This window comes from Ostrinia nubilalis, chromosome 4 (assembly GCF_963855985.1).
Source record: "Ostrinia nubilalis chromosome 4, ilOstNubi1.1, whole genome shotgun sequence".
In the NCBI taxonomy this organism is placed as follows: Eukaryota; Metazoa; Arthropoda; class Insecta; order Lepidoptera; family Crambidae; genus Ostrinia; species Ostrinia nubilalis.
In genome coordinates, this window is record NC_087091.1 from 8,522,973 (window position 1) to 8,594,902 (window position 71,930).

At 35.5% G+C, this 71,930-nt stretch overlaps 1 protein-coding gene and 1 long non-coding RNA gene across 2 annotated transcripts; both read left to right on the plus strand.

Moving 5' to 3' along the window:
• Positions 1 to 28,304: 28,304 nt before the first annotated feature.
• On the plus strand, positions 28,305 to 29,120 carry LOC135071474 (uncharacterized). The gene is made up of 2 exons (XR_010257259.1): positions 28,305 to 28,617; positions 28,902 to 29,120. It is a non-coding gene; the product is annotated as an uncharacterized LOC135071474 (long non-coding RNA).
• Positions 29,121 to 70,298: 41,178 nt separating this feature from the next.
• LOC135071475 (zinc finger matrin-type protein 2) lies at positions 70,299 to 71,466 on the plus strand. Its single transcript, XM_063965255.1, has 3 exons — positions 70,299 to 70,529; positions 70,673 to 70,914; positions 71,159 to 71,466. The coding sequence occupies exons 1-3, from the start codon at positions 70,415 to 70,417 to the stop codon at positions 71,396 to 71,398; spliced, it is 597 nt and encodes a 198-aa protein (XP_063821325.1). The 5' UTR covers positions 70,299 to 70,414; the 3' UTR covers positions 71,399 to 71,466.
• Positions 71,467 to 71,930: the final 464 nt, after the last annotated feature.

The window sequence follows — 71,930 nt, forward strand, 5'->3', positions numbered from 1 at the left end:
TTGCCCCTCCCCCCAGGCTATAAGCTGGGTATGACTTATCCCCCCCCCAGGCCAGAAACTGGGTATTAGCATCATATGTATTATTATGTTCAATACAAACAATCATTAAGTTACACTCACCCCAACCGCGTCTCCGCATTGCATCGAATCCTATGAAAATGTGGTTTTTGGACATAGCGATACTTATTTTTCACAATTTTTATTTTTAAAAATTACTGGTCGATAGGTTACTTTATTTTGATGAATAAATGTAATGAAAAGTTTTTTTCTAAAACTGATAGTTTAGCTGGAAAAAAATATTTTCCATCCCAATAGTACGCCGGCTGCGCTCGATTCGGATATAGTGACGTCACGCGGCCCTGCGTACGTTGACTTTTAGCGGCAAAAACAGCCTATGTTTATTACTTAATATCTTCGTAAGTAATGGTCCGATTTGGATAATTCAAAAAGATATATCTTTCTTATGTCTTAAAGATTAACTTAGATACTAGTTTTATTGAATTTTCTACAACAGTACTGATCCTCATTCGAGTGAGCTGGCAGCGCGCCGCAAACGACGCCGAAATGCGAGTTCGCTAATAAGCGCATTTCCTATCACGCGTGATGTGCCTCGTCCCGGAAAGCACCACTCGTTATACTCATACAGTCCCTATACCGCAATCCATTTCAAACCTAACCACATCCACTTAAGGTCAAATGTCAGTTACCATTTTAAAGCTAGTATTACCACGCCTAAAAAAGTTTTCATACGTTAACCAATGTTTTTATTTTATTTACCTCAATGTTTGGCGAGTTTTGTAGCGAAACCATTAGTAAACTCTACTTTCCCTTTAATAAATATGGCAGGCTACATTTATGACAAGGAAAGCTTCTTAAATATAGCTAAGTTCTTGTGTAAGTAGTTCGATACCATAATTTCATCAAAATCGTCTCAAAAATATTATAAAATAAATAACATCACAAACTTATGTTCGTGTCAGTAGCATATTTAATTATGCCTAACCTACTAGTAGCTTTTGCCAGCAAAGTTGACTCAGTTGCTTATGCATGAAAACTTTGCAAATAAACAAACATACATTAAAAGTAACTGTATATTTGTTCACACAATTTTACATAAGTATGTACTTACATAGATAAATAAATAGAGAGACTTAAAACCGATAAATGGATTTAAACTTCAGATGGCATTAAATTTTTTCAACTGTCATGTGAAAAAAGCTGTGGGTCTAGTCAAAACGCACTTTAAAATCGCAAACCCATCGCAAACCAGTCGCAAACAAATAAACAAATCGTAAAAGAGGTCGATAACAAAAAAAGCTTAGTCAAACGGCAAAAAATCGAATCGCAAAATCGTACCTATCGATAATCGAAAGACTGGATTGAAATTTCCCATACAAAGGCTTAGCCAACATGCATTTAAGACTCAATCAAAATCGAATCGAATCGCAACACCCGCCATTTTCATTGCGATTACTAAAACCCCGGTGATAAGCTGCGATTCGATCGAAAACCAATAGGGTGAGTTGCACCACCTAACTTTGAACGTAACTATGACGTTAACCGGTGTTTTTTGTATGGAGTTTGACAGATTTTAGACGTTTGTCAAAGTTAAAGTAAGATGGTGCAACCCACCCTAAGGCTGTTTTGACAAATCCGTATCGCGATGTCGTTTTGACAGCTAATTTGACAGCGAAGCATAGACGTAAACAGAGAGCAGAAAGAAGGAAGAAACAAATTTAAAAAAAAAAAAGCTAAAAAAAGTAAAAACAATCGCAAAGTCATAGACATTTTTTAACTTTTATTCGATTTTGAATGAACTTTTATATCGCCGCGTCGTTGGAGGTTCAATGTGCATTTTGGCTGCCATTTTCCGATCGAATCGAATTACTGGTGACGCGGCGACTGACATTAGTGAAAACTTCCTATTGGTTTGCGATGGCATTTTGACTAGACCCACTGATCACAGTTTTGTCATAATAATACGCCAGTTACGTCAGATAGAAGCGGGAATATTTCCGCCAGGGGAGCGCCGGCTCCCCTGGGCCACCGATACGTCTGACGCGTAATTGAATTAGGCAGAGATGTAGGTACTCATCACTCAAGCGCAGGTGAACGGGAATGCGGGAAATTCCCGTGTCGTGAACTTTACGAATAATAAAAAGTCTACAAAGTGCGCTCGCCTTTGACGGCTGATCGATAACCGAATATCCACAAGCCCTCTGAGCGATTTAAGAATATAGTAACGTATAACTCCACACATCAACTTTGGCCTTTACATTAACTTTTTGTAGCCCTTGACTGCTCAATGTACCATATTTCTTATGCTGGTAACTTATGATGTAGAGCTCTTTTATTAAACTTTGATCGACGCTGAAATATATTGCAAAAATATCAATAAGAGCCTACAGACTATAGATACTCGTACATTTTTCTACAAACTACTTAGTAATTGTTGAGTTCAAGACTTCTTGTGAATGGCTATATTCAGACTGAAATCCAATAAAGGCAAAAAGTTACGAAATTACAAGCGTCAAATATTTTGGCCTAGTCGTCTGTAAAGTAGAAAAAATCAACTTTTATCGAATTTTATCCAAATGTTTCGGGAATCTTAGCATTAAATGTTGGTAAAGAAATCATTTTCACAAGAATTGTTTTTTTAGTGTACTTACATTGTCAGATAAAACAAAATTTATGTTATGTAGTGTTGTTACTTTGTTGGCTGAATAAACTGAATACTACATAGTTCATTCGTTTTCGTACAAAAAGCCTTTGTGTAATCCCACTTCAAAGTTTAGGTGTAGAGATCAAAACATCTACCACGAAGCCCGTTTCATGTAAACATCGTAAATTTCTGTTTGAGACGAGCGCCTGCGTCGGCCACCCGGTTGACTTTTGACACTCATCCCGCTGCCACGCCCACTCTAAACTAGCTCGTATAAACTACCTATTAACTCATGTAGCCCTGCAATAGATTTAGCTCCCTCACCAGTTTCGACAAGGCGCCTTATGGTGTAAAAAATAAACAATTTCCACTGTTTGCGGCGCCGCATTGTTCGCGAACTCTGGCTCCTTGCTTTGATTGTTTCCTTTGCCTGGAATGTTTCGTTTCTTCTATTGTAAACAGTACTTTGCCAAGTTTTACATTGCCAGACTGAGAGTACCTACTGTTAGCTATAATTTATCGTTTAATAGGACTCGCTCGCGGCGATACTTGTTGCTATAAATTTCTTGTACCTCGGCAGCGCAGTTTTCTAACGTGGGTTCGGGCAATGGCGTTATACTTCAGCTGTAATAAAACAAAGGCGCCCGAATGGTCCGCACATTTGATAAACGAGATTCTGTAAAAATATGGCTAAGCCATGGATTTTCCTCGGTTTGATTTTCGGGATCATTAAACTGCTATTTCAATACATGACATTGGGATAATGAATCACCAGAAGATTAGTTAATATAGTTGTGTTGTTGTGTTAAATCTCAATTAACATAGGTATTGTATCTTACGACTCATATGTTGTAAATGTACGTGTTCGCTTTGTCATACGTACTATTACTCGTATTGAGCATCTAACCCTGGTTGTCAACTCTTGATAAAGGATACCATAAAGTTTCATATCCCTCGATTATAAGCGTGGAATAGATTTGCTCTCAAGCCCGTGTTGTTCGATTTAATCTGATTTATAATGCATCGAGTGAGTGGTGCTTATCGACCCTCTAATCGGGCGGGCGGGCAACTTATTAGATCTGAAGAGTTTTGCCGGAGACGCTCTCGACCGCATCAATTTTGTACATCGTCAACCAATTTCGTGGGAAAATTTATAACTGAATATATTTTGGATTAAAATTAGAAACACAATATTTTTACAATACTTCGCCATTTGTTTGTCTTGGTATATGTAATGTTAGAAGGTTTACAAAAAGTAATTATGAAGCTATGTATGTTTTATCAGCTGCTGTTGGTTTAGATAAATGACACTGAGTAAGTGCTAACCAAAAAGTCTTCGGCATTTTTTTTCTTTAGAATCCGTGCGATTAAAAGAAAATGAAGATTTTGCATCCATCCACCGACTAAAATCATGTTGTTAAAATACAAAAATACTTCAAACACTACGTAAGAATGTTAATGTTAAACAAGAACCACCATAAATAAATTGCTGAATATCGCTATCCTAACATTTTCCGCATCCCTAACATAGCACAATGAATAAAATAAAGTTAAATTACTAACCTTCTAACACGCGGGACAATTTGCACCTATTTGTTTAACGGGCGATTGCGCCAATGGTCATTTTGCATATTTTACGGGTAATTTGCGATTAGGGTGTTTGTATTGTGCTAATCCAATTAGGTCGGTTGGATTACTTTAAATTAATGGGAATACTTACAATTGGACATTTGCGGTTAAAATTTTATTGTTCTTAAAGTTTAACTTAGGTTGAATGAATTTGGTTGCACCATTTTATTACTTTAGGTATTTGTATCTCAGTCTAAAAAACGACCTCCGTTTCAGATACTGATCCCGAATTCAAATTAAGTCTAAATTTTTGCTTTTTGAATACCAAATAATGGAACTATTTCTTGGCAAAAGCTTTCATTAAACCTGAATATTTTCCAAATGAATGGATAATGAAAATCTTGAACCTTCGTAAATTAATGTCGTCTACTTACTCCTGAAAATGTAATTTTCTTTTTCAAGTCTTTCAGTGGAGCATTACATTATTAGCTTGAATAAGAAAACTGAATTCTAATGGCACTACTACTACTAATTATGGGAATATGTTTCATTTATTTGTACTCGTACATGTCATTTGGCATCTAAAATGGAAACGACACACCCTCACCCTAAAACCTGGTGGTAATTGTAATCCCTTTGGTTCGGTACATTCATTATCTGCAGTTGTCTTCGCCAGAGGTTGACGCGGCTCCAAACACACGATACATCACCCTGCACACAAGACGTGGCCACTATTAAGTCATTAATTAAACAGCACCGACAGACAACCACTGCTCATGGAGCACATCTCGCCCTTACCCGCCGCATGATAAAGTTGAAACTGGTATAATTTACAGTGGGGCCAAGTTAATGGGGTTACATTAGAAGGGAGGCGGCCGTCGGCCTCGCAAACAAATAAAGCTACTCGTTAAATAAATCGCCACAGTCAAACATCGCCAGGACCTTTCCGCACCTCTACACTCTTGAATAAATAAACATAATAATGTGTTTAGCGCAATGGCATCCATTCCGCAGTAATGGAACCAATTTTAATTTAAAATTTCCCGCCACTTTAACTTAATCAAACATGTTACTTGCTCATGGTCTTTCCGGGAATGATGTATGCGTTTGGGGAAGATGATACTGCCTTACAACTTACAAAGCGCTCGTAGACCCTTTACTTAGTTAATATCAAGTGTCATGGTTTACGGAGGAAGAGGGCTTCAGCGAGGGTTACAAACTCTAAGCCCATTGTCGGTATGGAAATTATGTTATAGCAGGAAGATATCGTCAGTTATACAACTTACTATAACTGTTGTTTTTCTTGGTGTAGTCTTTAATATAATGCTTACTCCACACCTACGAAGTACACTCCTTATTGCATTAGACAGACACTAGGCGAGGTGACGTCTTGACACACGGACGTCAATATCGGCACAACATTTCTCTGATATTATTTTCCTCATCGTTTGCTTTTGGTATTCTACATATACACACGGCAAGCCGTGTGGTGACGGCAGAGTAGAATACATTTGTCACCAACCCCTACTCTTCCCGCGGGTGTCGTAAGAGGCGACTTAGGGACTACACATCAAACAGAGAATGGGCAGCAGCGCTCTCTGAAAAACATCAATCTTTTAAACTGCGATCTCCAACCCGCCTGCCTAGCGTGGAGATTATGGCAAAACCCTCCACTATAGTGGAGGAGGCTCATAGTCCAGCAGTGGACTGTAAAGGGCTGTTGATGATGATTCTACATATAGAAAAAGTACAAAAAACAATATAATTTATAATGCCTCGCGTTCGCACTTTCAGCCACCCTAAAAGCTGTCTGGCAAGGCGAAGGAACCATCAGAAGTGTCTGGCTGATATGGAAACTTCCACCATGGTAGGTGTCTGTCAATGAATGACGTCATTTCTAATAACATTTTGAAGGAAATATCAAAAAATCAGCCTTTATACTTTGACGTAATTAAGTTGGTATTTTACACACCTTTTGGTACCGTCTGTCTGCCAAAGCCACCATGACCCAAACTTCATGTTTGGCCATGGTTCTTAGCTATGTTGGGAGCATGCACTGACAAACTTTCAGCCTTTATAAAATAACGTAGGTCTGGCGTTCACTAGCTCTTAGTCTAATAGTTCAAATACTATCTATGTTTCCAAAACAAGTTTTATTTCTACTGATTTACGCCATAATACGAGTGTGAATATAAATGGGACTTGTTTTTCAAAGGAATTCAGTAAGGATAATAGTACGAATAAGTCTCTTTACTCAGTACCGCTTTTGTTCAAAGTTCAAGGGTGGGATAGGCACAACCTAAAAAATAAATACAGATTAAAAGGGAATCTTCTGTCGTGTTATTGAAAATACTTATGTTATATTTTGCTTTAAATAGCTGGATAAACACATTGGACTAATTTTCATTTCACTGATTATTTGGATCATTAGGCAATGGCGAACATCTTTCCTGGAACTAATGTTGAGTATTATTGGTGGTGGTGAGTTATTACTAAGTAATTTTATTGTGGTGGGTCTTAAAACCTTATTGACCTCAAATATCATGAATGCCGAAACACGCTTGGTAATCAGTTTCTTTGCTTACAGGTAGGTAAACATAATTTCTTTTGGTCCTATACAATAAAATCAATAGCATCCCGATTGCTTAACTGACCGTGTACACCGCGCCCCATTCCTTTCGGCGGTTTCCCTTTGTATTATTATTTGAAAGATCTACAAATAAGTAGATTCCAATATAGGTACCTACGCACGATAAAATATTCCTGAATGATTGGTTTCTGTGTTGCCAATTTTGATATAATAAAACACACATACCTTACACGTTTAATTGTCATAGAAATCAAAATAATAACATTAGGTACATAGCGATTGATTTATAATTGCAGACGTAAGCGTTACATAAAAATGCCATTGATTGAAATTACCACCCTGAAAACATAATTTAACCTTGTTTGAGACAATTAGCTTTCATTTCTAGGTAAGCACCAGCCTCAGATTAATGTAAGTACCTACCTGCTTGTAAAAGTAAATAAAATGTATTTTTTTTTTAAAAATCCCAATCAGCCTGTATATCACGTGTGCTCCAGTTGCACCTCGCAGTGGCGGCGCTAACTTTAAGGCGCATGTCGCACAGTTTACCGACTGCTTCATACCCGGGCTGCGGTTACGTTATCTTCTCATAAGATATTGTTGATGACTTTTACTAACTTTAAGCTCCAGCGAAATTGCTTTAAGTTGTTTAGTATTAGAATTCACATCTTAGCATTTGCTTGATATAATTTTGCAACTTACAGGACTTGACGACGTGTTATGTATCATTTGTTGGACCTGCAACTTTTAATCAAAACCTTCAATAAAACACTCTCGTCTTAAAATCTTAAATACCTAAATAACTATTTGGATAAACCTGGCAATAAATTGGATTCCTAAACGATTCTATTCTAGTAATGACATTTTTTATTTTAAAAACGAATTCCGTAATTCTGTTCGAATTGCATTTGCAAATTCAATTGTTAGACTCAGCATTTTTCACATTACTGGAATCTACGGGACGGCGAACTCGTTTGGTATTGAAAATCAGGAGGAACTTTCTGTTTCCTTCCACGAGACTGATTCGCTTAATAGACACTAGTTTTAAATAAAATTATTCGATTGGAGTTATTTAAAGTTATCATAATTATCATATGGGTACCTTGATAGGACGCGATCGTCGTGTGTGTATTTTATAAAGTAATTGAGCTTCACATGAGTAAATAAAGAAGGTTTTTGTAATCCAATAAAACACAATATGTAATGTACCAAACTAGCAATCAGCGTCGCGGTCAGTATACTAATGGAATTAACGTCCATTTCTCTAAAGGAATTAACAACCAGCACAATTTCCTCGCCCCCGAATGTCACAGAAACAAGATTCGAATATAATGAGCGAATATACCAACTTTACTAGTTTGACGAAAACTAATACAACTGAGAGAATGTCGCACAGATACACGAGAATATCATTTTGTATTTATTATTCTGGATATGATGTTGCTACAGAAAATACTTACGTACGTAAATAATTGAGGGCTCTACAAAAATAACGTTGACGTCTGCCTTTTTGTGGCTATCTGAAGATTACTCGCATTTTCGTTTGAAATATTTGAAGCGATATAGCAAGTTAACAAAGCTAGTAAATAAGCAGAGCATTTTTCACATTTTTAAATTGGCTTCAATTTCAAAAGCAGTAAACTTAAAATCGTTCATTGTCATTTTTCAATCGCACTATTTTAAATTTTGCTGCAAATCAAAGCGTTAAACGATTTGTCGTGCTTAATTTCAAACTGAAATTTTAGGATTGATCAGACTAGTAATTGGAAAAGGGGAAAGATACTGTGCCTAATGACGTGTCTACCCCGTGCACCATTAGGGGAAGGGAAACTAAAAGCATTCCTCTAATGACCGTATTTAACTAAATGTTAACATTTGAGCGAGCGACGGATTTTCCGAAACGACCGTGACATGGCCGACTCGACATGGCGGTGTCAGGTCAGGTCGACTAACTGCCTACCACACTAATAACATTATAATGTGCTACCATTTATAATGAGAACCTACAACTTTAGTTTTTTTACTTTAATAGCAGTGTTGCTCATCAGTCTTCGACTATAGATACTCGAGGTAGTACATACGTACCACTAAATAATCTAAGAACGCTTCTAAAACCAAACAACCTATAAAAACTTATTATCAACGCTAAAAATAAACAAATATTTTTACCACTTTATAATCTAAACATGCTCGCACACGTAGGCACCTACTTCTGATTACAATACGCGCAGAGGCTGTAAGAAATATGATGGTGTGAATGTCTACACTCGGGGGAAGTATTTTGACTGTAAACATTTTCGCTTCCATACGTAAAGCAAACAAAATGGGAGACAATCGCCAGTAAAACAATAAAAGCTTTTGTTTTACCTTAATAAAACCCATTCCCTTCTCATTGTCAGTTATTTCAGGAATCTAAATGTATTGCCTCGAAGGTTTGCGAACGTTATTGAATAAAAATATCAGTATCAACGTTAGGCTGAGGCGATTTATTTTCGATTGAATTAGACATTTACGATACAAAGTGCTCGGCTATTGGGGCTCTAGCTCTAATCCCACTATTAATATACCTAATGTGGCAGCAGCGTGTGCCCGACAGCCAATATTGGCTTTCATTTGTTGGGTTTTGTCAAGTTGAAAGTGAACACAAACTAACAAACAATGAGGCGCAAAGGTGATAAATATTACTTTGTATTTATATAGTTTAGGAACGTTAATAATTCAGAAAAAAGAAAAGCTTTCTTGGAAAAAACAATAGATATAAAAATAAGTGAATAGTTTGGTAGATCGTCTAGATGTCTGTGATATTAGAATATTGGCTTTTAATTCATTGCAAAGGAACTCGTTGAATAATTTTGTATAATCAATTAACAGCTTGTCTTAATGGGGTTACAATATTTGTGTATAATTAAGTATAGTTATAATGATAACAGCAAATATTGTCATGGTTATGTGGTCGTAATTCGATTACTCGATAGGTGCCAGTAGACAATAATTATCAAGAGTAGATTGGTCCCAGAGAATACCATGTAGCGGTGGGAATGTATTTAATTCACAATTTCCTCTGTATTTTCCTTGTGTTAAGTAATTACAAATTCCCTAGATAGGTACACAATTTTGACTACGAAGGTAAACATTTTCACTTCAGTAAACGCATATTAATTTGTTGACTGCCTAAAACATTACAGCTAAAATATACCTACTTAATATTTTTTTTGTAAATAGGTACCTACTTACATTTCGTTTTCATGTTGTACCTACATGCTTTTTCGTAATTTAATAATGAATTCAGCTGTGATCAATAATTGGTTTAATATTTTAGCTAGAATCAAGATACAATATAAGTAATGACTGACTGAACAAAATGGGTAAATATTTTTTGCAAATAACATATTTTCCAAACTTAGCTTCTATAATTCATTTTTCTTGGTTTGAAATGATTGACGGTTTCTACAAAATAAGAATATTTTTGGTCAATCCTAAGAATAATGTCCGCAGTTTCTTAGTATTTTATTTTTGAGAATAAGTAATGGAGAGGCATTAGACGAAGTTTCTATTTCCTTTTGTTCGTGTTATTATCATTCTATGGTTGAATATTGACATTCTCGTGTGCACGTTACACACATTATCCACCCCTACAAGTTATCGATAAACTAAAGCTAATATTACCTTTAAAAATGGTTGGGCACAAAATCTAATTACATTTTGTTGTTATCCATCATATTTTGGACGTGTCTTCATAAATCACGTGTCCGAGCGAGGATTGCTCCAATACAGTGAATTTATGTCTCTCGTCACCCATTAATTTAGGCTACGAAATTCTGACGGCCATTTCGATTAATATGGAAAATTTACACCCCTTACTTACTATATGTGATTAATGGAGTTTTTTTTATTGATTTCAAACCGTTTCATTACCTACAAAAGAGTAAAATCTTAAATACGTTTAACATTCTGTGTACTTCACAGAAACTTTGTCTAATCAATTTGGATCCAAAGGAAACTTGAGAAGTACGAAACTAATTCGCTCTCACTTCATTTATTCGCCTACTAAGAATATTTATAGAAGATTATTCCCCTTGCCTTAGCGACAACATTCATTATCCATCTAAAAATAAACGAGATAGCCATTAGATTAGCTTAATAAACAAAGAAATCACATCATTACGCAAAGCTATCAGACAGGTAGGTAAGGTAAGCGCAGGTAATACCGACAGGGGCCCAGTACTCGACACTTTTTAGATTTAAGCTTATTAAAAATTTCTACTAACATCAAACTAAACGATTTTTATGGCAACATTTTAATGGTATTTTCTTACACATTTTAAATGGCAACACTTATTAAAAAACTGCAATGGCGTCCGAAAATAAATTGGTGAAACAGTAGTGCTCAGCAAATACTCATTTTCCGTTAATTCAGGCACTGAATTTCAAGCCTGCCTCGCCAGTTTAGATTCCATGTCTTGAAGGATCTATCAATTAATAGGTAAGTGTGATTATTTTGTGACATTGCGAAGAAAATTTTTTACCGACTTAACCTATAAAACTTATATTTTTTTCGTCAGTTTAATTTAATTTCCGTGTGACATTTATTGGTTCCTTGAAGTGCATGCTTGACCCAGTACTCGTCAAAATTGGTACTATTTTGACGGTTACTGGTACACGCTTGATGAGCTGCACCTAAGTATGTCATTGGGTCATTTTTTGAATTATTAATGAACTTATGTCTTAAAAAAGAGTTAAATAGTAATCTACATACAATAAATAATCATTTCGTAACAGTATCATATTATCATACCGATGATCAAACTTTACAAAGTCTTGTTTTTAAATTGAGTTCTCCCTGGTGTCGATTTTAGAGACTGTCGAGTATTGGGTCATGCACAAATGGTGCACCAATATAAACAATGTGGACCTTATGTAGTTGTAATAAGTGATACTTTGCAACAACATTGTTTAATCTTGTTTGCTGTTGCTGTGCACCGAAATGTCGTTATATACGAAGAACAATTTATTATGATGTACTGTAAAGTTTTGTTTACTGTAATTTTTATTTTAAACAACTACCTGGCAAAATTATATTTTTACAGATTCGCATGACTGATTTTTTATCTTTTGACTTGCTTCTTCTTATGCTGTTTAATGACAATCGAACCTCTTTGATTCTGACACTAACATAATATGCCAATAATTTGATTAAAGTAATGACTAGGTGTTGCCACTACTTATGGCCATAATTTTAGAATGTCAATCAATATGATTATTTATGACAATATAACGGTAAACCAACGGTAGTTCATTTTCATACTAAATTATTACAGTAAACGGGTGGTACACGGTAAGGTAGTATGGGGTTTATTTGTGCCATTGTCAAGTTAGTGGAAATTGATATAACTCGAATAATAGAACATACCTAGGTGTTTTAGTTCTATTGTTTTGTTTTATGTTTATGTTGATATTTAATTGATCTTAATTTATCTTGCACTAGCTGTGCCCGCGACTTCGTACGTATGTGTAAAAATAGTTTCAATGTTTTTTCTCGTTTTCGCAACATTTTTCATTGACGCTCTGCTCCTATTCGTCGAAGCGTGTGTTGTAGTGATTTAAAGCTTATAGCTTTTCTTGATAAATTGGCTATCAGCATACAAATATTTTTTCAATCGAACCTACCAAAAATATAGTTTATAATATTAGTATAGATAAACATGTGTTATTTACAGAAAATCATGGCGGAGAAAAAATACACGAAAGAGGCCTTGTTGAAAGCATTGGAGGCTGTAAAACGAGGAGTCCCAAAGTCATCAGCTGCCAAACAATACAACGTGCCTAGGACAACATTGTTGGACAAATTATACGGTCGTACCGACATTGAATGCTCTAAGGGGCCATGTACTGTATTGACACCACTAGAAGAGGAACACCTAGAAAACTGGATAATTTTTATGGCTGATAGTGGGTTCCCTGTCACAAGAGAGCAGTTGCGAGATAGTGTTTGTATACTCATAAAAAAACTAGGTCGAAAAAACCCCTTCGTTGATAATAAACCAGGTCGCAACTGGTTTAGAGCATTTGCAAAACGTCATCCAAAAGTTGGCGAACGAGTTGCGCAAAATTTAACTCAAACTCGTGCTCAAGTAACGGAAAAAGATATTTGCACATGGTTTAAGGAAGTTGCGGAATATTTTGTAACTGCCCATCTAGAAGAAGCTTCTCGAGATCCACGCAGAATTTTTAACTGCGACGAAAGTGCATTTTTTTTTTCCCCAACTTCTGAAAGAGTTTTAGCCAAACGTGGATCCAAAAATGTGTACAGTGTCATCCCAAGTGGAGACAAGGAGTGTGTCACAGTTCTCATAACAGCAAACGGAGCGGGTCAACTGGCACCACCGATGGTGCTTTTTAGGCTTAAAAATATACCCTCAAAAATATCAAAACAAACACCGAAAGATTGGGGATTAGGTCACACAGCAAAGGGCTGGATGACAGGAGAATCATTTTATGAATACATGACAAACGTTTTTTATCCTTGGGTTGAGAAAAATGCCATACCATTGCCAATAATATTTTTCTTAGATGGTCATTGCTCACACACCAGCCTGCCTTTGAGCAATTTTTGCCGAGAAAAAAATATTATTCTTATTGCACTTTATCCAAATGCTACACATCTGTTGCAACCTATGGATGTGTCGGTATTTAGACCTTTGAAAAGAATATGGAAAAAAACAGTCTATGAATGGCGAAACAATAACCAGTTTGTAAAATTGAAGAAAGAAAATTTTTGTCCACTACTGGAAATATCTCTGAACCAACTAAATCCAGATACGATTGTGAATGGTTTTCGTAAAACCGGACTGTCACCATTTAACGCAGATAGCGTTGACTACTCTAAGTGCGTCATACGACAATCAATTAAGAAAGAACAACAAGCAGAGTCTGCCAAAAAAGCTCATTTTAGATTTTTTGAATCTCAAATTAGCCCAACAAAGCTGAAAAAAATAAAAGAGAATAAAGCCCCAACATGGCAGGGTAGTGATATGTCGCTAGAAGGACTTTTCACTGTTTGGAGGCAAATGAAAAGTCAAATAAGTAACACAGATGATAACACCACTGAACAAGAAGATGATAGCTCAACTGAGCTTTGCGAAGATGATGCCCCTTCGATAAGTGAAGACCCAGTAACACATCCGAATGCAAGTGCTCTGCCTGAAAAAACGATGTTTGATTTTTTGAAACCCCAGGATTATCAGCAAGCAGACAATAATATAGTCACTATAGAGCAATCATTTGGTAATTTTACAGGCTTAAGTGACATTTTAGATCCCAATAACCATTCTTTAGACAATATATCTGCTTCTAACTTGCAATATAACGAAAACAACAATGAAAAAATTGAATTTTTCGAGGTAATAAATGGAGAGCTCAAAAAGATAATGCCTGACCCAGAAATCAATAAGAAGGAAACGTTAGTAACCAGCCCTATTTCCATTTCAACAGGGCAGGTAATCAGAACCACCGGAGCCCAACCTATTCTCTTGACCCCATTCAATAAAATAACTAATAAAGACATAGTGACACCACCAAATACTATAGAGACACCAATGGTTACTAGTTCTTCTTCCTATAAAATAGTTAAAGTTGGAGATAGTACAACACAAACCTTTGAACAAAAACAAAGTACACCGCTAAAAATTGAAGCTACCCTATCACCAATACTTCCATCAAACAAATCTTTCGATGATAATAGACAAGAAGAGCCGAAGAAAAATTTTGGAAATCTAATTATACCCACACCTTTTAAGGATGCTTTGTTTTGGCCAGATTCTCCTCCTTGCAAGATTACCAAACAAAAAGTGAAAATACCAAGCGTAATCACATCCGATAGGTGGCAAATTTTTGCACAAAAAAAGGATGCCGAAAGGATTGAAAAAGAAAAAAGGAAAGATGAAGCAAAGGAAAGAAAAAGATTAAAAACGACCAAACTTTGCAAAGGAGTACAAAAAAGAACACCAGTTACAAAAAAAGGACCTTATACTAAGGAAATAAAACAAGAAAGTGAAACAAGCAATGAAACACAGAAGGTTATTGAGACCATTGAAAAACAGGATGTCAGCAAGAAAGATTGGTATTGTCGATTATGCCAAACATGCGTGAAGATAGATATGATTCAGTGTCTGCGTTGTAAGGTTTGGTATCACACATCATGTGCAGAAGTTCAGCCAACTGAAATATCATTTTATTGCTTGTACTGTAATACATAATTTAGATACTGAACTAACTGACGTTATATTTTTTTACAAATTTTTAATTAATGTGTCGCAAATTTTTAAGTAATTTTAATCATGATCAAAGCTGTGTGATGCAAAAAATCTAAATCTAGCGGTAATAACTATTTAATTAAATAAATTAGGCAGTGTTATATTATTACTAGACTGATCCTACTTAACTCCAATGAAACTGACTGATATTAATTAGGTATAAAGGTTGATTTTTATATAAGAAGAATAGATATTATTTTACGTTGTTTAAAATATTTTGAATTGTTTATGTTGTTATATCCTAAAAAATCTTTCTTAATTGTTATGTTACTTATCTACAAATTAGTAGATTTGAGTTATTTTACTGGTCGTCCCAAAGATATTAATTAGGTATTATGTACATTTTGTATAAGATTTTGATTATTTTTATGAAGAGAAGGATATTGTTTTATATAATTGAAAATGAAAAATGAAATGAAAATGAAAATTTAATAAAAGTATTCTCATTTTCATTTTTATTTAATTGAAAAAATATTTTGGTTTGTCTACATTATTGTAACTCAAGAAAGTTTTGTTTAGCTTTATGTTTATTTTCTATGTATATTGTTGATCGACCTATTACAATAGGGGCTTAAGAATACAAATAATATTGCTGCATTTTGCATTTATATGAATAATTTTAAAGACTGATTATGACTGAGTACAAATTAATAAAGTAACTAAGTAAATTACTGCTAAAAATTAAGTCTAATATTTAGTTTATTTTAAATAAGTACCAATGTTATTGATTTATTATCTAATGATAGTTATTTAACTATGAATATCATTTGTTAAACATTTATCAAAGATTTTGTTTCACTATATAAAAATTGTTGATCATTTATGTTATAAGTTTAAGTACCTAATCTTTGTTGTATACCACACATGAAGAAACAACAGAATATATATATTGATTTGAAGTATAACAGCGCATTTGTTATTTATATAACCATTTGGACATACATTGGCAAATCTATTATAGTCTTTATTGCTTTGAGATAAAGTTCAAATTCGCGAAAGCTGTCGAGTTCTGGGTCCGTTTGACGATAATTGGGTCTAAAGTGTCGAGTACTGGTACAAATGGGTCTTTTTTCAGTTAAGTATTTTTTTAAATTAATTCTTAATACCTACGATAATCAGTAAAAATTTACATAAAAGAGGAATAAATTACCTGTCTGTCCATGTAATTAGATTTTTTCTAAGTCAAATAGTTTTCACGTATCAGCGTTGCAAAGTCAGCCAAAGTGCGAAAAGTGTCGAGTATTGGGTCGTTTACCTTAAATACTTATTAAGGAATAATACAGAGTATTAATTACGCTACTAATATCGCAATATGACATAATAATATATTGTCACGAAGTAAAAGCTCAGTAGCTAATATAATATCAAAACCACAGTATGTTATTAGTTTGTCAGTTCCATAAATCCTAAACAATAATTTAGTTAGCGCCATCAGTTTGTATTTACTCTCCGTATATTATGATCATGGGAGGATAGGAAATAGTTATGACGTATACGAAATTCTGCAAGGATATCTACTTGATTATTAAAGGTAAATATCGTAGGTATAAGCACACTGCCAAATCCATAAACAAGTTACAATAAAGCTAACGGTTTTGTTCAACATAAAGTGCCATTTTTGTAGCCAGCTCTCAAAATGAAAAGTGAAAACAAACAAAATGTCCATTCAACCTAAATCAAAACAAAACATATCTTCAAATACAAGGGTTCAATTATATTTTCACGGCAGTAAAATAAACGACTTCAGTGAAGGCAATAAAAGTGAAACTGTACCGTTCAGACAAAGGGAATTTTCCGTTGCGACCGGTTATCACGCTCGGATTTTCGTTATGAAACCTTTCATAAGTATGTAAATTGAAAATTTCAGTGTCGCTCGAAACAAAGAGAAACGGCAAAACTCCTTTTAAAAAAACACAATCTAACGCCGTGACGTGGGGGACAAAATTCGGAGTCTTAACTTTTAATGAGACGTCGCGGCGTAATGCTGTGCACATAATAACGTGATATATCAGAGACACAGGTGACTGTCACGCTACATTGGCCCTTTTATTTCATGGCCGCCATTCGAAATCTCACCGCACTCTGTAATATAGACGCAGTCATTTTTATTTTACGATTTTGTAATGCCACCCGAGCGAGAAGCGCCCGCACGCACCGTTCTTTGTCAGGTGCTATTTTATCACGTTCCGATCCATTACTGTATTTACGTATTCCGGTAAGTAGACGTTATCCTGTTATCCAATATTAAATGTGATGAAATATCAAATATCAGCACCTCTCACGCGGTTCATTACTCCTCTCTCTATGTGATGTTACTTTCCCTTCACGTGTAAAGGAAGGAAATTGCCAAAGGAAAATATTGCCGTCCTTTGGTTATTAGAAAACGAATGTAATTATGGGCCTAAGGGGTTTATTTTATTACGCTATACACAGTTTTCGTACCTTCGTAACATAACTTCAGATCAAGAGTAGTATCAGGATGTAAACAGGAAGTAGGTAATAAACAATGAGTTCAGCTATGACCAAAAAGAGCAGAGAAAACCCAAGATGTTTTCCAACTTGAGTTCACTAAGTTTTAGCCTACCACCTGTCTCACTCAGAAAATTATACGATTTCATAAGCATAGTAATTTTTCAAGTCCTAGGCTGCGTTGCATTCTTAGATTAATAAAACCTAGATGGATAGTCTTCATACAAACGCTTCGTCAAGAGTGAGGCAAAAATCTTATGTCATTAGTGTCAATTTTGTTGGGGAGTGTAGACAGTGAAGGCGATTTTCCCGAAGGCGATTATTTTATAATGGACATGGCGCACAATTTTTGTTGAAGATGCCAAAAAATACTACAAAAAATTAGAATGAATACTGTATTTTTACTTTTTTGATATCTTTAAAAATGACTGAAATATTCAAGCTCAAAGTGCGCTCTTCCGCTAGGAGCGATTTTCCGCGCGGATTTTGAAAATGTGACGTAGTAACATGAAAAGCTGCATGTAAGATATTATCTGTGTACAATGGTTAGAATGGTTAGTAGGGGAGCCGAAGCGGGGATTTCGGGACTTACTAAAGAGTGGCAGACTAACATACAAGGAAATACTTTGTACCTGGTTGATTATCTTTAAGTATGAATTTTTGATATAAAACGGCATTAGTTCTTATGCCTCTCACCCAAAAAATACCTCAATTAAGCCCAAATTTGAGACCGCAGCCAAACTTTGAGTGACGATGGAAACTAGCCTAGACGGAGGACACATGAAATTGAACTTCTGCTTCTTCCTTGATAAAGACTTATCATTTACCATACCTTATCATTTTGTATTCCATTTTCAAGTCACTTTTTTTCGCTTACTGTTTAAACAAAACGTGGGATTTTTTTAAATCTCAGGTTTTTTGAACGCACATCTGAACGATGTCTGGTTTTAATTTCTTCAGTTACTCCGTGACCATGGCGCTTGCAACAGTGCCGAAATATTGGAAACTCAAAACTAAGGTACATGGTAGCAATCCCGTCAGTAATAATAATAGCGAAATGTCTTGAAAAATAAGTAAATCGTATATTACTTTATGTAACTAATTTTATTATGTATCATACTTATAACTAATCACTTCATTCAGAACTAGAAAACGATTCCAAGGATTCCACTTTTCTTCAATAGATGATCAAGATAAAGAGGTATTTATTATAAATTGCTCTTCCACCATTTCAATTATTCTATCTTACATCTTACTTGATGAAATCTTTTTCAATTTTATTTACATGGTCATAACATTTTCACCATTCCTCTGCACCAATTTGTGAGGTACACCTGAAACCCCCGATAAACAGCTATTATAAGAATAATATTTAAAAAAACCCCCCTTCTGACGCAGTTAGGTAATAAACTAAATGTATCCAATTTCACTCCAACTTACTGTCAACTCAACGACGCTCTTTAAAATCAAAGATTGACTTTGAATTATGCCTTATTTTACAATACACATTGAAAACAATATGACTTGCTTGAGCTTTTTCGACTTTTTCACAAAAATAACAAATAGGCATGAAGAGATTACAAAATTTCTGCAGCGACTGACAGTTCACTTGATTTACTTTGACAGGTGACAATAAAGCCATAGTCATTTGCCATATGAAAGACACACTTTTCCAATATTTTTGTTTGCCATGAGATTCTGGTACACCTTTACCTATCATTTAATGAAAAGATAAACTAAACTTTTTTAGCACAACGAAAATCTGCTTTGGCGCGTAGCAATGCAACGTGACAACTGCAGTTCGGACTTCTTTATGCGTCCACTACACATACAATAAAATTCGAACTATCGCACATTTTTTCTTTTTAATTCTAATTCAGTAAAAAATGTTTTTGAAACCTTCATTCAAAATTCAAAAGTTATTATCATATGACAGAACTTATGACCAGACTATGTACATTGAATAAAATATTTTTCTTTTTATCATCAAGCTTAGCAGTCTAATAAGTTACTATGACACTCGAGTTAATCCACATTCAGCACCATAGCCTCCCCTTCTACAAGGCCCTCTACAAATGTCAAAACGTCACTTAACCCTTTTAGCACCAGTTCTTTTGTTTTTGAGAAGATGTACCCAAATTTTTATATCAATTTAATTGTAGTCCAGTCGTTTGGTACAAATTAACGTGGTTACCTGGAAAGTGTTCCGGGAGTTTTGAAAATTGGTGATTAAAATAGATTTCGCTATGCTCTCTGTTAGTTAAGTGTGATTGCCGCGCTCGTTGCGAAATTGGAAAAATGCTGCCTTAGAGAAGATTTTTGATAGTTACATTCTTTCCTATTTCGTCGTTACAGCCAAATGACGTTCACTGCTGGACAAAGGCGAGAGGCCTTTGGGTTTTCCATAGGTTTTTCATAATGAACAGTCCTGCGCTGCCCGCATTTAGGTTCTTCCCGCGACCTTTACCAGATCGTCGGTCCACCTAGTAGGAGGCCTGCCCACGCTACGTCTTCCAGCCCGTGGTCGCCACTCAAGAAATTTTCTGCCCCAACTCTGTCTGTCTCTACGAGCTATGTGTCCCGCCCACTGCCACTTGATTTTAGCAATTCTGCGTGCTATGTCGGTCACTTTGGTTCTCCTGCGGATCTCCTCATTTCTGATTCGATCACGCAGGGAAACCCCGAGCATAGCCCGCTCCATCACCCTTTGGGTGACCTTGAGCCTTCTTATGAGGCCCATAGTAAGCGACCACGTTTCAGAACCTTAAACTTTCCTATTTATTTCACGACTAGCTTTTGCCTGCGGCTTCACCTGCGTGAAATTTAGTGTCACAGATCGGCATAAATTATAGCCTATATGTTAATCTGGGTTACAAACAAAACAATAATATTGTACAGTTTCAACAAAATCCGTTGAGCACTTTTTGCGTGAAAGAGTAACAAACCTGAGACACAGGAATCTTTCTAGTTCAGGTATCAACCCACCAACATTCTTACTTTTTGTTTTTCCTGATTGTTTGTTATCATAATATTATCTGTTATGTTGGTGAGAAATAAACATTACTTTACTTTATTTTAAACTTCCAGACATCCAAACTATCGCATTTATAATATTAGTAGGATACAATTATGTAATGTAGAAACAAACAAGACAAAAAAAAATGTATACTTCAGCAACGCGAATTTTTTTATACTTCAGCATATTTAGAACACCCGGCAGCGTGTCCTGTCAAAGAAAAAATAACTCGCAATTTAGCAGGTACATTAATTTGACTGTTTCACAACTCTAAATCTATTTAACTTACATTACATTAAATTTATCACATTTATCAAAGCTTCTTAGCTTGTCTATGTCCCAAAAATTATAAAATGAAAAAAGTAGTTGTCAAAAACCTTTTTAAGGCGGATTTTTTTCAATAAGGCGGGCGCGCGCGCGGCTATAAACGAGGTCACAAAATTCGGAAAGAACATAGCGAAATCTATTTATTCACCAATTTTCAAAAATTCCGGAAAACTTTCCAAGTAAAATTAACAAATAACTGGACTATTTACTCGTTATTGAGCACAGAGACACAAACTTGGTTATTTTTCCAGATTTATATTTAAGTGCATAAATGTAAAAATGGCTTCATAGTGCACAAAATTGGCAATAGGTGGCATAATAATGGTTACTTTTTTAGCGCCTAGTTTGAAATGTGATTGAACGATGACAACTAACAACAGTTGTCAGTTAGGTAAAATTTTATTTTAGTTGGAAAAAGACAAAAAGTGGTAATTAACGTGCGGGGGCTGCAAAATCATGTTGTGACGTCACGCGCGAATATTGGAAATTTTTGAAAATTTTAAAATGTCCGTAAACTTCTCGAGGCTCTATCTTCGGTAATACTGGATGGATTGAGGTGAAATAAAAACTAGTGTAATGTGTGTGATCTAAACTTTAAATTAAGTCATAATTTAACTTAATATTACAACTTATGCGTGTTGTCCATTAACAAAAACAAAACGCATCATGTACCTACTTACTTTTTTATTGAATTCAAAGTACCTACCTAATTACAATAAGATAAATCGACTTAAAAGTCTCGATTTCATAAAAAAAGGAAGTGTATTTGTACGGCGAACAATTGGGAAATAAATTTTCTTGTTACTGGTATCATTCCCGTATTTAATTTTTGAAAGCCAAATTCAAGCAAAATACGCGTCGAATTGTAGTACGTACTTACTTATGAAATGTAACACTGGTCACTTTCTTTCGTTTTTCTGATGTATTTTAGACACCCTTTCACAGCACAAACCGTTTTAATTAATTAAAATTCGTCGGACGTGTTTACCAATTTTTCACTTTGACAGTTCATGTGACGTTTACGGGTGAGCCGTTCCGGCTCCCTAAAAACTGTCTCACCTTTCGTGCACTGACTATCTATCTAGGCTTTATTAATCTAAGGTTGCATTTAGATGACTATTTACAAAATTATAACGTTTTTTATCGACATTTATCTTTAAAGAAATATCTCTGTTTTTCCTTTTCATTAATTAAATAAACACATTTCGTGTTCTTGAAATAAGTTTTTATGCCGACTTATTGACTCATTATACAGGGTGTCAATCTCAAAAGCCATTGATTCACCCGAGTACCGAGAGAGAGGATGCCGCAACGACTTCAATTTCCGACTTTTGGCTCGTTTTAATTTCCTTAGCTGCAGTTTTCCGCCACATAATTTTTCCCCCACAAAGTGGCAACCGTGTCATAAATGTCACAGCAAGCACATGAAGTGTCTGGACAAAATAAATAGTATCTTCTTACAGAAATATGGGCTTTTATTTTGTTATGTGTAGACCAAACATAATTCGAATGTTAGTACTTAATATCAGCAGTCTCTCTAAACAGAATTTTATATTTAACTGAAAACCAAAATTTTGTGGTTATTTTAAGAGGCTTGTTGAATTAAAGGTTGAGAATGAAATGTTTAGATTAGATATACTTACTTAATTTTATACATTATACTTAAAAAGGAATGTACTTATTTTACCTTAAATGTTAAAGAAATTATGTGTAAAATTGTGAAAAAAAGACATCTCTACGGAATACGCTTCTAATATCAATGACAAGTTTCGTCCATGTTCAAATTTCCGAGCATCGCACTATTAAGGCCGGAGGCTATGGAGCAATTTCCCAAACATAATCAGGGACATGTGCAATGGGCATTCACGGTTCCAGGCTACATTAGTGTTTCAGTAAAGCATATTGCTAGCTTAAGGCTTGGTATTTCTGCTAAAGTAGGTATTTCGCGCTGTCAAAATCTGCGCGCGCAATACTTCGCCGAAGACAGCGCGCCAAAGAGCTCTCGCGGCTACACAGTATAGAAATACGCAGTTGGTTAGGTTAGGTTGACTTCCTTCCGTTCAAGCGTCACACTCACAGCACTTTCTAATACAAATCATATCCAAGTGATACAAATTAAATTAATTCTAAAATATATTCCCAAAATTTTTGGGAATATATTTTAGAATCGAATAAATATAGAATATAACTGCCAAAGTAAACACGGTTCAAAGAGGCGTGGCGTCACCCGACCTTCCGGAAGTTCCGCGCCGGCTTAAAGAATTTCAAGATGACGTCACCCGACCTATCGGTAGATCCTCGGGAGCTTGAGCGATTGGAAAAACATTTTATGATCAGTTATGTTACTCGTAGTAGCGATTATTTAGAGCTTGGATAATAAATTATAGTTGTTGCAATTCACAAAGCTTTGCATGTGGTTAATTACATTAATCAGTACACGCATCAATTTTGTTCAGTCTTTTTGTTTATTAATAAATAAAAATATCATACTAAAATTGCATACATATTTGTTTGTATTGGTCTGGGTGTTTTCTTTCCATAATTTATGTATAACGTATGTACGGGGCTCTGTATCGAAAATCACTATGAGCAATAAGCATCACACACGGTTACCTGGAGTGCATTACCGCAGCAAAAAGCTTGCCATCTTAAATGAACGGTATAATATCGAGGTTTCGTCAGTACAGTTGCGAACAAAGGTGTTTGTGTAGTGTAGTTGAGTTGAGAGGTCAGATTATTGAAATAATAAAACGAACATTTTATTTTTTAAATACATTTTAAAAATAATTTACATTACAGATAACAATGAGAGGATGACATTGCAAGGTGGTGCCAGTCCAGTCTTAAATCCTGATATATGCTGCATCTGCCATGTTTTTGGCTAAAAGATTCTTCTATCTTGCAGTTTAGACTTTTATTACAGACCTCAGACAGTATTTTTGGAAAACTTTTACGCATGGTGGAGGAAGGGACGCTCTAGAGACTCAAGTCTAGAAGGAGTCACATGAACTCCAAGTTTTAAATCCGTTGACATCTGCTGCATCTGCCATCTTTTTGGTTAGAAGATTCTTCTATCTTGCAGCTTAGACCTTTAGCTACAGACCTTAGACAGTATTTTTGAAACATTCTTACGCATGATGAGGAAAGGACGCTCTAGAGCAGTGGTTCTTAACCGGTGGTCCGCGGACCGCTAGTGGTCCCTGGAGGCATTCCAAGTGGTCCACGATGTGCACTTGCACACCTTGGTCAAAACCACTTTTAACTGATTTTTGCAGTCAAACTGGTTTTGACTGATTATGAGGTGGTCCCTGACAAGACAGAAATTTGGTAAAATGGTCCCTCATGACTTAAAGGTTAAGAACCACTGCTCTAGAGACTCAAAACTACAAGGATACACATGAACTCCAGTTTTAAATCCGTTGATATCTGCTGCATCTGCCATGTTTTTGGCTATAAGATTCTTCTATCTTACGGCTTAGACCTTTAGCTACAGACCTTAGACAGTATTTTTGCGAAAATTCTTACGCATGGTGGAGGAAGGGACGCTCTAGACACTCAAGTCTACAAGGAGTCACATCAACTTAAGTTTTAAATCCGTTGACATCTGCTGCATCTGCCATCTTTTTGGTTAGAAGATTCTTCCATCTTGCAGCGTAGACCTTTAGCTACAGACCTTAGACAGTATTTTTGTGAAAATTCTTACGCATGGTGGAGGAAGGGACGCTCTAGACACTCAAGTCTACAAGGAGTCACATGAACTCCAGTTTTAAATCCGTTGACATCTGCTGCATCTGCCATCTTTTTAGCTAGAAGATTCTTCTATCTTACGGCTTAGACCTTTAGCTACAGACCTTAGACAGTATTTTTGCGAAAATTCTTACGCATGGTGGAGGAAGGGACGCTCTAGACACTCAAGTCTACAAGGAGTCACATCAACTTAAGTTTTAAATCCGTTGACATCTGCTGCATCTGCCATCTTTTTGGTTAGAAGATTCTTCCATCTTGCAGCGTAGACCTTTAGCTACAGACCTTAGACAGTATTTTTGTGAAAATTCTTACGCATGGTGGAGGAAGGGACGCTCTAGACACTTAAGTCTACAAGGAGTCACATGAACTCCAGTTTTAAATCCGTTGACATCTGCTGCATCTGCCATCTTTTTGGCTAGAAGATTCTTCTATCTTGCAGCTTAGACCTTTAGCTACAGACCTTAGACAGTATTTTTGTGAAAATTCTTACGCATGGTGGAGGAAGGGACGCTCTAGAGACTCAAGTCTACAAGGAGTCATATGAACTCCAGTTTTAAATCCGTTGACATCTGCTGCATCTGCCATCTTTATGGCTAGAAGATTCTTCTATCTTACAGCTTAGACCTTTAGCTACAGACCTTAGACAGTATTTTTTATTATTTATTTGTGTCAGTGTGCTCTTCTAAAGAGTGTAAGACGATTGTATGTAGGTACTATTAAAATGTAATTTTAATTCATTGGTTTTGTCTCATATTTGAGGAATGTACTATGTATCATGAGTAGAGTCTTCGTTTAAAAGGATGCGAACGATTTAAATTTCAATAGGTAGACAAAATTGATAATTTTTAATTATCAAAAATTTAAGCTTTCTCCAGTAACACTGATATTATTATACTGTGACTCATCAAAGTCATGATTGTCAAAAATATTGACAAATCGCGAACTGTCACGGCCAAAAAACTGACACGCGTCCGTCCTCCGTAAGCGCCACCGCGCGACTGATTGAGATTTCCAAGCCGTCATGGACGATTTTTTCCACATTTTTTAACATAGTAACTAAATAAGACGCAATATAAAAATTTCATCCGTTAAAAGCCCTCAAGTTATTTCTGAACTTTAGTTTAGTAAAAGATTTAGAATCTCAAATCGCTTATTTTAAAAATAAAACCATAAATAGAAAACGAATAGAGGTAACTTTGGGAATTTATTCTATCGAGTCAACTTCATCAAATCGTGTTTCCATCCGTTAATAGCCCTAGAAAATATCCTCAACTATGCCCAATAAAAATCTTAGCCTTTAATTTTACTGTTTAGTACCTCAGAAATGAAAAATGAAAACCTCATTTTCGCCATTTTCTCTGCTACCCGGCCTTAAGTGAAGACATTTCTCTGCCTTTGTGGTAAATACAACCCAGAAAAACAAAAGAATAATAGCTAAAGCGCTTTCAGAGACCCTCGCCTTATTGAACAATCCAATTACAACCCAAATTAAATAACGCTGAAAAGAAAAACGGAGTAAATACTACACAGTTGAAAAAAGTGCAGCATAACTGTACTGCTATCCATGTTACATAACCGTGCGGGCTGGTGTTAGCATTTTCAGGAATTTTATTCCACTTTAGCGAGGCATTTTTCCATTGTTTACCTACGTCATGCACTAGTAGAACTAAAAATGGTGGCGCGTCTGCTGCGGTACAAAAAGCCGGGAGAGCCGAATGGCAGGTGTCGGCGGCGTAACGATCCCCCGTCTACAAACGTTTGCATATTCCCACAAATCGCTTATTGAATAGCATCATACGATGCGAAACCTAATTCTATTTCACATTTTTGACTGCAAAACTTTAAAACGATTCCGCCTCCAACTTTTACTAGAATAAATAGCAGTAACAACATAGATACCTAATCTCTTATGTTTTGTTAAAACAACTTAGAATTTTGATTCGGGGATGGGGTGACTATTAGTTTAAGTCTATGTCAGATCTATCTTACCGATTTTAGGCTCTACGTCCTTGCTATTGTGTTTCAAAGATTACAAAAATTATTGAAAACCGACAACTATTCCCAAAAAGAAAAAGCGCATAGTAAGAGAACATTTATGTTTTCAAATATAGAGCAAGCGAAGAATGTAACAGTAGCGCCAGGATTAGCGGTCAAAGGCCCTCGAGGGTCAAAGGATCGTCAAAATCCAAATTACGTCTATCTTACTAGGGTTCTGTAGTTCGATAACAGGATAGGGTATTTCTAGGGGCTCATAACGAACTCATATAGATGCGGTATAGCCCGCGACGGAGGACACGCCGGACCTCTCTAGCGGACTCTGTCCTGATTTATTCACAGTCCAACCTAATTCCACGGCGGGTTTGTCCCCAACTTTTACCTTCGATCTCGCAGAATTGCCCCGGCCCGCCGCAACAATCCCATCATTGACTACACATGCTATCCCTTTGATACCCATAGTTATGAATAAAATAAAAGGCAATATCAAAGGAGAACTTACCATTGCAATTTAAAATTTAAGCCCTATAATTTGATCAAAACACGTTGATTAATTTTATTTTATACAGACAAAAAGTGAATAGGCATCTTCATTTATTATGCACAATAAAATATTCTTGTACTTTTTGTAGTCTTTTAACTGTAATAAGCTCAAACGATGTCAAATATAGTATCAGACAGAAAGAAACGATTGTTTTTATTAAAACTTCTAATTTCTTCCGAGTATGAAGAAATTGAATTTATAAGGCAAAAGACAAGGAAAGTTTTAGCGATTCGGTCCCGTCCCGTCCTCCGGTTAGGAGCTTACCGCGACACTTTTCTAATAATATTATATTCCGCAGAACGACGTACGCCGACTTACGGCGCTGTAGTCGCTAGATCATGATGTTTATTAGATTTCAATTCATATTGAATTCTACATAAGACTTCTATTTTCGTTCACAGTTCACTAGTTATTTCTCATGGCTCGAGAAAGCAGCGAATTCAAATTTATTATCTGGCTACATATTTGTGAGGATCTCAATTTGTTCGACAATATTTTTAATAACTAGATTTGAAATTAAATTGAGTATTTTGCATTTGACAGGATTTTTCACTTCAAAGAGTTGACATAATAGTCTTCACTGCTAAATTGATTGAAAAACTCTCGGATAAAATACTAACGGGACACTAGCAGAGTCCAATCAAACTGGTCAATTTTATCGATAGTAATACCTCAAATCAAGGGTCGTACTTCATATAAAAGCGATAATTAGCTTTCTTTTGTTGTACTTAATAATAGAAACTTCTGATCTCGACCAACAACCAAATCGTCCAGTAGGCCTAAGATGCGCGCATCGACAATGACATGATATGATAAGACAATTTTCGATCACGTAGATAATTTTATCATTTTCCCTAACATGGGACCATCGATAGAAAAGTCTATCGACCGCTATCGCGTGATAGCCGAATTGTTGCCATATTAAGAAAAAATTGCGTTATTATGTTGGCCAACCTTGAAATATTTTAGCTCATTCGTTCAATCTCGTTCATTTCTGCTACTAATTCGGCTAAAAACACATATCTTAAAGCAGTGAGAACGTCATTAAAAAAAAGTTAGTTATGTCAATTTTGTTGACATTACATGACTGCTTGATTGTATTTGTTTGTGTTTTTAAAATTGTATTTTTATGTTTCCAGTCTTATTTTTAATATTTCTAAAGTACGGAAAATATCAAACGAAGAGATAACCAAGTTAAAGAAAAACAATGAAGAATTCCTAATCATACCGATAGTATTAAAGAATGAAGTCTTCAAAATTAACAGAATAACCGAACTCCACTACCTACCCCATAATGCGAGGTTTACAGTAATTATTCAACTTACATGAAGCAGTCAGAAAGTTTATTGAGATTTGAGAAATAAAGTTACACTCATAAGTAGCAAAGTAAGTACCTAAAGTCTAAAATATTAGCTATACTCCGCAGATCTTGATTTTCATAAGTAACAGCACCGGAGAAAAGGAAAAATATCTTTATTCCTACAAATAAGCTTTCACCTTCTTTCCTATATTTATTTCACATAGTTCTTTCACCGTGTAATAATACTGTGATCAATATTTTGTATGTAAACTTAAAATACAAATAGGATTAAGTAAATGTTTCTATATGAACTGTTTATGTAATTGTAATATTTATAATTGTGTTTAAATAATATTCTTTCTTTTTTCAGACAGTGGATGAAGAAGTGTGGGATTATGAGTGATTATTTCATTCTAAAGCAGACATAATCAAGTCTTGCTCACTATCATGAAAATTTACAATAACAATCAGCAAGAAAAACTTCAAGGGTACTGGCTAGGCTAACCAATTCATGGAATTCTGTTTGTATTTGAAATTATAAATAGCTATTGTAAAACAAAAGTTTTCCAAATAAAGATTTTGTAAATAATGGTTGAATTATTTTGAAATTACACTGCAATAATGAATTTATTGCCTGCGTCCAGCGCCTTTCTGCTACCATTATGATGTCGTCGGTCCACCTTGTGGGTGGACGTCCCACGCTGCGTATTCCGGTACCCGGCCTCCACCCCAGAACCTTGCTGCCCCATCGGGCAACATGGAAAGCATTGGGGGAGGCCTAAGTTCAGCAGTGGACGTCCTATGGCTGAGATGATGATGAATTTATTATAATGGAATAAATTGTACAAGATTATCATCCTGTCACATTAAAGCCCACATGGAGGAATTAGATTGATAGTAATGTGGAATGTATGTATGGTATCACCATCAAGTTATAAAATTAGTAAAATTCATTTATTCTCATTGTTATTAGGTATAGCAAGTTTGATTACACATCCCACCCAATGCTAATTTCTGACAATGACCTTGCCACTGTTTGATGTAGACACAAGAAGCTCGGTCACCACATTCCGCCCCATTTTCAATAATTTTACAAGATTATGTACAGATGACAGTAGGTACTTAAATCAAGCTAAACACTGTGGGGTATCTCACGACATTTGCAACTTAATATGTATTGTCTGATGTAGGTACTGTTGACTGCCTACCTAAGTAGGTAAGTAATGGTTATTTTACAAGGTAGGTAATGTAATAATTAATATGTGGGTGGGACTGTGGGAGCACTAAGATTTTGCAGCTAGCGATTATAAACTGTCGCAAGATTCGCCTCACACTGATAAACTCTTGAACTAGAACTCAATCTCCACCTAGAAGTAAAAGTATCACAAAGGTGCTAGATTCCTTTCTTTGAATTTTACTAGCCTCAAATTAGTCGTAAAATGTCATTTACCATTATAAATGATAAATAAATAGAGTTAAAGTAGCTTGCAAAAAAGTTAATCTCCTATCGTCTTGCTATCGTGGGCAAGGATCGAGGACGATAAAAACACCACATCCTATCCTATCGTGATGTCAAAATATGATATAGTTAGCGCTTCATGTTAGGGCTTGCCAGGTTTATCACAAAAAAAAAACAAATCTATCACTATCACATTTTGACAGATGACATGATAATTTTCGGGGTGCCATGTTAGCGCCGGTAGATAAAACGATATAGTGACGGCAAAATCGATATAACGCCGCGATAGCAGTTTATCACGGCGCGCATCTTAGCCCTGCAGATACAGAAACCCTACAAGTATCTTAAGCCTAATTTCATTAGAATGTTTACAAGGGGATACCAAGAAAGAATACACAGTTACATTGGTTTGGTCGGAAAAATAAAGCTACGAAAGATATTCTAAATGGAATCTAAGAAATGTTGAATAAAAGCTCTCTTTGAAAATGTTTTGTTACGCTATTCTGCAATTTAGAAGGATTCAATGGCAAAGTTGAAAACAAAACTAATTTATGTCTACAATTTGAACAAGCTTTTAATAATTTCAAAGTTTAAGGATAAACAAAGAATCGCCTTTTGTATGTTTCATAAACTATGCAGCTGAGTAAACAATACAACTTTGCGATATTAAAGTACCCTAGATATTGTTTTCAATTCCAAAATGGGTATTTTAAACTTGTTATTATGATAAAGTATTTTTTCATATTTTATTAATCCCAACTAATATTATAAATGCGAAAGTAACTCTGTCTGTCTGTCTGTCTGTCTGTTACGCTTTCCCGCTTAAACCTCGCAACCGATTTTGATGAAATTTGGCATAGAGATAGTTTGAGTCCCGGGAAAGAACATAGGATAGTTTTTATCCCGGTTTTTGAAACAGGGACGCGCGCGATAAAGTTTTTCTGTGACAGACAAAATTCCACGCGGGCGAAGCCGCGGGCGGAAAGCTAGTCTTAGAATATAGTCTTTAAACAAGCGCTTCGTCTAAAGTGAGGCAAAAATCTTGTCATCCGAAAATTGATGTGACGTTTCAAGTGAGCCACAATGGTCCATTTAAATTGCCTCACATTTCTTGCGTTTACCATCTATCTAGGCTTTATTAATTTAAGGTATTATATGAAATGTTACAAAAAATATTTTCACGCGTATGAAGTCGCAGGAACAGCTAGTCTATGATAATAACCATCTATTAAGGTTCTTGTTATTTTAATTATTAAGTACGTAATAAAGTACCTACTCGTATTTCATTACTGTAATACATTATTTGAAGAGGTTACTTGGGTATCATGTGAAGCCCAATAATGTTAATTACAGCAGAGTCCTAAGCTAATGTGTGTAGGGTTTTAATTAAGGCCTAACATCTATTATACATTAGCCCGGTGCTTATTTAATTTAGTATTTTTAATAAAACCAGACAAGTAGGTAACTTCTCTGAAGAGATCGCGCTGTCTTCGCAACAACCTTTGAGTTTCAGTTTAGCTGTAAATTCAGTATTTATGGTCTCATTTGAATAATGTATGTACGAAAACAGGTAGGCGGGATTAGGTGTAATTATAATGAATATTCACGGGAACGTGAGTGAAAATAATAACTTTGTTTTTGAAATTGTGTTTGCATTATGTATTTGGAATCATTACTTTTATCTGTTTAATTACTTCATGTTATTTGTGAGTGGCACATCACTTTTTGATGTTAAAGTAGAAAGGTAAAGAAGAACATACAATACGAATTACAGTATTTACAGTGAAGTATAGTCAGGAATGTTTAACCGTATATAATGACCTACATAAAGTTATATTTGAATATTCCTTTGTAAGTAGGTAAGAACTATGTCTTATTAAGGTCGAGAACTTGAGTGCGACAGTTAGCTATAATGAGTTATGAACATAAGTTCCAATAGTTATGCGAATATACTTTAAACATGGATAAATCATCACAATCAATAGCTAAGCAGTCCACAGCTGGACATTGGCCAGGCTTAATATGCGTCATTTTACCCTGTCTTCGGTTTGTTCAGCGACCTTGTGTATGTTGTCAGTTCACTCACCTGGAGAATACGAATAGATAAGTAATAAGAGTTAAGTGCTCATATAAAATTATATCTACACCCACAAGCATTTCGAAACAGGAGGCAGCCTCGTTGTTTGCAAGGAACTATCTCGGCGCACTTTTGTCCGAGCCACAAAAAGCCGGTTGGTGCGCCGCCACTACATTACCCGTAATAACTTCCTGAGACTGCGCGGGATAATGGAGCGTTACCGTCACATCTCCCTCGACTCCTACCTGCGATTCTTTTGTCCCATCCCAGTTTCCTACACACAGTTATCCTTGTAACGGACAAGAATATTTTCCACAGATTAGACTTAAAAACTCTATTTAGACACTGTGTCTAGAATAAAGTTTTCAAGTCTAATCTGCTACGAAAAATAATATTGCCATATTTACCGTCGTTGAAAGTGCTACGACAGTTTTCGTAGTAGGTACACATCGTAGTCAATGACCTTTACGCGTTACCACATTCATTTCATGATTATGAAAAGTGAAATCAGTTTGAAAATTGCCTGTAATTACCTATAATTTGCATAACCTTTTCATAAACACCAATTTCTTTAAACACATAGCAGCGTATTACTAGCAAGCCGTTAGCTATTAAGTGTAGGTAATCATGTATTTAAAGCTGCATTTCATACGATTACGAGTTCTGACAGCTTTCACTGTGCCAATACAAATTTAATTTTACCTCGCATTTTCCCGGAACAATCTATTGTTTTTGATGAAAATCACACTGCGTCTCCATCGCTACTTAAAACCAATCCCACCCAAATCCCGATCGCCAAAATCAATCAGCTTTCGTCCGAGACCTTACTATTAAATCACGTAATATTCTGCAATATCACTTCTCTCACTCACAGGATTATAAACGTTCAAAATCTCCAATCCAAAGGCGACGTGATCGAGAAAGTATTCAATTTTGACACTTTTTATTACTTTCAAAATTAATTTGGTTCGACGGGCCTAATATCAGGACTTAATTTGATCTGTTAACATAATTTTATCCAGTGTTCCAAAACTTAATTATTTTAGACTTAGTATAAAATTTGAGACACTAAAATTCTTGCCTTCGGGCTTAAACCTCAGCTGAAAACGTCCCTGTTACCTAGGTAGTAACTAGTTTTTATCAGAAAGTTAAACTTGAGGTACACGGTAATTCTAGATAAAAATGCCTTTAAGCAGCCTAGTCGCTTTAGGTATTTAACTAAAAAATATTACATATTATTTCAAAGTATTTTCAAACAAAAACTAAGCACGTTATACCTTTGGTATTATTTAAAACTTCAAATATATTCCACCAAAATGCTAAATAAGAATTGATAAAATATATTTGAAAAGTTTTTATCAAAGGTAAGTACAATTTATTCCTGACTGATGTCGGCATTTAATTTTACAGTTCTCCTAAAAATTGTTTCAAAGCACTCCAGTTGATGCCTCCGAGCATTTCTATATCATACATCGTCTCAATAATAACGAAATTGGCTAGTTTATATTTTATTTACGTTGTTCATCCAATTTCCAATTTGTTGGCCGTCTTCGACGGGAGGTTTGCTCGTTACCCAACGATATTTCTGCGTCACGTTTCGCTGTTTGGGGGCCTCCTCCCTGTGTTTAGGGGGCACAAACAATTATTGGAACGATTCAGCAACCAAGAAATGAAATCATGAAGATGCAAAGTAAGTACCTACATCCTCAACAAATCCTAAATACAGATTAGGCTACCTACGAGAAATATGACGTCTTTAAAAAGCAGTTTGTGCCGTAAATAAAATATCTTGCAAGATAAGGGAAAAAGTTGGTGTTCGCTCATGTATCTGGCATTTTAAAATGTGGTAGTTCTGGATATGGTCCAACACGTTAAGCCGAGCAGCAGAAAAGTGTCGTGAACATTATTAGCCATTAAGATATCCATATGAAACTTCACAACAAGAATTTAAAAGTGGAATGTCTGAAAGGGGTGTTTGCTACGCGACAACAGTCACATAACGTCCGTTTTAAAATTCTCCGAACTTTGAATACAACAAGATAGCAAAATAATAGCCTACACGCGTAGCGCTACACGTGTTTGAACTGAGAGACTTTTATGTCAGTGATTTTAGCTATTATATCCAACGTTTTTTACTTTGGTCCCTTAAGAGCTACTTTGAAAGAGCTTGTTCGAAGTTAACTACACGAATGCTAATGAAATAATGTTGGTTCAATCAAAAGTAGGATCTATGACTCAATTTGCCTATAACTTTGATTAAAATTCAGTGTCTCTCTCAACTGTTAAAATCACTCTTAGTTTATTGTGCATAATTATTTATTAGGTATATGCATTTCTAATAAGTAGAGTCACAGAGACAGGCGAAGGCAGTTTTCCTCAATAACAAAAATATATTAAAGTCAATTACATTTGTCGTAGCCTGATCCCTGGCTTATAAACGTTATGAGGATTCTTTTAATAATTTCGTGACCATCTGTGAGGAATGGCAATTTTAATCCCGCCCTTCAATTACTTGCCTCAGCTGCAAGATTGCTCGCAACACTTAATTTTAATGCTGATATCAGAATATGCGTAGATTACAAAGTGAAAGCCAGTGTCGTTACTATAAGTCACTAAACAAATTACAAAATATATAGTGACGTACCTACTCATAGTAACGTCTAAAATTTTTTATTAGTTTTTAAACCTTTATTACGTAGCTAAAACTAGGCTTGCTCGTTTTTTGTAATTTTTATGGTAAAACTGGTTAATCATAACTTAGTTGGATGAACATTACAGTTTATGTTAAATTCTAATACCTACCTACTTGCATAGTTGTTCACCGATACTTAGTAGTTTCTGAAATTGATAGCACTAAAAGAGCAAATTGCGATTACGAATCCAACATTTAAAAAAATACAGGAATGGTATTAATAAAAAAAATACCACTACGATAAGTGCGGGTGTTTCAAAATCATTATTTAGCGTAGACGGAAGTAAACAATTAAAAGTTAATAATTGACTTGACAAATAGCTACATATTCAACTAAAAGTTTGAACCCTATTACAATGGGACGTCCCAATGTATTAGCGCCCGTCCCGCGAGTTGTCGCACGCGCACTGACAGCCTTGGGTAAGAGGGCTTTACACGCAACGATTATGATATGTGACAATCAATTTTAAACTTTCGCTTTGCATAATTTGAATAATTTAAACAGGTTTGAAACGTCAGGCAAACACAGGTAATATTTCAATATTACCTATCGCTATCCGCGTATCGCGTTAAAACCTGTTTAAATTAATTCAAACGATTAAGTATTGTGATCCAACACTCTCGCTGCAGTGATGGAAATCTGTGAGATTTTCTGGCAGCTATTGTACAAAAATTTGTATTGATTTGAGGAATAGCCAATTTATAGTGGTTTAAAAGTTTTATTTGGTAGATGGTAATATGACAGCTCATTTAGACACCACTTGAATTCTGATAGAATTAAGTTTAGAAATTATACAAAATAACATTATAGTTTACCATTAAACTTCCTACGAGTTAAGTTGATTTCCTTGTCTATTGCTAAATGTATGAAACTTGTTCCGTTTTAAATAAATTCAATTAAAACCGGTAAAATTCAAGTCTAGTGTGGGTTCTGTACCCATCCGTACTTTTCCATCCATTTCCTCCTCCTATACATTTATTATTTTCACTTAATACTAACTTTTTACACGACTGAAATTCCCAAAATCGTTGAATGTAAAGACTTCCCACCCGCGTACATAAACTGATAATAACTTTGGGAGGGCTGTAAACCGAAAACTGCGCACTAAACGTTATAATAAAATTAAATATGTTTATTAAAGTTAGCTTTTTGTTTACGAAAATTGAATAATGAACACAATTTACAACTTTATTTTCGTAACTAAATTACTTTCTTGATTTGAGTGGCTACGCTATAGCGACACTCATAAATAAGATTGTTCTCCTATGCTTACCAAGAAGTTCATATAGGTAAATTAAAATTAAAATAAACTTTTTACTATTTAATTTTAAATCCAAATTACGATACAGCCCTATCAAGACCGTGCACAGGTGCGATTTTAGCAAAGCCGTCACGGTTCACTGCACCTTGACGACCGCTGGTGGCTTCTTTCCTTTTAACTCTTTATGCAAGAAGGTCGAAGTTACCAGCAAAGGACATAAATCATGCTGCCTAGCTGAAAATATAAAAAATAAAGAAAAATCGAACTTGACCAAATTGTGAAATCACAAAACTTTCAGTAGGTTTTCAGTTTTCATTCTTCCAGTGATTTCATTAAGAAAATTGAAACGCAGACATAGAATTACTTAATACTAATTTCAAAATCTTTGGGTATAAATCTAATTTCAACATACCAAAACCAAAAAACTTTCATGCAAAATACCTACACGAATCGAGAAAATTTCGCGATTTCAGCACCCAATACTTATCTATTAAATTATAGACATGGAATGGAAAGCTCCTCTTTCCTTTGTAGTCTCATTTATATTTCACATGACGTCGCGACAGTTGTGTTTCAACTTTGGCTATTTGCCACTTGATCCTAAGTAATGAGTTTCCAGTGACTAATTGGTTTGAGTTCTCCAACGGAAGGATTTCCTCTCTACCGACATCGCTTTTTAGTTAAAACACAGCAACAAATAAGTACTAATTAGTAGAACGCGTTACAGTATATTCGTAAATGTATTCTCAAAGTACTGAATTTCGTTAATTGAATACCGTTTGCCATGTTAGCATACTTATACATATATTTCTATATGCATCGCCATTCAAGGTACTCGTATATGAAATCATATTATTATTTAGGTATATACCTAATACATTTACCCGTATTCATTAGGGTTTCACTTTTAAGTAAACTTATCTTGCGTGATTAAAATAAATGTAGAGTTTAAAGGATGCCAAAACATAATTCATCATGTAAACTAAACCATTAGGTACGAGCAAAATTTCGTGGTAATTACAATTATAGTTTCTTTGTGGTATAAACTTTCTACATTAATCAACAATTTTAGTAGATAAAATAGGTTTTTCTTAATTTTATGCAAAGCCTCGAGACAGGCTCAGTCTGTAATGAAATTTAATTTTGCTGTTTACTTTCTAAGTAGGTTATGATTGTACGAAATTTATAATCACATCATAATGAATAATTTATCATCTTTTCCAGTTTAAGCTGTTGAAAATTTAGGGCGTGCCCTATCAAACTCAAACAACCGGGGGCGACGTACGTGCGCCTTACGCGCGAGTGTAGACTAAGGCGCTGCGCAAATGGCGACTCCAACCGTATGTTGCAGGTTTCATAAATATCTGTTAACACTAATTTTAAAAATTAAGACACATTATGTACAAACCATTTATTAGCCATAACAGTTTGTAAAACTCTTTTCAGTTCGAATCAGCAACAAGCATCTTTATCAGCTTTTTCTCTCGCTGCAGTGGCCACATTTGTGGTCTACCTAAAGCTTGATGTATTAGAAACTCCTTTGTACTCGTAAGTTCTTTAATGACAACATTGCTTAAATTTTCCATTTTGTGATTCGTAAAACTCTTTCAAAATAGAACAGAAGTTTTTTGAAGTTTACATTGTATTTTCTTGTGCACTGTACTGACTGTACGTACAGGGAACACACAGATTTCTGTAGGTAGTAGGTACTTTTATAGCGATAATAAATTATAAACTACAATAATCTTCAAAAACATGCTGAATTTTACACGAACAACTCGAATATAGGTATGCACAAACCGTAAATCACAAAATAACTGTCCCACAACAGCTGGAGTATCGTCAACATATTTTAGTTCAGATAGGCAGCGAACCCGAGTAAACGATATGGCCTCCGTTTTAGTGCCATAAATTGAGTTATCTGGTTTATTACAAGCGCAGAGCAAGTGGGCATAAATTGTGCGTACCGCCGTAAACAAGCTCTCCAGGCGACTGTCAATCGTGCGCGCAAGCAAAACGGGCGACCTTTATATCGCTGCAGGAGCCCCGGCGAGAAATCACTGATGTGAAACATTGGGCAATAAACGGAATATTTATTGATAGTAAAATGAAAAACTCATAAAATGATTGAACCAAAAACCTTCAAATACAGTAGAAAGCAATTTGGTAATTATTTGTTCAAACAACTTGCCTGGAACCAGAATATTGGCTGCATTTACTCACTTTACTTAGCTTTACCTATTGTTACTACCAAAGTGGGTAGACTTAAGTAGTAGTACCTAGTAGACAAGACTTATAAACTTGTCTTCGTAGATACTTACCTATCTGAAAACTTGAATATCACTGTCTGTTTTAGTACGTATCGAAAATGATCTTATACTCGTATTTCTCAAACTAATAAACAGAAGATCCTTGGGGTTAAGCAAATTAACCCATATAAATTCAAAATCAATACCGAGCAAGATATCGAGCACACGCCAATGCTTATAAATACCTACCCATTGAGATTTGCATTGGATTTGAAATGCAAATCTCTTAGAAAAAAGCCACTGCATTCGTTACAGAAACCGCACGAGTGAGATAGTGTCCTTTAAGCTGACGGCTTAGCATAATCTTCAGGTATATTATGTAGAAACACAAAATACCGACTTCAATGAAATCTTCACCGTTTTTAAAGTTTTCATTTTGTTTGTACTATTTATTGGTTAAAAAAGTATAAGTCCCACTAACCCCTCCAGGCAAGCTATTGTTTTACCGGTACCTCCCTGTTACCTTTGCTCTTAGGCATTGTTTTATAATTTTGCATGTTTTTGTTTTGTATTTTATTTGTATGTATAGGTACTCGTATGTTTGTAGTACCATATATCCGATCAAAATGCTTACACAAATTGCAGAATGATAGTCGTCCATCATCCAGCCTGACGTTATTCACAACTCGAAAATCTGACAGAGTCACAAATGTGCGCAAATTGGCAAAATAAATATCTACATTCGCCTGGAATTGATCCACATCGAATGAGTTATGCGATTGCGTCCGACAAATTTAATTACCCAGAAGAATCGTCCACGCAACAGCTTGTTTGTCGTTGTGTTGGAAATAAACCCATAACGATACGGGTAGGGGCGAAACCCTATGTCTTTCTTGGCTATTTTTTGAAGTGTTATTGTGCTGTTATATCCTATAAACCCGCTTTTATATCCTCATTATGCTGTTAACTTTCTCGATAGGTAAATAGAACTACTTTCTTCTCCGTGGAATCTTGTGCTCATAACACTGAGTTGATTGCCTTTTGAAATTTTCTACTCATTAATTTTGACCTACATTCACTATTGTACTTTGCCTAAGTTCCTCAAAATTATAACATCGAACACTTTATTTTTAATAAAATCATAAAAAATAGTTTTGATATCATATGGAATGAGTTTCCCATATTAGGTAGGTACCTACCAGCGTTGCCAGACGTCCCGATTTTGGCGGGACGTCCCGATTTTTAAATCAAATTTAAATGTCCCGCGCGGGACAGGCTCGGTCCCGCTTTTCGGAGAGCGACACTCACTTCACCAGACTATTGTTTGAAACGCCATATTATTCTAAAGAATAAAGCTTTTTAAATTTCGATTTTTGTTTTTTTTTTTCTTTTTTTATTCTAAAGACGAATTTAACGATAGAGTAAATCTGATTTAAAATATTATTTTTTTGTTAAAATACATTTTCTATGGCTACTTTTGCTATCTATTGTCACGTAAACGTAATTTTAAGTCAAATAAAAAGATAAATATTTGAAAACCTTTGATTATACAGTGTGAGTCACGTTAAAGTGTACATATGTAAATAGATGAAACTAGACCTATTTTTATCGACAAAAAAGAGGTCAAAAATTTTTATTTTTAAGCGGATTTTTTTCAAAAAGTATAATTTTTTTTATTATTTGTTGGCCTTTTTTGTGTATTTTATGTATTTTTTAGTATTGCCTGTTATTTAGCATTATTACTGTTTTTATTTTATCAGGATATACCGCTTAGTTTAAAAGTTATTACGTTTTCTTTACAATAAGTGATTGGAAGAAAAAAAATTCTATAAAAAAATATAAAAAAAATCTCAAAAATTTTTTGACCTCTTTTTTGTCGATAAAAATAGGTCTAGTTTCATCTATTTTCATATGTACACTTTAACGTGACTCACACTGTATACGTTTTTTTACTATGTCCTGCTTCTGACGAAAGAATCCCGCTATTTTCACTCAAAAAGTAAGAAAATCCCGACTTGGCGAAAAAAAAAACTGGCAACGCTGGTACCTACCTACATCATCTTTTATATCATTTATCGGTTGACACACAATTGGTGATTACCTACTGCATTTGCTACGTGAATTATTTATCTTACTCACGCTTTGTTGACTCTTCCGACTCTTCCGTGCCGCACATATTACAATATGTGACCAAAAAAAACTCGGATAATTGAAGGTTAATGTGACCAGCACATTTTACTTTAACATAGCGAATGGGGGCCCAAGGGCGAGCAGTCGGCGGCTCTGACCGCTCATTACTCACCCCCGCCCCAGGGAACACCTGATCGGTCCCAAACTTTACTCTAAGCTAATTTCACCAAAAAATCATGCTGAAGTTTTATTTGTCATTCCTCGGGGAGCTGTTCCAAACGGAACCAATTTAGAAACTCGGGTACCTACTCATTGGCTGACCTACTACTTTCGTCCCATGGCGCCCTTAAACGGACACTAAAATAATTCCAGATAATATTATGCTAATGTGGAAAAGGATTATTTGCATTTGCCCATTTCCAATTATTGGCGGGCTCTTTTAAACATGATCTATAAATTGATTCAGCATCCGTGAGGTCGTGGTCGTGATTATGTAAACTGACCGCAAAGTCACATTGCGGAGTGGCGTCCTTGTATCACATTAGAATATTAGTTAAAAATAATTGACACAGTAAAAAAGTACAACATTGCAGAATACTGTAATAGTACGCTGAGTGACCCACGGCGTGCATTCGTGTGGGTAGTTAACTCTGAATTCGGAAGAAGTCTATTCCCCACTCGTGTCACGCGCCACATGCATAAAACTTTATCCTTTGGTTTATCTTGATTCAATTGCTCTCATTCCTATACTGTGACATTCCCCCGTTAATAAAGTTGCAAATTGAAAATTGACTTTCGAAATGAAATACACAAACACCGCCACAGAGGTACTGATTTTATTAGTGTACTGCTGAATATTAAAACGTTCAAGATCGTAATAAAAACAGCCTTCCGTGTTGATTTTCGGTTCTCGTTACATTTTCTGTTTGCCCACTCCGGACGCGTGGGTGGAGCGGGTTGTCGAATTTATGTCGTCCCAATATGAAAGTGTCTGAATAACTTTTTAATTACACGTAAAGGTTGTTCAAAAATATCATTTATGTCACTCTAATCCTGCCTCGTGTAAATGAAAAGGACACAATAGAAATACAATCAATCACTGAGACCCGAATCTTGTCATTTTAGTATTTGTCTATTTTATACCCAAACCCGAATACACAATTTGAACCGTTTCTAGGCAATTTCACGAGATAGCTGCTAAGCTCTAAGGTAAATTTATCTTCAGAATTTCATTGGAAACGCTAGAGTACCTACAACAAGTAATTTTCCACTCGAGTATAAAAGCGTCAGTATTTATGTAACAATTACCCGTCACAATCACACAAACTGTCTCGATCAATAAATAAACACAATAACTTAGTGACCGGAAAAATGTAGTGATTTATCGTTTCATGCCGCCACCCGCTAACGTGATTTATAAAAAATATCAAGTCCGCTTTTGTCTTTCCTTCTACAAAAACTGTGTGGCCAGTTGTTCTTTTTTTGGTGCAGCCAACGAATGTAGAGTACTTACGTTTGGTCGCAGCAATCACGTCGAATTGCAAAAGATCAGCGGAGTTTCTTTCGCCGCGGTGTGACGTCACAGCCGGAGACTTTCTCAATTTCCGGGCCGGTCCCTCCGGAAACGACCAGTGATTTGCCACCTCCGGCTCACCGCACAGTTGAGCCCCTGTAAACAATTCCGCGCTATATTTTCCTTTGAAACTGCAATGCTATTTTTATTTTACGTAATTGAATGACATTTGTACTGTGTTATTATATGTACTTACATAAACTATGTAACTGCAACTGTTGAATATTAACCCTTAAGTAACACCGTGGGGTAAATTTTTACCCCAGGCGCATAAAAATCGACATATCTTTTTTTCTAGCGAAGCTAGTGAAATGTCGTTTTGTGTATTCTCAATGCAGAACGTGCGCTTTAAGCTCATAGACGCGGGATGTGAAAAAAATCATCCGTTTGGCTTTTACAGATAGGTGGGGTAGAAATTTACCCCAGGGTGTTAGTTACGCATGCTTTAATTTATCATCACCTAACATGTTATTAATAGGTTTTTTTAATATTTACACAAAATGAGTAAATATTAATATGACAATCAATTAGCACGTTGTCTCGAGAATGCAGAGAGATAAATAGAGCTTGATTTACATGATACTTTTCGAACTTTGAAGACATCTCCTCAGAACAGAGCGTTCATAAATTCGACACAGAAATAGAGCTCGAAACTGATAATTACGCAATAATTCAGTGTGTTTGATGTATTTTGCAAATAATAATTAGAAATAGAATAAAATAAAAAATATTTTCTCATAATTTTATTTAAAAAAAAGTTTTTTTATTTTGATTTGTTATAAGTTTTGAAATTTTCGTTTATTTAACTTTGAGTTTAAAATGTTTATAAAGCATCTATTGGATGTCCGATTAGTGTAAGTTTTTGGTTCCCACAATAACTTTCCAAGATTTTCCTAGAAGAGCATTGTGGAAACTATTACTTGCAAATGAAAAATTCTTTATTTTTTGTTATGATTGATTTAAGATGTTTTTTTACGCTAGATAGTCGTTTTTTTTAAAGCAATCGTATAATTTAGTGAGCCCGCTAATACATATAAATCACGAATTGAATTGATTTGAAATATTTACTAAAAAATTTTCAATTTCCCATTGGGGTAATTTTTTTACCCCAGGGTGTTCCAAGTGTAACCAAAAATAAGGATGTTACTTAAGGGTTAACTATGCTCTAATTAAAAGCATCTATGTGGAATTTACAATAGAAACATTTGTTCAGTCTAATACATTATTTAATTATCTTTTACCCTTAGTAATTAATATAATCTATGCTTATTTCAGAAACAGTAACTTCCTCTTTCTCTATTACAATTATTTAGTATAGTTAAGAGGTCGGTTAGATACATATCTGAATATCATGTAAAGGATGTTAACGTTTTCTCGGATCCAATCCTTATTACCAAGTAAACAAATACATCACATGCGAATTCTGCTTTAGTCGACGTGTAAGCATAAACTGGGAAAACATGGCTAACGTAGCGTATTTTCCCGTTAATATATTACGGAGCCGTGTAAAAACAAGGCTAATAAAAGTAAACTGCATAGAGAGTTATTTGTAAGAACTCGCTCTTTTCATAAGCTGCTTTTGAGTGAATGGGATGCCCGCCACCACAGCCAAGAAGCTCTAAATTCAACAGGGTGACATCCGATGTCGGTGAATTTCTTTTGTACCCTGACAGTTTATTACGAGAACAAAGGCATGACGTTGTTTGAGCGAAGCCATTTTAGATTTTACTACGCTGATTACACATTACTCAAGATCCACTCTATTGTGCCGAAGATCTGGATTTCTCTTCAATTTCTAAAACTGATTACATTTCCACCCAACTGTAATTTATCCCGGGACGAACGGAATTCGTCACTCCGATAACGAAGTTCCGTCTGGATATACAGGGTGTCCCAAAAACAATGGATAACCCTGTAACCATCGATAGGCCTCGCCATGGTCTCCCTAACGTCCAATTTTGACCCCAGTAAAAATATCACCGTTTTCAAGATTTTTGAGTTTTTGTGCATTTTTAGAAAATTTCCACCTGCAATTACTTTTTCTCATGCCATTTCTACAAATGAGGATACTTTTCAATCTAGTTTTTTTCCTTATCACAAGGGATAGTTGGGCTATCAAAAGAAAAGATTAAAGTTCATCAAACTAGTTTAAAAATATGAAAATTTTAAGAAATTGCAGAGAAGAAGGAAAAATTGTAATTGTAAATAGTTGTAATTCATAATTAAGTTTCGTGCAACCATTTCTCATACTAAGTTCACTTTACGACACGATCACAAGGGCGCTGTTGTAGTTTTCGTACTAAATCTTTTGATGGCGATTCGAATACGCAATCGATTCGAACTCGAAAGTTTTTCGTGCTAACCGTACTGTCTATAGGCACATTTATAAGGTTTAAAACAAAAATTAAGTAATCACAAAAACGCAGAACGGACGGCCAATGGGGCAACAGGGTTCAAGTAGAGGCTACGTACCGGAAAGCGCATCGTAGGACGTCCACCTACAAAGTGGACCGACGACCTCATAAAGGTAAGCAGGAAGGTGCTGGGTGCAGGCCGCTACTTAGCAGTCATTATGAAAATCATTGGGGTACAGGCCTATGTTCAGCAATGGACGTCCTATGTCTGAAATGATGATGATGATGATGATAAAATGTTGCTTTATTAAAATTCCTACTCTAAAAAATATCCATTTGTATTTAATGCCACTATGCAGTCCTAGTTTAATTATTACGAGAAAAACCCATTTTTTCAGTTTTCATACTAGTTGCTATTCAAGTAGGCATAAGATAAAAATAATACAGAATACATAGGCTTCTGATACCTTTTTAGAATCTCAATTAACCAAGGAAGTTTTTAAGGTAATGGGCACGATGGTCTTCGTACATTTTTTTTACACGACGGCTGCTCAAAATTTCAAGACAATGAATTAAATTTTCCTTCTTCTCTGCAATTTCTTAAAATGTTCATACTTTTAAACTAGTTTGTTAAACTTTAATCATTTCTTTTGATAGCCTAACTATCCCTTGTGATAAGGAAAAAAACTAGATTTAAAAGTATCCTCATTTGTAGAAATGGCATGAGAAAAAGTAATCGCAGGTGGCAATTTTCTAAAAATGAACAAAAACTTAAAAATCTTGAAAACGGTGAGATTTTTACTGGGGTCAAAATTGGACGTTACGGAGACCATGGCGAGGCCTATCGATGGTTACAGGGTTATCCATTGTTTTTGGGACACCCTGTATAAGCAATAATTAGTGAATCCAACCAGCCAACGTTACGGAACTGAAATGAACGCGACCTAAAATCCGAAAGCATTCCTGTTCATTTTCTAATTCCATCTAGGCCAGTTACACAGATATTTTTCGAATAATCGATAACTCACTAAACCTTTTTGCCTTGTTTCTTTCTCGTGTAGAAACGATCAACGAACAAATCGTCGTTTTGGTTTTTGTGCCGCTCACCGCAGCGGAGTTAAATGTTTCTGCGGCGGGCCTGACGACCTGAGTGTTCTGTCTTAATTTACCCAAACTTCGTCCTAGAACACTCGTAAAAAGAAATTAGCGTAGTTTATATTTCGAGCAAGCTCTAAGAAGACTGTTTCAGTGGGGAAACATTCAAGAAAGATCAAAGTGTTGTCAAGGCAAGTCGTCAATTTCCTTTAAAGAGCTCAGATGTTATTAGGGAAATTGCTCTCAAAAATAATATGCTAGGAGACGAGAAAACACGTTGTTTAGCTCCTTGGAATAGGTGACTACGGATTACGCTATGAATTGCTAATGACGGGATCGTTCCAGTCCCTCCTTCTAACGGCCAAATGGTGCTCACACACATTTATGTACTTAATCCGTAATTTCAAGTTTAAGCGTCTATATTTGTCACTATAAACATAAAATGAGCTGGGTCTACGAGGAGGACGCGTGTCCTAATTCAAGTGGTGTTCGTTAATTATTTACTGTAATATATACTGGAGAAGGTCTCCGAGTAGAGTCAGGGTGGCGAGACCGTTGTAATTGCGTGTACACTTTGCGACCCTCACTCAGAGCTGGATTACGTATGTATGTTCAACGTTAGATCCGCATTCAGCGTCTTAGTAGGACTTGCAAGTTAACTAACATGCCAAGGGCGAAATTAAAGCCTAAACTTCCAAATTAATGGCACTGAAACCATCAAAGCACGAATAAATAAATCTTCTTACCTTTCACCATGAAAAGTGTATTATTAAACTAAATTAGAATAATTATTTTGAATTATTAATTACATGTTCGTTAATTCATATTAACAAATTATTTTAACAACATAGTTAAAACTCTTAGATTCGTCCTAAAATCTCGGAAACAATATTGAAGCTATCGTCAACATAAAATTCTACTACCTGTAGACAAGTACCACTCGCATAAAAACTAGTGTGTTCGCAATACATACTCACATTTGAATCAGTTTTAAAGCGGGAAAACGCTTCGCTTTAGAATTTCTTTTTCTTCATTCCGGTGGCTACTGACCTAAATATTTTCATTTAGCTTTAGTTTCTACACACAAAACTTCAGTCTTCACAAAAAACTGATTATGATAAACGATACCTGTGCGTGCGTGAACTCTTGTTAGTAAACTTCGAATATTTTGTGGGTTTTTTGGAGTAGTTATTAATAAATTAAATTATAATGAATTACACGTTTGGTATTCATTAGTGCCGTTAAAATAGTAACATGGAAAAAAAATCCTGAGAGAAACAATTGACAGTCGATATTCTCAAGAAAAATAAAAAATTCTTAGTGGCCAGCGAGGCGGTCAAGAAGTTAGGCGATATGCAACCTCAATGGTAAAAATGGCGCACACGAGTGCAAAACTACTTATGGTTTCTCTTTAAAAAAAACGGAAGAACATTTAATGAAGGTAAATGTTAAATAGGTACTAAACATCATAGCTAATTTAAAGCACTTGACTATGTTTTTAGCGTCTAGTTTCCAATGTAACATCAACGCTCGTGCACTCCGCCAGACGTTCGCATAACACTTTTGCGTGATAGCCACGTTTACACTTCAGCGCTAGCTTGGTTATAGTGCTTGTTCTACAGCTTTCTTTTGTTCATTATTTATTAACATCAATTTTAAAAACCTATGTTTCGAGCATTTTATTACAACGTTAATGCATTTGGAAAAAATAATACAGCCCATTAAATTTTATCTTCCGCGTTTGTTTTCATTCAATTTTCATTCATATGTCCGTTCCATACTGAAAAGACTGCCACGTAAAGTAGGCGCGTAATCGTTTTCGTTTCGCGTTGTATTTTTCCTTAATTTATTCAGAATATCTAAACAAAAAAACGGTGCAAAAACAAATGAAATATTGTCAATTGACTGTTTCAAACGCGCCAATAGATTGTGTGTGGGCAATAACTACATAACAGTTGGATGGATAACTAACGAGGGCTGTCATTCCCACTGCGCCGACTGCCCGGAATTAATGAGGCCGCTTGCCGCCTGCCCTACAGCCATCAGCCGAAAGCCACATCGGTGAGTGTAGTTTTCATTTGTTTCACTAAAATGAAGAACGTGGAGAATACAAAATTATTTTTAAGAGTTTGATGAACTCGAATCTCACATTTAACTTTCGTAAGATGCCATATGTACCAAACTAATATTATGTTATTTGTTTATTTTTCTTTAAAATATTACAATAAGTTTTTTAAATTTTAATACTACAGGGACGTTCAACAGAGCTTAACATTTAGGTAAGTATAGCTAATTTCACATTTTGCCACTTCTATTGTACTCGTAAACAAACCAAACAGTTACAGGAAGACAATGGAAGCATAGTTTAGAGAACTTACCCGTGTCCGCGAAGCGCAAAGGAATTCAGATTCAAACCTTAGAATGTTAGTTCACATAGATACTATAAAAACCCTGTCGGGTACAGCAATTAAGTTGTGTGGCGATGCTCTCTAACTCTACCATCTGCGGCGTTTAACGAACGGCCTTTAATTTTGTTTCGTAAAATAAATATTATCATGTAGGTCAGGTATATTTCGTTATACTGCTTCTGTTTGCTGCACATCATGGATTTTTCCATGAAAATTTAAGTATTTTTTTTTGGCATCAGTGTCGTATACTACCACCCCTGAGATGGGCGTTATTTTACAAAACCACACCCTGTATAATAAGAGAAGATATTTTGTAGCGTAAATTACCTGTGCAAAGTATAGGTAAACTTTTTCACCTCTCCCTGGTATTAATAGGTTTCTAGTAACTTGGTGCAAAAACAAAAGCTAAAATTATCCAGGTACTTAACTTACTGAAGGAAATATATTAAAATTTAAACTTGAAAAATGGGTACCGCAATAGAATGACTCAAAGAAAAAATTAAGTGGTTCTCTAGAAAGCTGGAATGAAGCGAGGCAATCACATAAATAAACAAGACGCTTCCCCAAGGCTAGAAGTTGATGATTTTCTTGCGAACAGTACATATTAAACCATTTTCCTCTGTAAAATTTATATTTTTAAAAACAGTACACAATATTACACATCTTATCTATAGGTCAAAACTTCAACGTAGTGTAGCTCCTTACTCCAGTGCCAGTCGTCTATATTGAGATTTCAATATTTGATAGAGAAGAAACAGATATCCTAAGTAATATGTACAGGTATGTGTAATATTAAAAACAGTAACATGAAAACTTAGACCGCAAATATTGAGAACTAACTGTATCAATTCAGTTCATTGACGAAATTGTCTCGCCTCTCAGTAGGTACATTAGATACGAGCTCCGGTAAGCGATCGCTATTCATATTTCTTTTATAAAAGACGTCTCATCCCTACGTCGGTGGGGGCAAGAGATCGCTCAAATTGTTTCCAATATCTTTTACGAGCATTTGACAGTCGAGTGAAAAATTACCAAGGAATTCCACGCGATATTGTTATTTTCACGCTGAGTTATTTATACGCGTGTAATCCTTCAAGTTTTTACGTTGGTGGTAATATTCCTCCGATAATCCTCGTAGGAAATTTGGATATAGGACATTTATCTTTGTTATTGTATTATCCTTTTCGAGTAAGCTCAGATATTGTTATATCAGATTTTCCCTACCTGTACTTTACGTATAAAATATATCTTAGCGTTAAACAATACAAAATCATGCATAGGAATTTAGAAAACAAAGGTTCTCCGAAGATTCCGCATGTAGTTCAGTTTAATAATAGATACAGACAAGTAAAATCCTTGCGCCAGCCAGACCGCAAACATTTGCCTAAGCGTCAATGAATGGTGCAAAACACAAAAGGAATGCCGATTTTTATAAAATGTTCATTAACTAAAAACATGTAACGCTGAAGTACTTAAATTCATTCTGAAATCATGAATGGTAAAATTGCTATGATAATTTAATTTTTACCTACGCTGAATAAAATTTGGAACATTTTAAAGAAACATAAAGAGTAAAAACGAGCGTAATAGCCGTGTAATGAGTATGACACATTTTTCGTCGTTTTATATCTGAAAAGCTTTAGAATTGGTCGACGAAAAAAGAATTAAGCCAGCTCTGTATAGACAGTGCGGCTGTAATGAAAACAGCTATTCGCTTTTAGGCCTTTAAAAAGCGATTAAAATAAGGGGCGATAAAACCTTTTCAGTATTTTTATCACGCACTCTTGATTGTATTGTTGTGTTTGCCTCGAGGTAATTAAGGTGCCCGGCCCAAGCAATTTGTGGATATAGTTATACCGTTGTGATGATTACGCGGCCGCAAAATTAAATACACTTTATTGACCTTATTGGGCTATCCGTGCCGACGAGCAATAAAATGAATCAATTTTAAATATAGCAAGAAACATTTTATCGATTAATTAGAATAGGCATTGAAAACAGAAACCCATAACACAGGTGAGACAACTACTACTTATATAATGGTTAGTTTTAATCATTCATACGAAACCCTTTGTTATAGACAATCATACTTACTGCAACTTAAGGTTTAAACCTTGAGCTACTCGTAATAAATGATAACCTAACTGGTTCTTCTACTTAAATGCTCTAATATCATAAGTATTTTAGTCCACTTGGCATAAGTGCTTGTATGATTAACAAATACTTTAGAAAAACTGGAAGAGCTATGCATAGTAACCGTTTTGTTCCCCAAGATTCCAATCGGTCGATACGTCGCAGCTGTGTTTGAAGACTTTTTACTCAAACTGCACGCCACGCTTCGTGGCTATGACAATAAATACAAACAGCATACATTTGCGCGCCGTTGCAGTAAAGCCCGTAGCATATCACTTGTGCCTGAATGAACAGGAGTGATATTCGATTTCTATTGGCATTGGATCTGAAGGAATGCGGGGCACTTGCCTTTAGGGCTACAACACTATTCGTATTGTCTCATTGTGTTTCAAAACTATGCTCTTTGAAGCGATGTTCCTATAGATTTACAAATCGTTTTCAAACCATTAACGCATGCCATTAAAGTAATATTCAGGCGCAACTTGCGAAACGAGAACAAAGACACATACCCACATTAACACGGTACGTGATGCACCCCGAGTAAATAATACATTACCTTCGGCCCTTAACAAAGCAGAATGGCATATACAAAATAACAGCTGATTGCTTGTAGTTAGATACGTGGATTTGCTTGTATTCTTTACAAAAACTGTCTTTAGGTGAATCATACACATGAAACCTGATATAGCCTTGTTTTCATGTCAAAAACTCTACTACATTGACTGTCGTTAAATATTGTACAGAACATTGCTGAATACAGGTACAATTCCTTAATTCTACAGAAATTCTACAAAAAGATAACTAATCTTCTTTCACAAGGCCGAGACAGTAGTTCCACGAAACCAGAAAACTGTTTCGAAGGAGCATCAAGTTTGCCGTCATAATGTAAGGGGCCTCATTTGCATATTAAGAGGAATTGTGTAGATGGCTTAATCCCGGGTCGCAGGTGACAGGCACTCGCCAAATTGATATTTTATACGTGCAATTACATCCCCGATCCATTTACATCGCTACCGCCGCCGCTTTACATTTTGAGATGGCAACATTCAAGGCTCGGCATAAACTATGTCGGTGCCTTTGCCTGAATTACTTAGCTTGAGAATGGGTACCTACCTACACAGATACAACCAGGATGGTTTGTAACGAACATTCTTAACAAAAAACTGTTACATTAAATCAGACTCAGTGGCGGATTTACCAATAGGCCAAGTAGGCCAGTGCCTAGGGCGGCAGATTTAGAGGGGCGGCAAATTTAACAATTTTTTTTTTACAGAAAAAAAATATAATTAATAAATATACGTATACACAATCCATATACAGGGTGTTTGGCGGAAGGTTAGACAAACTTCGTGGGTGGTAAAGTCATTTTGAGAATACAAGTTCGCCCATTTGACCCTAACTGAGCTACTTTTTTTTTAATTGATATTTTTGTCTTTATTAATTTTTTCCGAATTTTGACCTAAAAACTGCTTCAATTTTTTTTCTCGCGTGTTTTCAACCAATTTTTTTATTTGGTATTAATATTGAATAAGTCTTTAGTCAAATAAAATAAATATCAGATCCAGATAATGATTGGATAGCTAGTTACGAGCCGCCAAAGTTTAACAAAAGTAAAAATCATGATAAAAAATTCAACTTAGAATTCCATTAAAAAAAACCGGCCAAGTGCGAGTCGGGCTCGCACACCGAGGGTTCCGCCGTACAAACGTAGCGGTTTACAATTTATGACGTATTAAATCAAATTACTTACTTGATTCCGTTGCGAGTAGTGGCGAATTTCAAAATATGCGGTATGATTATTTTTTATTTATTTATTTTTCCTATATTTGCATTATAGGTAGGTACCTACCTCAGCGTTTTGAATTTTTGCGTTGATTTAGAATTTCTCACAGTTTAGAGGCAATTAGATTTAAGAAGTGTTTGATATGAATTTCTACGCGTTCATGTGAAAAAGGGTAGGTAGTAAGTTTATAATTATTAAAAAAATATTTTATGTCATGTAAGCAAAAATAATATTTTAAATTTTATATAACTTCAAATTTATCATTTTCGCAATTTTTCCTTTATCTGTACTATATAACGTTGCTTCGTGCCGAATTTCAAGATTCTGAGTTCACAGGAAGTACCTTGTAGGTTTTGATTCCCTAGCGTGTGACGGAAATTCGTCTAAGGTGTCGCTGCTGTATCTTTTGATCGCGTTAACTTAGAAGTTTGATTTTTTTACTTCTTAAAGGGACAATAGATCTAGGTATTTGGTATAAATTTCAATTTGATACCTTTATTCGTTCGTGAGAAATAAGGTAGTAAGTTTCATTTTATTAAAATATTTTTATTATATTATATAACTAAAAAAATGTAATTTTCGCAATTTTTCCTATATTTGCATTATATGACAATGCTTTATGCCAAATTTCAAGATTCTGAGTTTACGGGAAGTATCCTGTAGGTTTTGATTCCTTTGCGAGTGTCGAAAATTTGTTGAAAATATCGACATAATCGGCTGTATCTTTTGATTGGCTTGGCTTAGAAGTTTGATATTTTCACAGCTTAAAGGGACAATAGACCTGAGTATTTCATGTGAATTTCAGCTTGATACGTTCACGCGTTCTTGAGATAAAGGGTCTTGACAGACGGACGGACGGACAACAAAGTGATCCTATAAGGGTTCCGTTTTTTCCTTTTGAGGTACGGAACCCTAAAAAAGAATAGTGATAATGGATTGCCAATGATCTTAAAAACATCCCCAATTTCTTTCCAACGATATATCACATGCAGTAATTCGATATTGAAATTCGTCAAAAAACCCAAGTTTATTGAAGAAATTGGAATAATAATACAAAAATTATCCATACAAAATTGATTTTGAATTTTTTTAAACTCTTTTATTCATAACGTGGTTATTATTTTTTATTTAATCTATACTTATAACACTGGTCAACACATGGTTTTTTTCCTTTAATTTTTTTTCTGTTATTGGGTATTTTTATGGCCCTGATTATGAAAAAAATACTGGGAGATCGCCAACAGCTTTACTTTTTAAAATATAGAGCTTTATTATTTTGACAAAAAAATACGAAAAATTATACATTGTGCTAATAAAATTTCAATTGAACACAAGCAAATGATATTTTATATGATTTCCTTGAATAGGCAAGCTTGAGTAGATTTCGTTGCAAACTGCAGCAATGGTCTGCCATTCATATATGAGCACCACGCCCCTGATAACCTTTTTCCATTGTCAGAAAATTCCAATGAAAACTTTTATCCTGCTCCTCACTAAAATCACCCACATTTTGTGGAAATCGATGTTAATGCGAGTACATGAAGTGTATTTTTATGCCCATGTTGCACCCTAGCTCTTGCAAGTTGGATAGCATGCTCTCAACGATCTCTTTTTGCTTAGGAAATTACTTATAACCAAAAAAAATCATTTTAAGCTTAGGACTGGACTTCACTCATTGATTTCTTAAAATTACGATCATTTACCAGTTTCCTAATGAGATCCCATCAAAAATTACCAGCTTTTAAGTTTTCTGTGCTTAATCCTGAAAAATTGCGTGAAAGAAAATTAAAAATTAAAACATTCGTCACTTTCGTCAAGCGCCTTCACAAACTGTTTCAAGATGCCGAGCTTAATATAAAGTGGTGAAAGTACGGTGATACGGTCTTGGCTAACTAAAGGCACCTTTATAAAATTGTTTGTATCAACTTTAGGTGAAAAGCTAAAAGTTGTGTGTGCGGGAAGCCGCACTGGTCAATTTTTTTGTAACCAATGCTATTGTTTGTTACGACTATTCCAGAGACACATGGAACGGGAATTTTGTGTAGCCCCCTTGTTGGCCTAAAAGATGTTACCTATTCTCAGAACACAAATGACTCATTTGTGGTCTTGATTACTTAATTTCAAATATTTATATTAAAGTGTCGATGTTACGCAGTTTTCATCAAGTCTGATAGAGGTTTTCGATGTTTTTCAAATATTATATTTACCACAAACATAGCAGAAACCATCTGGATTAAGCACACAACATTTTCATAACGAAGTAATATCGAAAACACCAACAAAATATTTTTTTTTGTTCAATTAAATCAAAAATCTAAGTAAAAATATTAAATGAGGGTAGATAGCTATAACTTAAAAACAAAAGCTGCTGGAGAAAAACTGTTGCCATATTTAAAAAATATGCGTCAATTTGAGATAGAAACAGAAAAAAAATCACAGGAAACAAACAATTTTATTTTTTTTGTTGACCAGTGTAATAAATCTGTAGAGAGGTCAATTCTGTACATGAAATATATTTTCAAAATAACTATCAGGGGGTGATTAGTGATCGATACTGATGCCAAAAATGCAATCAGTAAAATTTTTGTCTGTCTGTCTGTCTGTCTGTATGTTCCTCATAGAAACAAAAACCACTTGACGGATTTTAACGAAACTTGGTACAATTATTCTTCATACTCCTGGGCAGGTTATAGAATACTTAGGAATTCCCACGGGAACGGGAATTAGCGGGAAAATCCTTTTGTACGAAAAATCTAAACCGCTTAAGTTAGACGCTTGAAATTTGGCATGCAGGTACCTTAGTAAACTTAAAGCTTAGTTACAACAGGATATTGCAAAATTCCCATGGGAACGGGAGTTAGTGGGAAAAAACATTTGTATGAAAAAATCTAAACCGCGTAAGATATACTCTTGAAATTTGGCATGCAGGTACCTTAGTAAACTTAAAGCTTAGTTGCAACAGGATATTGCAAAATTCCCACGGGAACGGGAGTTAGTGGGAAAAAACATTTGTATGAAAAAATCTAAACCGCGTAAGATAGACTCTTGAAATTTGGCATGCAGGTACCTTAGTAAACTTAAAGCTTAGTTACAACAGGATATTGCAAAAATCTCACGGGAACGGGAGTTAGCGGGAAAAAACATTTGTATGAAAAAATCTGAACCGCGTAAGATAGATGAAGGGGCGGTAAAACGAGATCCACGCGCACGAAGTCGCGGGCGGCCGCTAGTTTTCAACCGACTTCAAAAAAAAGGAGGAGGTTCTCAATTCGACCCGTATGTTTTTTTTTTTTTTTTTTTTTTTTTTTTCTATGTTTGTTACGCGATAACTCTGCCAATTATGAACCGATTTGAACAAATCTTTTTTCGGCGTATAGGTAATACCTCAAGGGTGGTCCCATTTAAATTTAATAATAAAAAAAACAACCCCCAAGGGTGGAAAATTGGGGATGAACTTTTTTATACGCAATATCTCCGCCGATTATAAACCAATTTGAACGATTATTTTTTTGTTGAATAGGTATTATCAAAAGGGTGGTTTCATGCGAATTTGAAGAAAATATTTCACCCCCATGGGTGGAAAATTGGGGATGAACTTTTTTATACGCAATATCTCCGCCGATTATGAACCAATTTTTTTTGGTCTCAATGTACTGCCTACCTTCAGTGGTAACATCAGGGTAATAATTAGTTAACTAAAAAGCAAGAAATAAGTAAAATTTTATAAAAAAAAAAAACCGACTCCAAAAAACCTACACTAACGTTTACGTTTTAACGTAGAAAAATAATTACTAATTACCTACTTATTTATTAGGACGAATTATTAATATTTATGTAGGTATACCATGATTGATACTTTTGGAGTCGGTGCAGGCAAACTTTACATGTTTCATAATCTTGGCACCGACTCCAGAAGTATCAATCATGGTATACCTACATAAATATTAATAATTCGTCCTAATAAATAAGTAGGTAATTAGTAATTATTTTTCTACGTTAAAACGTAAACGTTAGTGTAGGTTTTTTGGAGTCGGTTTTTTTTTTTTATAATGAAATAAAACACTCAAAAATAGTTATAAAAAGGAGTGTAGCAGAAAATATAGCGATGTTTGAAGAAACTTTGTATGGATAATTTTCGTACTATTATTCCAATTTCTTCCATAAACTTTGGATTTTCGACGAATTTACATATCGAATCACTACGTGTGATATATCATTGGAAAGGTGAAAAAGCTAGGGATGTTTTTAAAATCATTGGCAATCTATTTTCACCATTCATTTTTTTTTAATCGAATTCTAAGTTGAATATTTTATCGTGGTTTTTATTTTTGTTAAATTTCGGCGGCTCGTAACTAGCTATCCAATAATTATCTGGATCTGAAATTTATTTTATTTAACTAAAGACATAATAATATTCGATATTAATACCAATTAAAAAAAATGGTTGAAAACACGCGAGAAAAAAAAAATAGCAGTTTTTAAGTCAAAGGACAGTGCCAATCCATGTATGGAAGTTGGACCAAGTGCTGCCCAGAATGAAACCATAGTGCATTTTGTTTCTCAGACCAATACTAATGTGTAAACCGAAGCACACTGAAATCTATCACTGGAGTTAAGAGAAAAAAAGAGTTTTGTTTTGAATTATTTACATACAAAATAATCATCGATGTATACGTACTACGCATAAGGGTTAGTTATATGGTTTAGTTCAACATAACACTCGATATGTTGAACTAAACCATACTGCATCCGTACACCTTACTTTAGTGCGACTTAGACATTCTTTATAAGCGATCTAGCGCTGTTGCAGTAGTTTGGTTAGTTGACAGAAATCATTATTTCCAAAATGAAGCAAGAAGTTTTAGCTTACAATAACTTCAATAATCGATTGTAATACACCAATAAATTGATTTTTCGCAAGGATAGAGAACTAAAACTTCTTGCTTCATTTTGGAAATAATGATTTCTGTCAACTAACCAAACTACTGCAACAGCGCTAGATCGCTTATAAATAATGTCTAAGTCGCACTAAAGTAAAGTGTACGGATGCAGTATGGTTAAGTTCAACATATCGAGTGTTATTTAATGCCAAAATCGCGAAATCTTATGCGTAGTACGAATACATCGATGATATTTTGTATGTAAATAGTTCAAAACAAAACTCTTTTTTTCTCTTAACTCCAGGGATAGATTTCAGTGCACTTCGGCTTGGACTTGGGTCCAACACCGCGGTGGGCAACCCTCTAGTTGGGTTCGCCACTGATCGGGCGCCTTATGCGCTCGATACGGCCCGATCGCGAACGTCGGTCTGTGCACTTCGGTTTACACATTAGTATTGGCCTGAGGAACAAAATGCACTATGGGTTGATTCTGGGCAGCACTTGGTCCAGACCCTGGCACCATCCTTTGGGAAAAAAATAAATAAAAACCAAAATGTCAATTAAAAAAAAGTAGCTCACTTAGGGTCAAATGGGCGAACTTGTATTCTCAAAATGACTTTACCACCCACGAAGTTTGTCTAACCTTCCGCCAAACACCCTGTATAAATAAACGATTAATAAACGCACTGTAATATACATATACTTAGGTACTTATGTGATAATGGATTTTAAAATATTCCAATAGCGTTTCAATAAAAATAAAATAAAAAATTCTTAACACAGGATCTTCGGAGCCGAGCACGAGCACCATCTCTCCACAACTTCGTGTATATTGTTTTATTACCAAGCCTTGGTCTTTTTAATAGAAATTGTTTGTATTGTTTTTAAACTGGCTGGTTCACTCGTCATGTCTGTGAACAGGCGCTGCTTACGGGGACTGGTCAATCCAAGTTATTCAAATTTATTAATGCGAGTCATTTCTACTAGTATTTAAGTATCTTAATTTGTAAGTCTAGATATTAGCATGTTACTACCTTGTTTTATGCCACGCAATTTTGTATACCCATTCTTATAAGATACATCATACAAGAATGCGTGGTAAATTCAGTGAACTGCTCCTGAATCAAATGTACCTACTACTGCTTTTTCTATTTATTTATATTAACCGGCAGACAGTGGTGACTGAGTTTGTTGCGGCGCTTCTTCTCAGCACTTGCCAAATGTTGGTCTCGAAGCGCTGGTAGGGTAAAAAGATTATGAGACATGTAGAGGCTCCTTAAGAGCAAAATGACGATTTGTAAGAACTATTTATTAATCTAAACAAATAAAGAAATTTTGACTTTGACTTTGACTTTGAAACTGTCGTGCAATAAAAATAAAAAATATTTAACAAAAACAATGCTTATACTGACCACACATTAAGTATTTTGTCTGTGTTCATAATAGATAGTGTAGGTATTTTTAAGTCATGCCTTTCCCCACCTTATGATTAGTAGATGCTGCTGTTTTTAGGTCAACATAAAACTCTTCAGTACATAGCGGGTTGCAAGAATAATCTAGTAACTGACATTAAGTTCACAATCATACTAATAACGGGATTAAACTAACCTATTGAGTTTCAAAAGTCAGTAGGGGCGGCAAAAATTGGATGGCCTACTAGCGGCAAATTTGTAAATCCGCCACTGATCAGACTCTACATTTTTGTTTCAAAATAACTCATGTTACTATTATATAAGAAGCCATGCCGTCTTCCGCAGATTATTTACATTAACAAATAGACAAACAATTTTACAGTTGGAATAAGAACCTACTCGCTCGAGTTATTCTGAAAATAAAGGCAGTAGACTGAAATAAACACCAATCCTAAACTACCTAAATATAAGACGCCGCTGTTATCTATAGGCACAAACATTAATTAGTACTTACTCGTTATAAGTAATTATGTTGTTTGACAACTGATACTCATCAGCTGTAGGTATACGGCTGCCAGACATCTTGAGGCTCAGCTACAACCCCCACCACCCTACACAAATAAACTAGTACACTATTTATTGAGTGGGCGAACAACTAGGCAGACAGTTCGGTATTTCACTTCGGCGTTTGCCTAAACCTACATCTTAGCCGCCATTTGTCACGGCTGCAATGACGTGAGCTCTCCGTGGCACAATGTACTCAATTGTCTCAGACTCCACAGAAAGTTTCGCCTTCCGGACCAAGTTGTGATTGCCTTGTTTTCCACTTCGTTCGCAGAAAGATGACGAATAAAACTTTACAAATTCTCTCCGAGCTAAAATGAAAAAAACTTCCGAATGGTGTAACTTATGACCGTCTGGGAAAGAAGGCCGAACTGTTATAATTAGCGCCCACAAGATTTTTTTCGTTTCAGTACAGAACTTTGAAAGTTTCTTAGAAGTTACTTAGGAATTCGCGACTAGTCGTTAGAGTAGACTAGATGTTCACAATTTCAGTTAAGTAAGTTTTTTAACACATAAACAGATATCATTTGTGTTTAATACCTAACAAATGTTAGTCAAGTAAGAAAGAAAGAGGTAAGAACATAAAAAAACAAAGCAATCGTGTCGCGTCACAAGATGATTTTCCGTCAAAATACCCAAAAGAACATTCAACGACGTCGCGAATTAGGGAATAGGTATTTTCACGTTCCTTTTGTTGGAATTGTATCGTTGGTAATTTTCATATAAGCGCAGTAATGCGCTGGTAATGGTCCATAACAGAAAGCTCGAGATATATGGGCGGGCCCGCGCCTCCGCCGCTAACCCCGCCGCATACAAACGAAAACAAAATGGCCCAACTATTCGCGATTTATTACTGGATATTCAACATACTGTCCAAATAGAAACAGTAAAACGTTAAACAAACAATTCCGCAGTTGACAATGTGTGCAATGCCATCAATTACAACTTTACAAACCAAATACAGACCATAAATCTTAATCGTGTATTTCTATGGCCTCTATTCTACTTTATCGTTCACCACTTAGATTCATTATGGCCGCGTAAACAGCTGGTTGGTGTCCGCGTTTTCTATTAAATCTTGGCTTAGTTGTCAAATAATATTTAGCATCTTCATAAAAGTAGGTATCTGTAATAAAATAAAATGACGTCGAAGAAATATTAAATTAAATGGGCACGACCCCTGAAAATCCCGCTAAACATTTCTCATTGAATGCTTTTTTGTAAATATCTCGCAAATTGCAATTTGTTTCTTAAAAATATTATTTTCTTTTTTTACTTTACGAACATATCCATAACTAAGCTAAGGAAAACATCAACAAACATTTCAAATGTATCGTTAACACATAAAAGTGCTATTTCCAAACGACTGTATAAATCGCAATGTAGACACCGAGTAATTGATCAGATAAACATTTATTAGGCGATCCGGATTGCTTCAAAGCTCGACTAAGCTTCTTGGCAGCAACTCTTGTTGTTTCACAATTAACTTCCCCAATGAACGCGAATTGTTCATTGGCAAGATATTATACAACTCTAGTTTAAGTCGGGTTGCTTAGCTAACGTGACTAAGGTAGTACTTAAGATCCTATATAATTTTAGTACAAACGTTCGGGGAACATCGTCCGTGCATCTCCCCAGATTGTTGTCTTAAGCGGACGCTATCGGAGAACAATGAAAGGCCGGCAGGGACAAGGCATAATCCTATTTGGTGCGGCTTCGCTCAGCGATGGACAAACAATAACTCCATCTCACACCTCGCGCAACATCCAAGAGTTCTCAGATCAGCGACTACCTCATATTTTCATTATTTTACTTTTGAACTGTAGCTTTCCCCAATAATCCTCCGACGCCCACTGAAATCTCATATACAAAAAGATTAATCGAAAACCCACCGAATATACTTACGGAGCTTTTACAAAGGATTTTCTATATTCGGGAGATTTTCAGCCAAAAAGCTTTCAACATGTTTACTTGCTATAAGGTAGTAGGTGACTTTTTATAAAAACCTAAATTTATTTATTTATTTATTATATCATCAATCACTTTTAATTGTTAACGTGTACAATAGATAGTTGGTTGAATCGATTTCACATCCTAAACTTTCCTCTTTCGTAGCTTAACAAAATTTCCACGATAATATCTTAATATAACAGGACTCTCAAAACTTGTCATGCAAGCATCACGTAAGTAGGTACTACTCGTGCACCTCAAACTCGCTGCACTGAAACTACAAAGTTGCTAACAACATTTCAATATCGGCTTCGAATAGCTTCATACTAAGCACTTCAGTATCTACTTGCTCCAACAACATCATTCAATTGAAAGCTGATCGTTGGAAGACCTTGTAAAGTATGTTAATAGCAAAAATAACATACTCAGTACCTACTAAGTTAATTTAGATTTCTTAGGACAAAGTTAGGATAAGGTTTTGCCCACTTCTGTGACCTAGTCCTCATGTGGTGCCTTTTTTTATTATTTAGATAAGTTGGTACATCTTGTCGTCTGACTATTAAAACACCTACTTTGATGATCATTTTGTAAATAGAACTACTCCAAATGGTTTGGAATCCACCGGCTATAAATAAACTAGCTTACCAAACCCTCTTTGTTAACCTAATAAGGTAAATGGCTTTAGAAAAACTGAGTTTCAGCGAAAATACGAACAAAGAACCAATCGCGCGCTCAGATAAAAGCAAAAGTTTTGATTCTGCGCCCAGAAACCCTGAAATTCACTTCCAATGTTCGAAAGAACTTTGTATGTGAGTACTTAATTAAAAAACTAACTCTAAACACTGACTGCAACTTTACCACGAGAGTTTATGAACTCCAGTTAACTAGTTTATTTAGGTTTTAAGTAAGCACACCATTGTAAAAAGAAACTCGATTTAAAGACTTTTTATATTATTAAATGCTCAAAAAGCCACATTTTCTAAGCGTACAATTCCAAATGACATGTATAGTTGGAGAATTCATCTCCCTATTTCCACATCCGCGCTCTACCTCACAAATGGGAGGCACGCTTCCTTCCTCTGCCACACGAGATCCGCTCACGACATTAGTTGCCAGCAAGGTGACCTAAATTAAGTACTAACTAGTTGTTACAGCTCCAACTTTATAAGAGCACATAAAGTGCCACAAGACATTTATATTCTACCTACAACTAAACCTACAAAGCATATAATTTATGGACGCGTACAGCCTGCGCCACGCACTTTATTAAATGGATTTTCTTCATTTATCAACGTCACGATCATATTTTTCAATGAGAAATGTTTCAATGTAGGCACAAACCTTTTTAAGCGGTTACGAAGGAAGTCAATCATAGCACCCAAAATCATACAAAAATCAATCGGAAATGTAAGCTGAGTTTTCTCGTTGAAGTTGAAATTATCCTTTTTGGTACCTAAATAATGATTGTACCGTTTTCCAGTAACTTTCTTAAAAATCATTAGCTCTAGATAACTTAGATTATTACGAATATACTCGTCGAGAGGAAAAGTAGGCCTACATTTTCTTTCATTAATTGTCGAATGAAATAGTTTTTAGCGCCTAACTACAGTACCACCATAGCACATAGTATTTATGCTAAGATTCTGTTCCGACTTAGAGAGCCTCGTGGCTACTATCGTAGAAGATAAATTGTAACCAGACGTCGAAGATAGAGTACATGGGCATGCACTTACAGAATTTCATCGAGACATGCAGCCATTCCAGTATGGCGACCTATATCTTGTGTCTGTCACGAAATGGCTCTCGTTTATTAAAGAATTTAAGTTCTTTTTCAAATCTGCCACATCATGTACAATATTATGAGTATACCTATAAAATAATTAAGTAGTCACAATCTATCAATAATTTTGTTACAAACACTATTAATCCTTATTAGTATCTTCATTATTTACTACTGACTTGCTTTATTATAACTATTAGCTTTCGTTCCTTAGTTTCACCACTTGACATTGCAATGTCGCTGCGCTGTGATTTAATTAAATATTCTACCGATTATTACTTGCTCGAATACAAGATTTTCCTTCCACAATATTGCTAGGTTGCCCTCTGGGCTAGACATCTAAGCCATTTATGCTAACAATGCTTTTATGCATGCAGTCTTTGCAACGAAATATGAGACAGAACCGTTGGGAAATAAGCGGAATAATGTCGTGCCAGTATTACATTATTGACGTTCCACAGCGAGTATCAACGTGTAAAATATGATAGATAGTTCGCGTTCGCAATGTCAAGCCAATACAAAACCATGCAACTACTTACATAATACATACATGAGTATGTATGAGGATGCGAGACAATATAGGTATTTCATAATTATCAGCGGCGTTATTGGTTTAGTTCTAACGCCACTAAAAGTAATTTAATTTAGTCTATCATTGATTTCAAGTGAAAATCTGATACACACTCAAATCATGATGAGGTTTTGGTCTGATGCAAACTCATTCATGCAGAGGTTTCAATGAGAAGGAAGCCTCACATATTGGGAGAGATGTCTTTGAAGTCCAAAGTCTTGTTCATGAATCGCTGGACCCTGTAACCTGGTCCACCTACCTGTTGGCTACAGTTCGCTTGAATAAAATCTGTCAATCTCACAAACTTACTTATTCCGACTAACATTCGAATCTAGAGGAGTCCTATTATCACAATTATTATTGGTGTAAATAAATCTTTGTTTGCTGAACTTTTTCAGAAGTTTTCATAACGATATTTTCTTTTTGGGCTTGGAGTATCAAATTTGGATGGACTCATTTCACTATAATATATAATATGTTGCCATAAATATTAACACCCACAAGACATTACGTGTGTGTATTTTTGAAGCTGACTGTGCTTGGTGTAACGTCGTCGAGATTCCGCCGAGACGTAACCGATGCGATTAATTCGATAAGGCCCATTGCAAATAGCCATTACCGAGGTGCATGTGAGTACCTGGTTGAGACTAGAGTTTATTAACATTTGGTAATCACGCTGAGTACTTAGGTAACTACTTGGTAGTTAACTATACCTATCTAGTGATAAGAGGTTGTGCAAGTATGGCTATTTTTTTTTAAAATCTTGTGTAAGTAAAAAAATATTGAAAAAAAAAATCGTGAAAATTATTGAAAAAAATCAACTCTTTAATTTCTAAAATAAAATAGGACTAAAATGTAAGTACCTAACTACCACTAACAATTTTATAGCCATTGTAGATAGGTACATTTCTTATGGTCGGTAAAAATAAGGGGAATTTAAAAAACTGGTTCGAGGATGGCACAACACAATTTGTCGTTTTTGTGAACCTTTCCATTTCTTTTTTATTGTTAGGATCGCCATTCTGAATGCTTCATTTTATACTTATTGGATTTTATTTTTGTGACCAATAACCATAACATCTGCATGAGTAGAGTAAGTATTACAGAATTGGTGGAAATAAAAGTAGGTATTAGGTAATTGTATACAATTAAAACAAATTAAGCTATTGATTTTTAACACGTTGAGTGCGAAACCAGGTCTATAGACCTTGTGTACGTCTCGCTTACCGTGCGGCTAAGAAAATTATAGTCTTCCTTGTCGTGCGAAAGGCATAACTTCAATTGGGTCCAGTGTAGGAAAGTGATGAATATATATCTATGATGTATTCTTAAAATAGAATCCAATGATGTACCTACCTTAATACCAGGTTTTTAGACCTGGTACCGCACGGGAGTAATAAAATGTCTTCACAATGCGAAACCAGGTCGAAGCACCTTGTACCCTGCGCACCTGGTACCGCACCCCACGCTAGCTTCGTGCAGCCAGTGTTGCCTCGCATTCGTAAGAAACGCACATGTCGACATGGCGTCAAGAGAAACAAACAAAATCAAAACTGCAAATTGATTATAATTTAATTTGCTACACGATTTATTGCTAATTTAAATAATGTTTTTCGTGACAAACATTTAAAGTTGTAACTAAATGTTATTAAATAATATGTTTTCTTTAAATAAAGCTTATTTAAGTGTTTATACACGTATGTCTTATTTGTAAAATATTTAGACTAAATTATTAAAACATCTTTGTTTGTTACTTTTTAAATTTTTATTAAAATTTAATTTAAACTATCGATATTTGTATTTCACATCCCTAGAATACCCACCAGACTTCCCTACTTCAGTGCGGCACAGGGTACATAAGCCTTGTATTTTGAATATAGCTAAAATTTTTATACTAAACAAGTTATTCACGAACGCCTTCAGGTGTATGTCAATAAATGCATTATTATTAATATTCAAAGAAAAAAAACACAATATCTATAACCATGAAGCCAAAAATAAAATTAATACATCTTAAATATTACAAGGTCTTTAAGCCTTGTGCCGCCACAATGTAAGTTTTAATACCAGGTTTACTGACCTTGTACCGAAGGAATGGAAAGTATTAGAAAGTTACTGCCGCAGCAAAGGTGTTAACCTTTAGCTACTGAGGTGGATTTAATTTCACGTAAACACTGACGTGGGGGCCTGAGAGGCCCGCACATAAGTGTGCTTATATTTAAAAATATATTATCTTTTTAGGGTTTTATGTTTAATAATTATTAATAGTGGTTATATTTAAATACAATAAAACGATTTTTATGTAAATTATTTGTTAATAAGTACGTATTATTTCAATATTTAGAAAACATGTAGCATTTTTTGGCAAAAATCTCATGAAATCATGATTCACAAAGTTATCATGAAAAATATTCATAAATTTAACAAATCAACTTAGAATCTTAATTTTCAATAGTCTTTTTAGCTAATGATATATCAGTAATCATAATATGAAAAAGGGGGAAAAGAATTACACACACCAAATAGTGCGAATTAAACACAGTCTGGATAAACTTGCTTTGCTCAGTGAAGGAAGCCATACATGTTTTTAAAATGTAGATTTCATTTGAATCTTCAAAAGACATGTATGGGACTTGGTTTCATCGTTTAAATCTTGATAGACAGGTATATCATTTCCTAACATACGTGCCAAAAACTACTGTTCTTCTATTTTTCGTTAAATGCTGGTTATTTTTACTTCCGAGATACCGCTTTCTCTCGGACGACATACTGTGGGCTCCATATTATAGACTTTTTCAAATTATTTCAAGAAAAGACGACAACTAAATGAAAACTATAGACAAAAAAAGTTACGCCAATACTGAGGTGGGGGCCTGAGAGGCCCACAAGAAACTTTAAAATTAATTTACCTACTGAAATTGCGCGTGCAATCACGTGCACAGTTGTTGACAGCCTCGGCGCAATGAAACTCGAAGGTACTAAAAGATTCGCGTGTGTCGTGCACGTGGGAGAGGAGAAATTCAACAATTTGACTTTTTCAGGGCCTGAGAGGCCCCCACGTCAGTAGTTAAAGGTTAATAAGAACGGAATTGCTATCCCTTATACCATTTTATTCATTTGTGTTAAAATAGTTATGACTAAAAACTACTGAATGCAATCCGCTTCCATCCAACCCATCTGAAAATCATTGTCTTAGTCCAGGAATGACCATCCAAGGCCTGAAATGATGATGAAACGACAATAAAAATTGTCTCGATTATTGTTCTGCGTTCAGTGGACGTCCTGTGGCTGAAATAATGAAGATGATGATGATGATGATAATAACACTGCACCTGCGTGCGTTTTGTTTACCCTTTTGCTTTCTCTCTTTCTACTATTATCTGTCAAGGTTTCTACGATATTGAGAAAATTCCACTTCAAAATTGTTTCAAATATCTACCTTACATCCGGAATGCGGCCATTTCGATTTACGATGGATAAATTCGTCGTTTTACTTACAATGTTTCAGTTGGTAGTTATTTATCTCTTAGAGTAAGCTTCAATCTAAATAAATTACGTAAAAGCTCTCCATTTTCATTACTTTCATTAATAGTAACATATACGAGTAGCAATTACAAATGCTGGAAATCGCTCATAACTACTTCGGTAATTAAGTAAGTAGTATTATTATAATACTTGATGAGGTAATCATAATTAATATTGTATTTAATAAACCAATTTAAAAAAATGCAACCAGCAAAATATCTGTATTTTGTTCCTGAACTTTGTTCTTTGTTTTTCCCAGTGATTCATCCTTTTTTCAAGTCCGGAAACAGCCTATTGAACTAGTCATTTCACACCATTCACTTTATGTTTGACACTCAGAAAACACACATAAATTATTCGAGAGGCAACTTATGACAATATTCTGACCTACTTTATGTTTTTCTAGAATATTAATCCTGAACATGTAATTATGTTTTCTAGCAAATAAATTATTGAATTTGAATTTGAATTACAGTTGCGACCAATTTGAAGAAGTATGAAGTGCTCAATAGGTCACTGATGAATCTTTAACAGCGGGCAAACGTGCTCGAACATTCGCAACAAAGTCAATAAACGAAGTTATCTCGTGCAGCAGCAGTTTACCGAAGCAGAAACAGCCGGAAGCATAGTCCCGTACCTCTGTCCACAACACCTATATAATTCATGCAAATTCCCTCGAGACATGTTCGTTGTTCACGCGATTCACCGGCGACTGTGCCTATTCAACATGTTGTTGTTTTCTCTTTAAATTCGCCATTAGAATTTACCTCCCAGAGGAAACCGAGATTTCATCCGTATTCAAATTTAAATTTACGCCGCATTAAGTACGCCTGGCCTGCTTTTAATTCGTGTAGCAATTTCAGATCGGGCGCATTAGATTAATTGCTTGTAAAATTAGTTACTTCTTGATCACAACATATTCGTACTTAATACCTACATTTTACGAGTATGAAACGGAGAGTTGTGATTATATGCTTAGAGGCTAGAGCTTCAGAGTAAGTAATGAGCTCTATCTATACCTATTTAAAATTACATATTTTATGGTGAAAGCAAAAATAAGTGCCTATTTCATGATCTACCTTGCAGTTGATGAGTTCCAGCTGTATTTGAGTGCAAAAGTTACTTTGTATTACGAGTGTCGGACAGAGCAGCGCGTCGGCTCGCCTCGCGAGACCTATGCAATTTACATCGAAAGCGGCTGAAAAAACGAACCTCGCCGGCGCCGAAGGTATTGAGGACAGCCCTTACTGAGGGTACGCTGAAGGTAATGCATACTCGTGGGTTTTTAAGAAAATGTACAGAAAAATATACAGCCAAATATGGGAATTTTACTAAGTTTACTTATCTCTGGAAGGGAACTAAGTAAACCTTTTACAATCTCAGAGAGTACGAAATTAACAAGTAGGTAGGTACTAATGTACCTAAGTATTGTATTTACCTTTAACTAAAAGACCTACAGTTTTTCTTTTTTCTTTCATTTATCATTTCGTACCAAATTGAAATAAAAATGTGGCAATTTCGACGAATAGAAACACCTAACAATCCATCGGACACGTCCGTGAGAAATGAGCGCAAAAAATACAGTCGTCACAGGCAGCCGTAGAAGCATAAGTATAGCCGAGCTAGATTACACAGGGTATGATAGATAACGGCTATCCCAACGGCAAAAAGGGCAAAATGAAGAAATTTCTCGTCATAATAATGTTACGGCCTTGCCATGTGTCACAGTCGGGCGGCCGCGCTCGTTCCACTCATGACGACACTTCGTCAGGCTTCTTGTCCCAAATCGCACCGCATTAACCCCTACTTGTCTATGACTCGTATATTCCACTTACAAATGTATTCCGCGGTATGCCGGTATCACTCGGGCCTGTTTAACATTTATCTTAATAAAAACAAACCCAAACCAGCGGTGAACTGATGGAAGCTGATTTATGAAAAGTTATTTGCTTGAAAGACAATAAAATATTCAATATAAATGCTCTTTTAATTTATACCTATCTAATTACAGAGTTTAAGAATATTTTATCATATTGTGTGGGTGTTGAAACCTTTGAACAAAATTGTATGCTTACGTTTTTTAAATCCACAACGATGAAGCTCTATTGGGTTCAAAATTAATTTTCTAACTCCAACGACTATAAATATGGATAATAACTATGGGTGGTGGGCTCAGATCATAGAAATCTATGATCTGAGGTGGTGGGCTATTTTTTGTTAATGTTGTACCTACTCAATACCAAATCAAATGGCTTTCTTATTTCTTAAGTTATGGCTTTGAAGGCGCGGCACCGTACACATTACCTACTTGCTTTATTGGACGAAGCACACATTATCAACTCGGAAAGCGATCGTACTTCACCGTATTAATTCGAACCGTTCCGTTCAATCTCCATACCTGTGGGACAAACTCACAAACTACGCTGCATGGGTGGTTGGTAAACTAGCTTACGGTTCACCATCCCCGCGCTTCAACCACCATCGCCGGTGCGATCACGACGCGATCATAATTATGGGAAATGACTCTGCACGCGTTGAGGTGGTTGAAGCTTTACGACTCGCTTCCGCGAGCTTGCGGCTCGTCATTCGTCCGCGTGATTGCAGCGACTCTCTGTACCCAAGTTTACGTCTCTTTGTCCACCCGTACCCTTCTCACCCCTCCCAGTCCTCCCACTTAAGGATGGCCGATACAAATCATAAATAGATATTATGTCTAAGTACCTTTTAGTTTTAAACAGAACTCGGCTGAGTTTTTGACTAATCAAAATAATTAAGTTACATGCATAACACACTTTCTGGTGCCTCTAGTGGTGGTGGTAGTCAATGAGCGGTCAACCGTTACTTAATCAGCCAGCAGTCAGCGAGCCGTACCGTAAGCGCGACATCGCCCACACCGTAGCCGAGGTGACGAACAGGCGCTGCTGATCGTTATAGTTGGACAACACATAAGTGTCCCAGATAATAATATGACCTCGGTTAACGTTAGTTCCAACTTTTACAGAAGGAAGGGCGCTATGTTTGCGCATAAATACTGACGTTTCAGATTGACGCGAGACGAGGCGAAAGGCGATATTTTCGCTTCGCAATACGGTTAGGCGATTATCACACTGCGCCGCGCTCCGCCGCGGTACGCGGGACGACAGAATTAATCATTGTATGCAAGTACCTCAGTTTGTATAGAAAACACGCGCGGCACAACACACTGACAACGCGTCTGCGGGCGGGATTTTTTATATGAAATCACGCGGACCGCGGCGGAGCGCGGCGCAGTGTGATAATCGCCTTACGATCCCTTTTCGAGTTGATAGGCGTGCCTTTTGAAAACTCGCCTCTGCTGAGGGAGGAGCTTCTTCTTCTTCTTCTTTTTTGATGATGTTGTATTGGCAATACACGACGAAGTCGACTTGATTTGTGCCATTTTCAAGTTTAAGTGATACGAGTAGTTACAAAATGAGATCAAATAATGATATAATGAAGGATGATAGATGGTACCCCCTCCCACCTTTTGAGTCTCAGTAAAGTTGTGGTGCTTTACTGAGGACCTCCTATGGACAACTTGAGAGAACCAGAAGAATCACGATGCACTGTTTTGCTTCACTTGCCCACACTCATGCACGTTCACGAACACTTAATGGTTAATAATCCACCATTATTACACATTAATAGTCGCCCAAACACGAATTTGAGGAAATAAAACAAAACCGCTAACATGACGCTTCAGATTCCGCCAAGAAGTCGAGCTTCATTTCATTACAAAATCTTAGGTTGGCATAGAGTATAGACTAAACAAAAACGTCATACTTGCGTAGCTGTCAATGTCATGCAATTGTCATTTTAACAATTTGTGTATTGTTGTTATGGAAATTATGGAATGCCCTCGTATTTTATCGCAAATTATTAAAATCAAGTTTATACATTTGCTATTACTTGCACACAACATAGTAGTATAGTTTTTGGATTACTCAACTACTTGTAATTTCATCAAAATGAGTATGAGACCGGATGATCATCGCAGAAAATGGGACAAAGACGAGTTCGAAAGAATTGCTGCAGAAAGGCTAAAAGCAGAATTAGAAGAAGAAGAACGATCTAAAAAGAAAGGTAGAACTTAAAAAATGCTATTCTTAGTATTTACGACTGATTTTATTTATTAAAAATAGTATTTTTCTAATGAAATAATTCAATGACATTCTGAATAAAATACCATGTATAGATTATTAACCATACTATTCACAATATTTCAGCACCACCTGTAAAACGAGAGCTTCTAAAACAGCGAGACTACAAAGTAGATCTAGACTCAAAGCTAGGCAAGAGTGTGGTGATAACCAAAAACACACCAACGTCACAATCAGGAGGATACTACTGTAATGTCTGTGACTGTGTCGTCAAGGACTCCATTAACTTTTTGGATCACATCAATGGCAAAAAACATCAGCGGAATCTTGGCATGTCCATGAAAATTGAGAGGAGTTCATTAGATCAGGTATGGAACTTCACTGGAACGTAATAAATATAATACTAAGGTTATCATTTATTTATAAGAAATTTTTCAGATGTATTATTCAATTCAGGGTTGTAATGCAATCCATTTGATTACAGTATAATTACAATTAAAACACAAAACAATTATTTTTAGGATAGTAAATAGTCAAAATTACACACTTTCTATTAAGTATTGAGAGTAAACTTTAGTAATTAAATTAATGGCTACAATTTCCCGTTTTCAGGTTAAAGCCAGATTTGCAATGAACAAAAGAAAGCTTGAAGAGAAAAAGAAAGAATATGAACTAGACACAAGGCTCAGAGAAGCAGCCGAAGAAGAGGCAAGAGTTAAGGAGCTACGTAGGGAAAGACGCCGTGACAAGAAGCGCAAGCTGCAAGACACCGACGAACCAGAAGACGCTCCAGCCTCATCGGAACTGGCACAAATCATGGGCTTCTCCGGCTTTGGGGCATCAAAGAAATGAGTTCTATTTTCCCTAGATAATTTATGTACCGTAATTAATTAATAATAAATAAAAACTATAGTATCAAATCAGTTTCTTTTGCAATGCTTTCCCACTGTATGGGATAAAAAAATTGCTTAGGCTCAATCAAATTACATTTTAAAGAAAATGGTATATTTATGAAGATACCTTACAGTAGTGATTTTATGATTCAGACAGATATTGTTATTAAATCAAAGATTTTAAAGCCAGTTATTCTTGTGTAGACAATGAATAGGAATTTAACCCTTAAGCAGGATAAAAGTCATTGGTTTTAACTGAACCTTCACAGCATAAAGTTCAAATTGATGTAGGAAGGCTAATATTATTTAAAGAATGTAATTATGTGGTTGACTAACACAGAATGCCACCGCGCATTAAGTCCGCCGCCAAAATAAAAATAAGTAATTCAGAAACCGTTCTAACAAGCTGGAACTTAGTAGATTTTACTACGTAGAATAGTAGGGACTGGTTTATTCCAGTTGTCTCCTTCAGGCTTGTCCCCACTGTTAAG

What these genes read in the sequence shown, in the direction of transcription:
- LOC135071475 (XM_063965255.1), top strand. Translation starts at nt 70,415, where the DNA reads ATGAGTATGAGACCGGATGATCATCGCAGAAAATGGGACAAAGACGAG. An exon ending in AGAACGATCTAAAAAGAAAG is followed by an intron (nt 70,530 to 70,672) that starts GTAGAACTTAAA and finishes ACAATATTTCAG; the next exon opens with CACCACCTGTAAAACGAGAG. An exon ending in AGAGGAGTTCATTAGATCAG is followed by an intron (nt 70,915 to 71,158) that starts GTATGGAACTTC and finishes TCCCGTTTTCAG; the next exon opens with GTTAAAGCCAGATTTGCAAT.